Source organism: Erithacus rubecula (assembly GCF_903797595.1).
Source record: "Erithacus rubecula genome assembly, chromosome: 15".
NCBI lineage: Eukaryota > Metazoa > Chordata > Aves > Passeriformes > Muscicapidae > Erithacus > Erithacus rubecula.
In genome coordinates this window covers 1-67,164 of record NC_136667.1, presented here as the reverse complement: position 1 = coordinate 67,164, position 67,164 = coordinate 1, and the positions used below count along the sequence as shown (strand labels likewise).

The following is a 67,164-nucleotide window of genomic DNA, read 5'->3' as shown; positions in this document are numbered from 1 at the left end:
GAGGGCCCCGAACGGCATGTGGCTTTCATGCCACATCTGGGTGACAATGCCAGCCTTGCAGTGCTGAGCCACAGAGAGCACCTGGCCTCAGAACTGCTGATGCTGCGCTTTGCTGTAGCTGCAAAACCACAAATAGCACTAGAAACTTTTTGCTGTGAAGGCTGCACCTACTTCTCCCAACTTCCTAAAAATAGAGCCCAATGTGGGGAGGACCACGGCCCCGGCCCTGCCAAACAAGCCCCTCTTGCCTGAGTCACGGCGGAAGGGAGCAGAACACCCCGTGCCTTCCCCCATTCTCCGTCCGGTGCTGCGAGCTGCTCTCCCTGCTCGGGCTGCGGGGGGCTGCGCCCATCCGAACCGCAGTGAAACGCCCCGGCGAGGCTCTGCCTTTTCATGTTGTGAAAGGAGATGGGAGGAGTGGGGGAAAGCAAAACCAGGGGAGGCTGCAGGGCTGGCGGTGCCAGCGCGATGGGTGGGCGGGCAGGCACCAGGCATCGCCCTTGCATCTCTCCTTCCTCCCTGCCTGCCCCGGCGGGACAAAAAGGCAGACAGGACTGCCTGTTCAGCGTCCGTGTGGGACACACAAACAAAACAAAAGCCTCGGGAGGAGACGGAGGATGCTGCCCTTCCTCTCCTCACTGTGGGGCTTATCCCCTGGCAGCCGCGATTGCAACAGGCTCCAAGCTCTTGCTGGGCTCCACAAGCAAACCTTGCCACTACGTAGCCGTGCCACAGCAGAAGCACCTCAGCTCTCACCACCCCACAAGGGTCCCTGGCCACCGGCAGGGACATGCCAATGAATCAAGCGATTGTGCCCCATGGACAGTTTCACAGCTCTTGACCGAAGTCCAGGAGGAGATGCCATGTTCAGTACTGGCATGGATGGGATCCCAAGGATTTTGCGTGGGTTCGTGTCCTGGGAGGTGGGTAAGACACAACCTTAATCAGCTGTCGTTCTACTCAGCCTTTCTCTCCTTTCCCTCCCTCCATAGGAGGAGGTTTGCAGTGAGCCTTCACCATGGCTGAGTCCTGGGCTGGCTGTGCCACTGGGGCTGCACATCCTTCAGTAAATCATCTGCATCGTGATTGGAAATTATCAAGACATGAGCAATATCCCGAGGCAGATTTGGGATTCACTAGTTTAATATTTTACCAGTTTCTCCTCCATTACACCACAACTCCCCTGCCAAGGCAACATTAATGCAAATCACTAATCTTTTCCCAACTCTTTCAGCCATCAAGCTCCACAAGGCTCTCATCACAGGACTTTCCTCACCACTATGCGGATCACATCTGTGGTTTTTCACTTATCCCCTTTCAGCCTTTGCTGTCATTTCTCCTCTCTCCTAGTTGATGTTTGGATCCCCTGGGGGGCTTGTGCTCCACCCTCCAGATAACTAGGATCCCACTGGGGTCACACACAGCCCCAAGGTGAGCAAGAGAGAGTGGCACTGCTGTCAGTGGCAGGAGATGGGCCAGGGAGGGTGAGCAGCCAAAGGTGTAAGGGGCAGACAAGGAACACTGCTCTGACCTGGTAGCTTAGGGGGGGAATCCTCTGCCCCTGCTTGGGACTAACTGACCCCATGGAGAAGGCAGCACCGGGGACAGCAGGAGTCTGTGCTCAGGTGAAAATTCACATGCAGCCATCTCAGTCTGGGAGCCCAGCCAAGACACTGCATTCATGGTCAGAGGCAGCAAAATCAACCTTGAATTTCTTGCAAAACAATGCAAAGGCAGAGAAGCACTGCCTCCATGGATGTGTAGACACTGCAGTAGTGTCACGCAGCACTTTTGCCTCAGAGCTGTAAGCCGGGGTGCTCTGAGCAGGCCATGTTGGCATCACATGGAGCCCTTTCCCTGCATGCTTTCACTCCTGTCTCAGCTGTGATAAGGATGGTGGGAATGCTCAGCCCAGTTCCAGCCCCAGCTTGCTCCTTGGCCAGGCTGAATACCTACAGCCTTGGGGCATCATCTTGGTGAAAAATCCCCCATAAAATCCCCGTGAACCTGTGAGAGGAACAGCAGAGAGCAGAGAACAACTCTGCCATCTACTGATTTCTCCAGCTCCCGTCCCTGCCTGATCCATACCTCCATCCCTGCCTCATACCTGGAAAACTGTGGCTAAAAATGAAGGGTCTGTATGCTGGAATGTGATGTGACAGGAGAAGCCAGAGAAGCCCTGCAGTCAAGCACACATCCTGCCTCACCTGCCTGGTGGCCCAGGGATGCAGTCACAGTTCAGGCTGCAGAGCAAAGGGCTTTGTGGGGAAAAGAGCAGAGTAAAACTGCAAAGCTGCTGCTGACATGATGACATTCTTTGTGCTGATGCCAGGGAAAGTTAGGAGGAGATGCTCAAGCTCTGACCCTGCCATGCAAACAGTAGCACCTCCAAAGCACAACCCAGAAGCCCAGCAACCCCTGGAGTGTCACTGCAGAATGAATAATTACAGACAGCACAATCACCAATAATATTATTTTTCCAAAGAGACCCACTCAGAGTACACAAAATTTTTTGAAGACAGATTTAGGGAGGTCCAAACTCTGAAAACAAACAAAAAATAATGGATCACATTTATCCCTGGATATTGAGTTATATAGCAGCACCAAAAAATGCATTTTCTGTAGCATTCAGAAAAAGTGCAAGACCAAACTAATTCCCTAAATGGGTAATAGCAGTATCTTCTATCATACCACAAAGACTACAGGCTCTCAGAATTTTTCCGTTATGCTAGATGAATGAAATGGAGCTACTTGATTTTAGAGCCACCAAGGAATTAGACTGATATGAGTGAAGCCATTGCTTCCAACGGGCTCTTAGAGAAGTCCAGAAACAAAACAGATCTGAATGTATGCTTGAAAGAAGGATTCTTAGTTTCACATCCAATGACATTTGATCAGTGAGAATCCAAAAATTAGGTATTACCTGAATAATTTATCCAAACTTACTTCTGAATAATCATAAATCATCAAAGTACCTGTCAGTTGAGACAGCCTCAAGATCATTCATCAAGAGCCAGTGCAACAGCTTAAAAAATCATGCAAATGCTTAGAATTATTTGACTCATTTAATTGCTTAAATCAAGCCAAAATCCATTTTAACAACACCCTTCTATACAAAGAATATGTTACAAATAATGCATAAGTAGAAATATATGTTTAACACAAAGAAGTAAAACTGGTTCTGTGGCAGATGCTCATTTACATATGTATTGATTTAATTACAGATTTCTTTCCATCCTTTCAAGATTGCTAAAAAATATGAACACAATCCCAGAACTGCACAAACTGAGCCACGGAGACTAGCAACACTAATTTCTTCCTTTGGTTGTGCCTACAGAGATGTACAACATTCCTGCTTTTATTGACAAAAACAAAGCCAGAGGCATGGACAAGACTGCCACAGCTGCAGCTCCTGATGCTCCTCTGCATCTGAGGAAGCCTGCATGCCTTCATAAGCATAAAAGGCAGAACTGGGCCAGGAAATCCTGGACTTTCAGTCTGCATTAAAGCAGATTTTTGTGCCTGCTGCAGCTGTGTGGATGAGACACCAGGGGGTGGATTTGCGCATGGGTATAAATCTGGCTCTTGCACTCCCCAGTTTGCAAAACCACAGAAAGTATTTTTCCCAGGCAAGGAGGAGAAATAGAGAAGGCTCTTATTTCCCTGCAACTCCTCCCTTCCCAAGCTTCTCCATAGCGACAGGCGGCCATTCTCATTAATCACTGTTACACGGCTGTTTTGTGCCCTGCCGCCTGTCAGTGTGGGAAAACTGCCAGGAATCAGAGCAGCCTGGCAGCCTGCTGTGCTGTCAGCACCCTGCAGGATGATTCCAGAGCTGCTTCCCCAACTGCCACATCTCAACAGTATTTTCAGGCTGTTTTCCTGTGAAGCAAGAAAAAAAAAAAAATAAAACCAACACAAAACTAAACAAATGAGACTGCTTTTTGGGATACCTCTACACAGCCTGTGGGCAGACAACAGCTTTCTGTGTGGGAAGAGGGGCTCTTGCCAGGAGGATGCTGCCCAGGGTGCCTTGCAGGGATGAGACACATCTCTGACTTGCTGTCTGCCCATGTCTGTGAGCTCCACTGTGACTTTGTCTCCTGATCTTCCCCATTGTCCCACCATCCCAAGGGTGCTCCTGCAAGATGAGCTACACAAGAGCATGTTTGGAATGGCAGACCTAGAAGCCTCCTCATCAGACACAGTTCCTCCTCCAGCTCTGTCCTGCTCAATGCACCACTTTAGAGGTGATACATGTGGACTTTATGCCTTAAATCCACCAAATAAACTGAATTCTCTGTAATAAATTTTTTGCAGGGAACAGTGTTGTAACCATGATCCTAGTCCTACAGATTTTAACAAACCCAGAAAAACAGTCCCAGTCGTCCAGGGCAGGTGTTGGGCAATCTTTTCATATGCTGTTTGCAAATGTAGATGCCAGCAAGAGAATGCTAAAATCCTGCATGGAGCAGAGTGGAAACAGGCCAAGCCTCTCCTGCCCCTGCTCTTTTATGCAGAGTAAATCACTCACCTTTGTGCTAGGCAGTAAACTCAGTTTGCTACGCCACAAGTGGCACAGTCCTTAATGCTGTCCCTTTGTCATTTGCAATCAAAATAATGTCTGACTGTTCTTTGCATACTTACAGTCAGCAGACATTAGTGCAACCTCGGAAAGGAGAGAAAAAACAGTTTTCATGCTAATCTTTTCTTAAAATGTGGCACAAATTCACCACCAACAAAAAATGTAGGGTAGAACAGTAATAGTATCACATGCCTCAAATGTTTTGGTTAGGTGATAGCTTGACTAAAGGCAGGAAGTTTTCCTTAGAATCTACTTATTCTACCCTAGAAAAGAAAAACCAAACAACTTGATACATCAAAGTCCAGCTGGAGGATTTTCCTCAATGGCCATCTTTTTTAATTAGCTGATATTTTTCTCCCTGATGTAGGTTGAGCACAGCACCCAGACTGCACACATTTTTCTTTGGCTGGGAGGTGCACATGGCAACTTCTCTTGTATATCTTGTATCCAGCACATGCTTGAGACTTGATGATGTTTGGGGAGTTCACATGGTGCCCATGGAGTGTGGATGCTTCTGCACTGCTCTCCAGGCTCAGGGTGACAGTGTCCAACAGATAGCTGGTACTGAATAATTTTAAGCTGTGCTCAGTCACCAGAGATGCCCTTTGGGTGTTCAGAACATTCAGTTTCCTTCCGTCCACTCAATTTGTTTTTCTGTTTTGCAGAGGGATCTTTTTAAAGCAACACTGAGCTCTGGGAAAACACAGTATTGGGAGCTAATTGATTGTTTTATAATTCTGAGCATAGAAACTTTTTATTTTTGTGTGGTAAAGTGCTGTTATTTTATCCCTGTCTCAGGTGGAAAGGTCATAAGCAGGGGCTGCAATACTGTTGCATTCCAGAATGAAATGCCGCTTGATAATATTTTCATAAGCCTGTGCTGATTCCGGCATTAGGCTTTTGGAGAAAGATAGGTGGGGAAAACACAAATGTCCCTGGTCGGACACAAACCCAGAACTAGCAAGTCCTGAGCTGGGGCAGTGGAAGGAGATGGGGTAGAGAGGTGAGGAAGAAGACCAGGGAAGCAACCACTTTTGTGAGGGCTTTGCTGCACTCAACCCTCACCTAGAAAGCAGGCTGAGGGACAGCATGAGTCAGCAGTGAACTTGGCTTAGCCAGGCTCATGGGACATTCTGGGCATTCCTGCTGGACCCTGTAGTGAAACCCTCCTGGATACCAAGGAATCAAAACCATCAGTTTGCACCAGTTTTCTGCTGAAATCCTCCAAGTGTAATAATATAAGCTAGCTGAGAGGATCAGCGGCTAAATGGAATAAAGCCCAGAGCCCAAAACATGAAATATTTTAAACCAGACACTGCAGGAAAACAGGACACAGAATAAAGTAGTGCAACAACACTTTTACCCTGGACCAGGATTGCCATGCTTGGTAAAACCTGCCAGAAAAGGGGACTAAAAACTACAAGACAGTCAAAACTTCCAGTGATGAGTGAGTGCTTACCAAAGGCTACATGCCACATTGGTACATAAGGTGTTTCTTACTCACCTGGGATGGGACAAATTAATTGACACCTGAACAAAAATTAAAACAAATGAAAGCTTGTGTTCTCTTCTTTGAAAGGGATGAGCATTTATGCCTTAAAAAAAAACCCCAACAAAACGTCTATTTATCTATCTATTTATGTAACACTTTAGGTTTTTCTTTCACAGCAAAATAGTATCTCTTGTTCGTCACTGCAGTCTGGGACTATTTCTAACACTACTAAGGAGTGACTAAAGTGGGGTGGAGTAGCTAAGCCAGCTCACTCCTCCCAGCCACCCACAAGGTTTATCTGACCATCAGAGGATGACCTGGACCAGAGCCAGCTCATGTGAGGAGCCAAAGCAAGATGCTTGTAAAATGTCTGTGTCCTGGGACACACACAGCAGAAAAAATGCACACCAGTTCCTGGAACTGAGTAAAAAAAGGCCCAGGCTCCACACAGAGCAGGCATGTCCACTGCTCTACACAAATCTCTGAGACTAACGCATTTCAGAGCTGCATTAATCTTAGACCAGAGCTCATAAAGCATGTAGTTGGCATCTCATCTATCCATCACAAAAAGGTAGGAGAAAAGTCATTTGTGCAAACAAGTTATTCCTGGACTAGAGGACACCCAATTAAAGGCAACTAGTGGTCTCTCACAGGATCAGTAAATTAATAGAAAAGAATGAAATCATTACAGTTAGAAACACCTCCCAGATCATCAAATCCAACCATTAACCTAGCATCACTGTGCTCACCATTAAACCACATTCCCAAGAGGCAGATCCACACACTTTTTGAACGCTTCCAGGGATGATAGCAGGGATGCCTGTCTGTCAGAATGGTCTCTGCAGGGGTTCATTAGCATTCAGGGAATCAGAAACTGTTGAAAGGGGAACATCCAGCACCATCCAGCACCTCCAGGACTGCTGCATTCAGAGGAGGGACCGAAAATAACTGTGAGAAATACCAGATGGCAGCTGCTGGACACAGCGTCCTGGCTGCCAAGTCCTTGCCAGCAAGGAGAGTGTGCACTGAATGGGAATGAAGACAGGCACTGGAGAATAACTGCAGCAGGGAAGTACAGGAACACAGCAACAGCCTGGGCTGGAGAGCAAGAAACACTCCATTCCAAACAAGCAACATTCTAGAAGAGCATATATGTGTATCTATATTGTTTTAATCTATACATGCATGAAGAAAAGCCTACCTGGTATAAAAAACTGCAGCAAAATGTTCAAAACTCTATTACACTAAATCATTAAAAGCGAATGGTAGCAATGGGTTAACTATGTTTATTGCAGAAGAGCAGTGAGATGCCATAAACCCAGGAATACTCTGGCGCACGTGCTGTGGTGGTGTAAGACAAAGTGCCAGAGTAGCAGAGCTCTGTGCCACAGCCCTCTATTCCTTTCTCATTCCTCTAAAAACCAGGGAAGAGAGCAAAGACCTGTGTACCCGGTGTGGAGCCTGCACTGGGCAAGGGGTCCAGGGACCTTTGGGCTACTTGGACACTCATTCCCTGTCCCCAGGTCTGTCAGACAGTTGGAAAATGAGGACACAAACCTGCAGCAATGGCTCACAGCATGACCCTGTCAAGGCAGAGCTACTGATACCTCATGTTCTTGCAGTAAGGGACATCCACTTAAAGAAAGGGTTTTCTCCCCCACACTTGGCTGATTCACCAGAACCAAGGGCTTTATAAGTTATCTTGAATGTTCCCAGCTGTAAAACAAATTGCCCAAGGAAGCACTACATTTAAGAGCATTTAAATGTCTTCTCAAACTTTGCAGAGAAATTATATAAGCATTTTCCTTTGGAAGGGATGGAAGAGGGAGGAAAAAATATTTCAATATTTTGAAGCAACAGAATCATAATTCACTAGAATTATAGTACATGCCAGTGAGACAGATGAACAGAATGCAAGTTGGAAATCTTTTCTTTGGGCATACAGGAAGTCAGATTGTATTACCATGTAGCCTTAAAAATCAGGAAATTAAGTGACTTAGGATAACAAAAGAAAAGTACTTGGAGAAGTATTCTTTAACTTAAAAGAAAATAAAGAGATTTTTGTAGAAATATTAAAAAGGAGTGAGGTTTTTTTTTTCAGTGCTTATCTATAGGGAGACAGGATGTTGGTGCATCTTTTATTAGTTTAGTTAAAACAGTTCCGCTTGTGATCTGACTGATGTAGAACATGTAACTACTAGATCAAACTTACAAAATTTAAAAAAGAATTGCTTAAAATATCTCAGTTTGTAAACTAGTACCATAAACATCTGATGTTGCTAACGTCATAATATTTATAAAATTACACAAGGTGTTATAACTGGAGCAGTTGCAGCAGAAAGATCTACTACAACAAACATTCATACTAGCTCAGGATTTGTTCTATAAAATCACAAGCTTTGTGATCTCAGAGATCAAATTGCCTTCAGCAACTGCACAGAGCTGTCAGAAAAAGCTAATCATGCTCCTTTATATCATGTTAATGTATAACCAATGGAGAAGTAAAAAAAAATCCCACAGAGCTTATTTACAAGAAGCATCTTTTACACCTGCAGGGAGGCTGGGAAAATAGAACACTCCTACCTGCAACCTTTTTCTGAATGGTATTTTAATTGCACCCAATGAGAATCTGGGTTTCCTCTCAGAGCTACTGTGAATTTACTGCTTTCTAGATGATGATTATACATTAGTAAGAGGGCAAAAAAGAGCCTTCAGGCATAAGTATATAATAAACTTCTGAAGAGTATCCCTAGGAATTGCAAGCATAGTCACAAATTGCTGCACTTTTCAAACATAAATACAATAATGTGCTTTCCTGGCCTGTGGTTGAAGTCTCTTGCCAGTGGCCTAAGACTTTTTAAACAATATGAAGATACCAAATCAAGCTAAGAAATTGCAGCATTGAATTTATGCTAACTGCATCCCTGCACTTAGGGGTTATCAGTTGCATTGATAAAAATTATGCTTCTCATCAGGAGGTGGTAAATTAAGAAACACAGAAAGATTAAAAAGTGCAGGAGTCCTTTCAAGAAAGCTACATGAAAAACCTTAAATAGACAATGTATTGGCACAACAAAAGTACTGCCAGGCTAATACCACAAACATTAGAAACTATTTACTGTATAGAAAAGGGTTATTTTGTCCTTCCCCAAACAGTAAATAGTACATGCATTCTTCCAGCTGAGAGGAAAAAAAAACCAACAAAACACAGGATAGATAGCTGCAGTTCGTTTCTTCTTGATTCACAGTTGCAAATGATAATAGTTCACAGAAATAACTTTCTCTTTCAGAACACAGTAGAAACATTTAGTTGCTAGAAGTACAAATCTCGTCTTCTGTCATGAATCTGAATACCTGAAAGACACAGCAGCATCAGGACAGTCAAATAGCACAGTCCTTGCAATCTTTTAATATGTTGTGCAAACAAAATTACACCTTTGGGTCCGGTGCAAAAGAGCCCTTACTAGAATAATCAGAATGACTCATTCAAAGTATCCCCAAAACATTGCACATCAAAGAACCAACATGGGGTATGACCAGTATCAAGAGACTAATAAAACTAGTCTGAACACTGAATAATTTCTTCGAGCAACTCACCCAGCAGTATGGTGGGTTTGTTGGTGCAAACTGCAGCAGTGCATGCTTGAGGTACAAAGCAAGGGTTGTTCTATCTTTCTGGGATCTGAAATTTGGACAGCTAGTGCAAAACAGGCATTGTGATATGGCAGCCCGCTGGTATAAACACAAAAACTAAAGTAGACAGGGTCAAAAAAAAATCCTGTATCTCACTGTAATATAACACAGTGTTTTTCTTCTTCTTTGTTAATGTAGCTATGGAGGCGGTGGTTCTGTCTGGTAGAAAAACGAACTTTTGAAATATAAAAGCAAACAAAGAAGCATACTTAATACTACATGCATAAGTAAGGCTGCTGCCTGATTTGTTCTAAACCTACTGGGTTCTTTACTCACCTGTAGTGGCATGGCTTACACTGGGATTTTCTGATCCTTGGTAAGAGCTTGCTTTCTTCTCTTAAAAGAAAAAGTTAGAAATACTGGGGATGAGCAGAGATTCAACACAGAGCTAAAAGTAGACAGTAGTTACTAAAGAAACCTTGTGCTTTTGCAGCCCAACCTATAGCACAGGTGCTGAGGAGTTATATGCTGTCTGGCACAGCAACATACACTTCCATAAATATAAATATCAGCTGTTCTTAAACATGACACAGAGTAAGGAGAAGCATATTTAACAGACAGAGCCAGGAAACAAGGACTCTTATAGCCAAAATAAATGCACACATCCTAGGGATTTGTCGAAGGTTCCCTGTGAACATGGACCAGCCATTTCTTATTGATCCTTGTTGGGTTGTTTGATAATTACAAGGATGGTGTTACATGTGTGGTGTCCAGAGGCTACCGAATATTGAGAAAGTCCGTGTATACATCCTGAAAGAAAAGGTTTTAATTGGTAATGGCTAAAGAATACTGAGCTGTTTAATTTTCTTTTCAATTATTTCCTCACTCATTTTCTTTCTGACTTTTTGGGAAAAAAAGTCCACCGTTGTTAGCAGCGCTTCCCAGTTATCAACACAAGACTAATTTAATGAAATAGCTCTTTTACTGAAGGGGTCAGTTCCTGGGATTCCCAAGCCTTGCTAGGCTCGCACTGCCCCCTTGGGGGAAGAGGGCACCCTACCTTGTTTTTAAATGAGATCCTAGTTCATGAAGTGTCTTTAAAGTAATTAAACTCTCATTCATTACCTACAGAAAGGCTAGGGTAAGTGCCTATGCAACACATTGACAAAACCTCTGCTCATACTATGAGCAGAAAGTTTACATTCCAGCTGAAGACAGACACTCTCCCTTAAACACGGCAGTAATAAGTTAGCAAAACACCTGCAGTCAGGGTCCTCCTAACAACATAGCTCTGTTGTATCCTCAAAAGAGAACTGTAGATAAACTCCTGTTTGTATCTGCAGGCAGTCTTTAGCCCACATTCTGCCAAATTTCCTCTGATGCAGTTTTGAAACTGAGTATCCAAGGAGGTATTTCACACTGCTTATTTTTTAAAACCTAAGCCTCAGGATTGCTTCTTCATGTGCCTGATCTATTTTGTTCAGAAGGACCAGGCAGGATGCACTGTATTTTTCCAGCAGACTCCCTAAACAATTTCACAACCCTTCTTCTTGGAGGCCAGTGTCAAGCTGCCTGGCTGGGGAATGCCCAGGAACAGCAGTGCACATGTACCCAACAGGCATCAGTGCTTTGGTCAGGAAGCCTGACCCTAGAGGGCTTCTCAAAGGCAGAATTACTCACAAGAGAGCAATTTTATCCAGCAGATCTAGACACTGTGGGGACATAAATGAACTTCAGGCATCTTTCTGCTATGTGCTGGCAGTACCCACAACTGGGACTGTAATTGTGGATCATAAACAAGCAACAATCACCACTGTGTGAATTGTTCTGGAAAATCTACAGGGAGTAGACATAGCGTTTGGCAGGCAGGGCAGCAGTCCCTCATGGCAGGGAGCTGTTAGCCAGGAGACAAGGCAAGGCTGATCCACCAGCCCCTGAACCCTCATCATTTCAGCCACAGACATAAACTGGGAGGGAGAAAAGTCCCTGGCCATGATGGTAAGGGCTGCAGTTTCCCATCCTGTGCTCAGAACATAATTAACAGCCTGCACAGTAAGAGAGACTGCTCAGGGAGCTTTCCTGGCCACCCCTTGCTGGTTCCAATGAGGTAGCATCTGGTACACACCAGACCTAATACCCATGGATATTAAGATATTGTGATAGCATTATGAATAATGCTTATAGTCTCTTAAAATGTCCCCCCAATGTAAGCCAGAAGGTGAAATATTGTGTGAGTAGGCAGTGCAATTTTTTTTATTATCCCATACTGTATGGCTACATGATTCCAAGCAGTACATATCAGGGTTATCTACTGTAAAAGATTTCTGTGAATTTGCCAGAAGTTGGATCCAGCTTGAAAAGCTTAGGAACAGACAGTATTATTCTGTCATTTCACATCAGAAGTCATCAAAGAATGAAGTGTTAGTATTTTCTTACCTCCCTCAGGAGCTGAACTTTGACTTGTATTTTGTAACCTCGCAGGTCCAGTCATACAAGCAGAACTTGAGTGTTGCTTCATGGTGCATTCTTGCATGGATGTTATGCACCTTTCCTGTTGCAGAAGGCCAAGAAGAGAACTGTATTTCCTGTCAGAGATCAGCTCATCAGATGCATGCAGGTCAGGGAGGGTGTGAGCATAAACTGAGTCAGTGACACTGGGAGTCCCAGCTGGAGTGAAGGGCCATAAATCTGCAGGTTGAACTGGACAACTTCGCAGAGATGATGGCTGGCACTGGCCTACCACACCAGCAGCAGAAAAATTCAGAGTGGAATTTGCCGTGCTTGTTGAAGAAGATGATGGATATGGTTTGTACCAATGTGAAGAGAAATTCCAGTGATGGGGAGACATGCTGTCTACTTTAAAAGAGGAAAAAAAAAAGCATATGAAGTCTCATAAATTCTTACTTTTTTCCCCAAGGCAAATTCCAGCAGACTTCTAAGGGAATGCTACCAGATTGCATATTTATTTTTACAGAAATATATAATAACTTTAGTGGTGCTTATCTTAAAAAATCAACCACAAATTCATACTAAAAGCAGATTAAACCACAACCATCAATGCTTCTACTAAGTATTAACCCTACGAACCCTAAGTATTAAATGTGTACTACACAACCACCAACTTAGGCAGATTTTTGACGGCTGAAGGATTAGACAAATTCATTTTTGTGAAGATGACATCTTGAGTCATAATGCACTTATTGCATCCAGCAGTGATGGGGACACTTGGCTGGAAATGATGACCTAGTCTTGCCAGCAGGCTCATGCAAAAGCTTGGGAATCACTCCAGCAATCACAGGGATTTACCCAGGAGTCCCAGCTGCATAACCTAGGGCTTTACAAGTATGTAAATATTTTCTTGCATTCTGTTTGCACACAAATTTAAGCTCAAGGGATCTTAAATTCCTCAGTGAAAGCCAGTCACCCCCATCCAACAACAGGCTCACGTATGGAAAGGAACTCACCATTTTTCAGGACAACCATCTCACCCTTGTGCTTTGTGTTCAGGTCTTGGGGGTTCTTGGCATTGCCAAGAGCTCTAGAAAAATGTTGATCTACCATGCTGTTAATGTCCCCTTGGAAATAGGTGAACACCACACTCTGAGATCCCCATTCTGTTTTCACAGGCTCTTTGCTTTTACTTGGCTTTGGGGAAAACTTCCTTTTTTCCTCCATTTTCAGTGACCAACAGTCCTTGAAAAAAAAGAAAAAACTAAACAAACCAAAAAACACAAACAAAAAAAAACCAGACAGGTTAAAGAGACGATATTCAGCTTCCAGTGCTTAGTGAGTGGTGAGCCCAGCTTCCTCCCAAAAAAAAATTGGTAGGGGCCAGAAGAACACTTACTAGTAGAATTAGATTCCTATTATTCTGCTTTTTCCATGCACCTCTTCCTTACTAATTTCCTCATTAGATACTTCTAAAATTAAATACTTGGGCAGAATGGGCACATCTACCCCCCGGCTTTCAATTCTCACCCTGACTTTGTAAGTCTGGACTTACAACCTAGTACTGTGCAAATGTGCCCTCTGGAAGAAATAAAACACTTAAAAAAGTAATTCAGAGGTGGCACTATGCCTGAATGAAGTTCAGGGTGAACTTCTCAAAATGCTTTGTCCAATTTAGCTTTTTGTGTTGTTCACAAAAACATAATGACAGAGTGAAAAAACAAACAAACAAACAAACAAAATAAGAGCAACAAAACCCCCAAACCCACTACATTAGAACTGAAAAAAAAATTAGATAAGGTAGTCTGAAGTACCTTAATCCCTCTGAACAGAGATCTTCAAAACAAAAATACTTCTAAGAGTAATTAGTTGCTACACCTGTTAGAAAAAGACATTCAGATTAAATAATTGGAAATTCAAATCATGACAAATTCAAGTAAAAAAAAAAAAACCAAACAAAAAAACCCAACCAAACACAAAACCACCACAAAAGAAATTACCTTTTCTTGTTTGAAACAACTCACCTAGGAACATGGTGAGTCTGCCAGTTGCTTAAAACTTTGAAGCAAGACTGCTAAAACACACTGTGGGTCAATCAGAATTTACAGATTTAAGGCAGGAACTACACTAAAATAGTTTGCATGAAGTCAACAGAAGACTTTGACTCCTTTCTGTTCTGTTTAAAAATCTCTGCTGCCAGATATGGTAAGAGTAGGACAAGGAATGTCACTGTCTGTCCTGGAGAAGCATCATTTTCATGCATTTGTAACAGTTTCTGGCCACAAGGGAGCAAGTTCCCAGCCAGACTTACAAGTCCTGCTCTAATCAAAAGAATATTTAGCAAGGCTCAGACTACAAATGCAGTGAATTGCCTGCTGTTTCTTGTCAATTTTCCAGTCTCATTGTCAGCTCATGACACCGCATAATATAACTGACTCACTTTGGTGAAGTTTTTGGTGAAGTTTGGCAGTTACTTTTCAGAGATCAGGGCAACTTTTGACCAATAGCCAGTTGTACTGCATAAAACCTCATGAATCATTAGATATGTGTTTCTATCCAACTAACTGCAGTACACAGCACTGTTTAACCTAGTTCAACACATTTATCTGATTTCTCACCTAGCCATACATCCCCCGATCCTCAGAAGCTTCCCAATAAACATTGCACTCATCTGTGTCTCAAAGGATACTCTGAAGTACCTGGGAAAACTACTTTCAAATGGTTTCTCAGAGTTTTCTTAGACATGAAAAAAACTGCTCAGGCTGCAAGACAAGTATCCAGATGCTAAGAAATATGAGGATTAAGGTTGTCAAGTCATAATCTATCCCCATTCTAATGCTTAAGCCTTTACCTACAAACTTCTGGTCCATGTTTATTATTTGCTTGCATGTTTAGTTTTGCTTGTTACCTCCATCTCCCACCACCATGTGCTCTGTTCCATTCTCCCTGACTCGTGGTCACTTGCTCAGACAGCCCTATTCTCCTGTCACCAACTGCCAACTCATATCCAAACTCAAGAGATCCTTAGTCCTTATTCTAGAATTTCTATTGCTTTACCCCATCCTCCTAGATTCACCTAAATGCAGCAGAGGGAGCAGGATGGCAAGGTCACACTCTATCTGGTTCAGAAGACAATCTTTCACAACTTTAAAACTGACCCAGCTTTCCCAGATATGAAACACTTAAAGAAACACTTCCTCCAAACTTAAAGGCACCTTTCCAAGGCCACAAGGGGAAGCAGGAACTAGCACAACCCAGTCACATACCTGGAAGGGCTTCAAGGACAGGAAGACACCGGTTTTTCCCAGTCTTGTTTTAGAAAGCCTCCTGCTATTTGGGTTAAGGAATTTTACAATTGCTCAGACAAGGGCCAACACTTGCCATTGAAAATTCCAGCCTGAGGAGTGAAAGCTTGGCAAAGACATGGGCAACCGGATGGCCTGAGATCGGACAAGAAGTCATCTCAACAGCAAGAAGCAAAGCAGCTTTTCCTACTCTGCTCCAGTGCTACACATCAACATACAATTTAGAAAGCATTAGTGCTGGCCCAGAGGATCACTTTTCCTGTTCTTAACTCTGTACAAGCCATTGTATCTCTGTACCACCTTATTAACATGCTTAACTAGGTCCTGACATTTATTCTGAGCTCCTTTAGCATTGTTTATTTGTGTGCAGCAGCTTGTGTGACTGTGACCAATTAAAATGCTGGAAAAATAAAATATTTTCAAGAAAAAGAGGTCATCTCTTTTTCCACTGTTTCTCTTAAAATTTTCTTGCGCTTTCCAACAGGTAACCAAAGGATGGCTGGGTATAACCTAGGTTACACCTCTGTCCTCTCATGATCATATGGGCATAAGGATTCTAATGTCCCAGGAGACAGGACCTAAATTTGGAACACTGTAGTCTTCATTACCTGAACTTCCTATTATTCCAACATACAGCAGAAAGTCTGCAAAAGGCAGAAATCCTTCCAACTTGTGTTTGCCACATATCATTGTCAAAATAGAGTAGAAGTGAAGCTCGGAATGAAATGGACTCAGCTCATATCACATTAGTCTTAGAAGGGGTTAATAATGGCAAAATAGTGCAAGTATTTGACCAGGTTATTTCTCCTTCAGGTGGACAAGGACTCATGGTCAACACAGGCTTAAGAGTGGTGGCTACTGACAGCTCACCACAAGAGCTAATACCTTACAATATTTTTCACATTTCCTATCCTTGCCAGCAGTATTGATTTCCCACCACTGGAGTATCCAACAGGGAACTCTTCATTCTTGATTTCATGTAGCTCAAAAAACAAGTTTTAAAAACAAAAAAAAAATCCCACTTCCCAAGTATGAAACCACAATTTAACAAGTAGGCATTCCCTCTCATCAAGTTATTCCTCAAATAAGGGAACATTTGAGGAAGTCAGAGAATTCTCCTACCTTAACTCACTGTCACACTAGTCAGATTTTCCAGATGTTGAACAACATATTGTGTCCAGCAGGTTGGGATTCTCCCTGGGCAGCTCTGAGTGCACTGCAGCGACTGCAGCAGAAGACAAGCCTCATTCATGAACTCCCCACACTTTCTAGCCTCCAGCTGCGCTGAATGAGGCGTTTCCTTCAGTCTATCTGCTAAGAATGCATGAAATGCACTCCAACAAGTCAACCAGGTTAGGAGGTTTCAGGAATGAGGAAAATAGGATTGCAAGTAGCTTTAGGTTTGTTTGGGGTTTTCTTAATAACAATGCGTACCCAATAAAGTAGACACTGTGGACTTTGGAAAAGTTTGGACTAAGATGATAAACAAGCTATGACAGAGAATAAAACTTGCCCAGGATGATAAAGGACTTTTCCTGTGCCATGTTACTGAATATTCACTCTTAAGTTGGTAACTATAAACCTATGAGAAAAAGATTATCTGTTTCTGACCTACATAAACTGGATAATCAATTTTCTCATTTTTCTTTGCTGAATCTGTTTTAATAACTACAGGGGGAAAAAAAAACCCAAAAACCAAAAAACCTTTCTTGTTCTGTAAGAGTTGTAGCAGGAAAGAGTTTGGGTTTTTTTTTGTAGCAAATTGCAGCCATTCCAGAAATGCAAAACAGGGTCAAACTTGCCAGTCTCAGCTGGAAAAAGACACACTGGGGAGCTAGTCACCAAACAGGTGACATTATGTCTTTATTTATAGAGTATTTTAGGAATTTGTTTACTCACCCAGAAAGCTGGAGAGCACAATCCAATTCCCTCTGCCTAAATATGTTTGAATCCACCCTCTGCCCTTCCCAGAACAACTTAACTACCAAGCTGGGAGAGTTCCCGTGACAGTGCTTAGTCTTTTATTGACACCTGTTTGCGTAAACAGATTCTCATTGTGAGACAGATTAGATTCCAGTCCACCAGCAGGGCAAGAGCTCTCAACATCTCCACTGCTCTTTCTCTGACTCCTTTTTCTAAACTGCCTCATATGGCAGAGATTTCCTCTGCTAAAGCTTTTCAAGACCTTATTTGAGATCTTCCTCTCATGCTGACATTTAAAGCTCTCCTCAGCTTAAGAGAGCATCAGTTTAAAGCTCCTAGAAAGAACTACAGGGTAAAGTGGGATTATGATCCCTATTCTTCAGTACAGGAATTGAATGACTGATTTCCAGTGCTTTTGAAGCATTCAAAGTGTCAAAGCTTTGAAGAAAAAGAAATTAAAAACCTTTGAGAATAAAAATTAAAATTCTACTTGTCCTTATTAAAAATATCTTCACAATCTCAATTTTAATGATGGTGTCTGCAGTGATCCCTCCTGCTCCTTTTCTCTCCATGCAGGTCCATTAACACCCTAAGCCAGGAAGAAGACTGAGACCTAAACCATAAATAGAGAACAAACACCATATCCCACTTACTTACCCAGCAACATGGGTAAAGCTGGAAGCTTTACATGTTAATACATGTGGTTTATAAACTGAAGCTCCTGGGCACCAAATGCTATGGTATCTTTTACTGAGGAAAAAAAAGACATTACCTTAAAACTAATCAGCAAAGACTTGTTCTGTTCATGAGTTTGTTTATTAAAAAGGTAGTATAAAACACAACCCCTTTAAGAAACAAATTGAAGACAAACAAAGGGTATTCTCAAATGCTGTCACAAAACATTAATTAAATACCATTTGCTTTGTAATGTCGCTTTTCTAAAGGAGAAATCAAAATGATTAATTTATTGAAATAAAATCACCTGTCAGAAAAAATTCCAAGTCTACTTACTGAAAAATTCAATCTAACAATTTACTTTCATATTACAGAATGAGCAAAACCAGTTTGCTACAAAAGGTTTCATAATTCTATAAATATTTTACAGAACTTCCAGAATATCCTGACAGTAAGATGTCAAGCTATAATGAGCACTACAATACACACAAGTCAAATCAACACAAATACACAACTCCCAGAATTAATTTACCATACTGCAGTATGGTTCCTCAAATGCTAAAATAAAAATAAGAATTTAAAATCCAATTAAAAATGATAAGAGTTTCGGTTGTTTGTTTGTTTTGTTGGGTTTTTTATTTTGAAAATTTGGTTTGGTTTAGGTTCAAGAATTCAGCATGTTCAAGTTTTCTTAAGAGAATTGAGTTAATTAAGGTAGTTATTTTTAAGAGGTTAGCCATAACTGAATAATATCTAGGACATGTTTTAGCTGAAATGCACTGCATTTAACGTATTAAAGATTTTAAATGAATTGCAATCCTTATAGAAAACCTAAGCTGTACAAGGGACTGAAATTCAATTTTAAAAAATCTTTAAAAGCCAGTAGGAGAAACAGATAAACATTTTGATGCAAAATGAAATTAATTCTCTCTTTACACCTTTATACAATCATTCAAAAACTTGTGAAAAAAAGAGAAAACCTTCTAAAAAGGCTTTTGAGGCTTTTTGTTTCCAGGTGTCTACCTTGGCCATGCTCCTCCAGCTACATCATCTCTGGTGAATACCTGTAACTCCATAAAAACTCCTTCCTATCAAAACACTGAACAGTATTTGATTTTAAAGCAAACTACCAATTAATCCTGAAGCTAAGCACTTACTTTGGATGGTTCAGAAAGTGATTCTGCCAAATTCTGCTGAAGGATCAGTTAATACCTTGTTGTACTGTATTTAAGTGGCTTTAAATGCATTTTGTTACACTGAATATTGGTAGAAACAGCTATTTCTCTAGTTCAAAACTGAGCAAAAATAATTAGCCACAAATTGTTTCAGCCTGCTGCTAATTATTGTTTTCATTATACACAGAGGAAAGGAGACATTCTCTTAAAATGAACCTCTCACCAAAAGCAAAGGGATGGAGGAACATGTAGTACACTGGAACACTGGAATGAAACCTAAAAAAAACTTAGCAACTGAGCAAAAAGGTTTTTTTTGTCACTTCTAAGGAGCAAGAAAAGTAATTAGAAAACACTTTTAATTAAAGAAAAAATAATGTGAAAATTCCTTTAGGGTTTTAATTTCTTACCAATTTCTGTATGATGCTGATCAGTAAGAAAAGTATGCAAGTTTAAAAAGCAACTCAACTTATTCAGATTTGTTAAAATTTCTTATCAAACATTACTGCTCTATACTATAAGAATTTCATAATCATACTTCAAAATACCAATTTTAACACCTGCAATTTTTTTTTATTTCGGTTCAGACCGATTTATAAAAACTTCATTGATTAAAAATAATTTTATAAATAATTTCAAAAACGAAAACATCTAAAGGATTTGGTTTTAATGAAAATCTGCTGAAAAGAGTCACAGCTGCATTAACCTCTCCTTGGATTACTAAATGCCTCAATAACTCAACGAATAGCTTATAAAAATATATTTTTATATTTTACTGGGGAAAATAGAGGTAGACAAAAGGAAAACATGAGTTTGAGTATAATGCCACACTTGAGAACAACATATTTGCACGGAAAAAGAGCTTTTATTTCTTAAGAATCTTAGTTAATAGGAAAGCCAATAAAGCATTTGGTCTCAGTCTTTTTCAGTGCACTACTTTAGTGTGAAGTCTAAAGGAGAAAGTGAAAGGACTAAGACACTGAACTTCTCCAGCAAGCCAGTCAAATTTGCACATCAATTGGAGGGATGAAGGTTTACTGCACATACAACAATTCCTTATTTTTCAAAGTCTTATTTCAAACAGTAACACTACCCTTGTTTTCCATATCTGATACCATGATCAGGCTACATAGAACTTGACAGGTTTTAGACATATTTCCACAAGTTTCCTTACATCAGTTGTAAATCCACTGTAAAAGAAGTGATTTAACTGTGTCATGTTATATAACTGGACTCCCTTAAAAAAAAAGTAAACAAAAAAGTAAACAAAACACAACAGTGAGAGATCTAAAGCCTGGAGTCTAGAAGCTGGAAGAAAAAAAGGAGCACTGAAAGCAATACTCACCATACTAAATTACACTCCTCACATGCAAACACTTCCAGCTCTCAAAAGTCTGTGGTGCTTCTTACCAATAAAAATAATTGAGGCAGAACCAACACAATCCAGAAATGTATCTGAATACACCACTACAGGCAGCTACTAAATAGGCAGTGTTCCAGATTCCCTGAATTCTTCAAACACCTGCTTTGCTGAAACACACAATCCACATACTTAGAAAGATGAGAAAATTGACTGGCAAGAGCTACATCTATTCTTTATAATGCAACTTAAAGTGGGAAATTTGTCATATCAGCCTATTATGAGCCCCCAGACTTTTAACCCCTAAATTCAAAATATGACAGCTACTTTTGTCACAAGAGATGACACATTGTGGCAAAAATGTATATATAATACAAAATTTATATAATTTATAACCACAATGTCAAGTAATAACTTAGATGCTTTTGTTGGCATAGCAAACCAGACATATTGACTATGCATTAAAAAAACTCCAACAAAATAAACTTAGACAACCATACAGAATCCAAGAAAAAAATCTGTATGGTAATCTCAGAGCACAGGATTTGAAAATAACATTTTCAGATTACCTCATGACAGAAGCACAGGAATCAGCATCTATAGTTTTTTGCAACCCAAGATGAATTAAAAACATTCAAAGGATCTTCCTTGCAAACGTGTACTGGTGATCATCCATGTGAACAGCATGCTACAAATTTTTAATTGTTTAGTGCCTAAATCCATGTTCTTCTATCCTTACTTATCAAAGTAAAAATTCTAAATTAAGAATGACTATGCCAAAAACAGCTCCTCCCAGTTATTTTTTTAAAGTCTGCCACTTAGTAAGATATCTAAAGTTAGAATTCTAAGCCCTTGCTTTTGGAAATATTTTGAAGATAACTACCATTTGCTTCTTCCATGTAAGAGCATTATTTGAAAGCATTTTAACATTTCTAACTTTTGCATAACAAACTGCAGTTGGAGCTGCCAAAACCATTTAAATTTTATGAAATACAGAAGATCGTCTTCACTGCGAAGAGCACACAGAGCTAAACTAAAATGCTGATGAAAACTCACATTCATCATGTTAACAAAGTTAATGAAAAACCTTTACATTAATATAAAAGCAAGAACTAATTAAGCCGCCACAAAAATTAAAAGCCTATTTTGATACCTACTGCATACAGACCATCAGAGTGCAAAATCAATGTTATTATGGCCTAGAATATGTGTGTTCATGCATTTCTAGTCTCCCTGACACAACTCCAGCCTCTATCCAATATCAACAGAACATCTAAACAGGGGAAAGAAAAATTAATTCGCTGAATGCTGTGATTTACTAACCACTCATTTTGCCTTAGGATTGCTATGGCAGCACTGTCTGCCACTTTCTTTAAGCTTGTGACCTGATACTACTCATCATCTGCTACATAACGCATAGCAACACATCCAGTGCATTCACCCTATATGGATCACAGCACCTGCTCCATAAAACAATCCAACGTACCAGGACATAGATTATTGAAATACCGAGTTCCAAGGGTTCAGGAAAATTAACAGTACAATCCACAAATCTTGTAAAAGCTTTGCATTGCGTAAGTTACATATAGTTACATAAACTTAAGAGTTGGAACTTATTTCACACTCACATGATGAAACACTGGCAAGCATAGTTAGGACAAAAGAAGCTTGATGAGTTTTACTGCATTCTAGGCAACTTGAGTTACTAAACCTGAACAGCCAATTAATACAAACTTTTAGAACCTCATTAAATACTGCTTTTAATGAAAACTTCAAAGCACACAGTTAATGACATTCTAATATACCTATACTCATATGCATATTGTCTGCAGTCATCCTGAAGAAAGGGATACACTCAAACATCACCCTAAAAATCACGCTTTCCTAAAGCATTAAAGATGTTATGTATCAGCTTCACCATCGCTGTCTGCAACGCTGCTGTCTGTGGATGGAGCTCCATCTTCATTAATACCCTCACCATTATTCTCCCTCTTATGAGCTTCATCATTTGCATCCTCCTTAGGTGCGTCATTAACCTCTGGAGGTTGTTTCCCTTCGGGCAGTTTAAAACTACTTGATGCAGAATCCGAATCAGCTGTAGTTAGCTGTTCTTTGGCATCAGGATCCCCTAAAAATGACTCCCACACCTTGAGCCTTTCTTCCCTTTCTCTTGCAGTCTCCTCCACCTGTTAAAGAAGTGTTTATACATATCATTACAGAGACATACTCAAAATGAGGATTTACACAGATAAAATTAAACAAATATTTATATTACAGAAATATCTCAATTGCTGACTGTGACCTAATGATCTGTACATCCAGTGGCTAATCCTCTAAGCTGACACTTTCAGTACTCAAACAGGTCCTCTAATTTTTTGCTAAGTTGAATAATTGAGAACGATTTTTTGAGACATCATACAGCTTTTGAAGAGCAGCAAGATAATGCAGGCATGGGCAGGGGAAGAGTATGGGAACAGAAATGCCCAGCACTCCTAGAATTCAAGCAGATTTACTGTTTGGAAGACATATTTGATAAAACAGAGCCATGAAAGGTTACCTGATAATCCGTTACACCATCCCACGTTTCAGCACTGAGCTGACGGCCACCAAACCACCTTCCATTTAGAGTCAGCTTGCACAGATCAGCTTCTGTTGCTTCTTTAAATGACACAGAAGCAACGCCATCAGGGTGCCTCTATAAGGACAAGGAAGTTGCATTTAATAATATTCTATCTAATGCATTCATTCCAATACCCTTTAAATTGTCTTATAAAATCAATCAGGATATAGCTCTAATTCCAATCATGCATAATCACGTTTGAAAAGCTCAGTTTTCAAGTTTCCATACGTTGTTCTATTAGCACACAGAACACAATTTCTGAACACAGAAAACAAAAACATATTCAGCTAGCTTAGCTACAAATAATGTATCCATACACTTTCAAACTTGTAACACACATCCAAACTCCTGGGAAGAGTCAGTTTGCCTTTAGATAGGCTGAATTGCTTAGACATTAAGTTCCAGAAGTTTTAAAGTACCAAAAGATTAAATCAAGTTTCCATGAAGTAAACATACCCAAATGAATGCTCCGCTCATATTTAAAGCGGCCTAAATGTTTTGCACCTTTGCACATTACACCAATTCTGCCAACACAACATATAAAAGTACCTACATCAAATATGAGAACCTTCTTTACTTGACCAAACTTTTCACACTCTGTCCGCAGATCTTCTCTTATCTCATTTAACACCAAAGGGTCCTCCTACAAAGCAATTACACAGCTTTAACTAAACACAAGCACTCCTCTCAGCTTTATTTTTGCTCTATCACCAGTGGTACACATCTCTCAATCCATTACAAGTCCATAAATTAAATGCTGTTATGCTGCATTTTCAAAGCCACCTAGGAGTTGGCTTTAATAAGCTAATTTAATAAATACTACTTGTTAATAAAGCTACTTTGTGCTCGTTTCTTCAATCTAACCATTACTGTTGTTTACTCCTCTTTCCATCCACAATGGAATTTTGTCAGACATATAGGTTTCCCAGACAGTGAAAAACCCTGACTTGAAAAACACATTCTTAGCAATATTTTCTCTTGCTTTTGGAGAGAGATGAATGAATTTAAAGCAGATGTTTGACACAGGAGAACACCCTTCCCAAACAGCAGGTTTAATTTTGTTTTCATCTGCTTAGAATTTTGCTATAATTTGTATGGCAGAAAGGTCAGTAATGTTAACTTCTAATAGCACAACCTACAGAAATAAACTGCATCTTCCTACCTCAAAGTCCTTGGGGTGAAACATATTCCTGATAATAATGATGCGTTCATGCCGCATTCGAGTTGCCCCATCTTTTTTCTCCGGCCTCCAATCCAGCTGTCTAATGAAATGAAGCAACAGTAAGAAGGTATTGTTGCAGCTCTCTTCAGTTTCTACAAGTATTTATTGGAAAAAATCATTAATTTGGCATTTCTTGCACTATATTAACATATATTTGCACAGAAAGAGTGAAGTTATTCTTCTAAAAAACACAGTAATTACCCAGGTTTACTACTGCTGCAAAGCATTTAAAGTTTTAAGGTACTTAAAGGCTCCTAGAGGGAATATAAATAATCTTTCAAGGAAAAATCTTTTCTTTAAAACACAAGAAAATATTTATAAAGTATTAATTCCCTCCTAATATCAACTCAGATAAAGGAACCAGCTGTTTCCAAGTGCAATTAAAATGCCAGAATTTCACCATTTTTTCCTAACTTATTCTGTAAAAAAGGAGATCCACTATTCCCTAGGTAAAATTTAATTACTTTTATTTAAAAGAACATGCAAGAATACCTTGACAGGCATTACTACAAGATGCATTTTGCTCCCCAGTGTAGAGCCACTAACACAAAGTAGCCATCTGTAACCTAGCACATCTGTTCTAGGACTTTGCCCTCTCACGACAAATCTTATTTCTTGTAGAAATGCCTACATTTCTACACATTTACTTACACCCGCACATTTATTTACACTTTCAAATCTCAAGATCATACACTGCGGTGGGGAAATCTTAAGTTTCTTCTTGTACCTGCTACTTTATCTGAAGAAAACTCGGATTTCCAATGAGAGCAGTTAAAGCAGTAAATTATGCCCTTAAACTCAAAAGGAACACTCTCCTTTTATTCACACAAATTGCTGTCAAAAGCAATTTCATAATTTTCATACACCTGCTGTCAGTGTATCTTTGGGGCAGATATACTTCTGGCTTTAATCAATAAGGTATCAAGTAGCCTTTGCTCCCCTTAACTATGGGAAAACATTTTCGTGTTACTATTTACAGTGCTAGTGGAATGTTGCTTTCATCGAAGTATCAAAAATACTCAAACTTTTCTTTTCTTCTGCATCTTCTTGGTTCCAAAAGGCACAAGAATAATTTTTAAGTGACAAAAGCAATGAAACAAGGTGCAACTCAAAGCCAGTATATTTTGTATCAGAGAGAGATGTCTGGGAAAATCTACAGAGATATTTTAGTATTTGTTCCTGTGGCAGCCAGCATTTCTTGCCCTTTGCAACTACTGCAGTATGGCACTAAATATATGAGCAGCAAGAGTGTTATGACCTCCCAGTAGTAAGGCCCGATATTGTGACAGAACTTGCACGCTCTTTTCTACTGAAGAGGAAAAGAGTTTATTTCCCCCAACTTGTTATATTTTCTTCTGCATCTGAAGGCACCATTGCTCCCTATGTATTGTTTTAGTGTGTGAATCACAAAGAAATTAAATATATCACCACTTAATCTAGGAGTTACTCCCCTTCAAACGTGCAATAGTTAAGCTGTTGCACTGTCAGACAAGACTTTAACTTCTGCAAAACTTAGAATTGTATTTCAAAGAAAGCACCATTTTGCTAACAGCACTTAGAATTCAAGCAATATTTTACTGAAATAAAAAATACAAACTTCTGCTGCTGCGACAACTTCTTCTTGTAGTCTTTACATTTCTTCTTCTTTTTGCTTGCATCATACTCCCCCTTCAGTTGGAACTTTGCAACCTCCACATGCAATTTATAGCCTCGGATTTCTGCTTCATCCAGAAGCCTCAAAGCAAGTTGAACTGATTCTCTCTATTTGAGGATAAAACACAGCACAAACTTTAAAGCACGTGGAGAAATCAAACTGCATTCCAATAACACATCATTAAGCATACTGTGCTAAGAATCAAGTTCCCGTCACTGAAAACCATAATGCCATCTTCTGACAGACAGCTGGCACTGTTTTCTTGATCAAGACTAAGTATTTCTTCACTCCTGTTGTAACTCATTAATACCTCCAAAAGCAGCTACATATATTTCATTCAAATATGTCACAGACACTAAACTGCAACATGCAAGCAAGCTGATGAACTTAAAAGGAAGAATAAAAAGGTTTTAGGAGACTGATTTCCCATAAAACTTGCATCACTTTTCCAAGAAGAGACTCTTAAGTAATTTTTGATATTTTTCTGAAAGTCCTTTAGAGTGAAGACAGTATTTATGCTTGGGCACTCCACAGCCCCAACAACTACAATTACAAAAATAGCAGAGACTATAAACCATTTGATTTACTACTTCCTAGTACTTCTTGCAGAACTAAAGCCAACTGCACTTGCAATCACCATCTTTCCAAATGATTCACAAGTGAAACACATAAGGAAATAGTACTGCAGCCTAAACTTTTACAGCTTAATAAAAAATGAAAGCACAGTTCTGAACCACATCAGTTCTCAATTTAAAGCTGTAAATACAGGACTACAGTATGTTCCTTCCTGGCTCGGTATTTCTGTATTCTTGGTTACACAGGGGCATATTCCCAAAGTAAAAGATGAGGAGACTCCCATTTAAACTCTCTGGCACCCAAGAAAGCAGCAGGTAGAGACATGTTCAGCAGGTATTATGGCCATTTCCAGGCAGAGGGTGAGGTTGCATAAGAGGTAAGTGGGCATTTCTGGAATAAATCTTTAAAACAGACACCTAGATCCCAAACTGTGCTTTAGATTTTCACTAATCTTCTGAATGTGACTCTGAAACAATGGCCACATGTGCCTTCACAGGGATGGAAAACTGCATTTCAGTGCACCACTGACCTTCAGATAACAACAGAGGCCATCTCCTTTAAGATTTCCTTCCTTATCTTTGTACAGTTTGATCTTGTGTTCTTCTGTCTGAGGATCTCGCATGATGATACCGCATTTTGACATCACTTGTACAAATTCATCTTTTGTAATGTCTGGAGGTAAACCTGCATAATAAATTCAAAAGGAAGGCCTAAATATGGTCTATTAAAAAAAACCAAAAACCTCATTAGAACAAATATTTCTATAGTGTTTCTTTAAATAAAAGATACCAAAACAAAAGACAACATTTTACATACACTGCAAGAAACCACTGTCTCTGGGCATTACCTTCTAAGCATTACCTCATACCAGTGTTCAGAAAATCCCTGTACTTGTAATAGGTGTAACGCACAGAAAGATCTCTGTGCTCCCTAATACGTACACCTAGAGATTTATTGTTACACGTCATCAACACTGCAGTGGACACAACGGCCTCTCCAAATGTATCTCTCCTGCCCAAATTCCATTGCATTTCTAGGTATCAGACAAAACTCCCTCCTGTAAAAACATGACCTATAAACAGACAACTGTTTTCTCCATTCACAAATTGAATAAAGAGTAACTGATAATGTATAGAGATTTTAAATCTAAACCCTGAATTGAGGATAAGAAAAAAACCAAAATGGATGAGAAAATTATGTGGATGTCCCATGCTAGTTTGGCCCACAAAGATTTTTGAAAATGCAAGTATGTGCACTCCTGTGACTGTTCACAACCACCAAGTGTACCTAAGTATATGCATCTAGAGATAACACCCCACCATCCAAAAGAGGCAGAAAAATGCCACAATAAGTGCACAGATAATTTCATTTGAGCTTTCACATTACTTTCTCACACTGTTCCAAACAATTTTTTTACTCTTTCCTCCTTCTTACCTAATAATTATTTATTACAGCAAATGAAAACTGTAGATTAAGTCATGTGTATAGTCGGTCCACTATCTCATCACAAACTTGTCATTATCCTATACGTTAAAAGCCTGCAGAAATTGTTTTTATTATAAAAAAATAAATTAGTGACTTAGCTGACACAGCTCACAGAATATCCTATTTAACATATAAAAGCACGGAATACATTCACTCTACTTCTTTCCCCCACATCTGCAATTTAAAGGTCACAGACATTATGCAGTCAGGAACATAACATTAAGTAACTTGCAAGTGACAGACTGAATAGATAATATTAGAGACATATATGAGTCTCTTTTACCATCTTTAGCTCAAAGTAGATAAATACTATTACTTACCTGTCACATAAACATTTGTGTTTCTGTCTTCTTCAACATGAAACCACCCTAAATACAAGAGCTTAATTCAGTTATGGTAATACATTAAACATGGGAGCATACACATTTATATTCCATAAGAATTTTTGCTTGCTCACAGGGAAGCTCTGAACATGCCTTAATTTGCTTTTTTGCTCCTTATATACAGATTTAGGAGGATACCTGTGAAGTACCACACAATTATAGAACCATTCTGCAAATTACTAGCATAACCTTACCTTTGCTGCACTAGATAGTAATGATCAACTGCCAGTTTTCCCTCAGTACAATACAGGTCACAGACTGCACAGAGAGAAATATTTTGCCACTTACCTGGCTCTAGCTTCCTTTTTTCCGATTTTTGTTTTGGATCTGTTTGTTTTTGTCCCATCTCATTTGCTGATGGTTGTGTTCCTGGTGTCTTAGAACTTACTGGTTGCTTACTTTCAGTGGCTGTACCAGAAGTAGATGAAGTATCTGTCTCATCTGCATGGAAGCCATAGTTGGCATGATAGGTTGCCAGGAAATCTTCCGTTATCTAAGAGAAATTAGGAAAATTATTATAATATTTCAAAGAACTATAAATTCAGGGTTGTATCTTAACATTAGTTAGGTGACGGTCATTTTCTAATCTGTCAACATAGAAAACAACAGTATTTTAAAACTTTAAAAATTATCTTTGCAAAGTCATACACACAACAAGAACAATCAGTTCAGGCATTACCTGAAATAGACCAAGACACAAACTCCATAGAGCATATTTAGTTTTTACGCAAACATTTCACAAGTTCTGCCATTTTTCAAACAAAGCTTTCTGCTTTCCATGTGAATTGGATCTGCCTGAAGGACAGAAACCAAGCACCCCTGGCTGTGGTGAAGTGGTAAAGTGACTTATCCACAGAAGATGAATGACTGAAATTTACAGGCATCTGCCTTTTCATGGAATCATTTCCAGATACGACATATATTTATGTTGACAGACAGTAAATATTGCACTTAACCAGACATTTATTTTAGCACGTTGCTTCTAAGGCAATAGGCTTTACTTTATATCCTACAAATAGATAAAGAATTAGCTTCATCTTTACCAGAGAGACTGTATTTGGATAAAATATCAGCTTGGCCAATGCCTATGTTTTAGAGATCAAAATAAAAGAAAAAAACCCCACAAATTACACCCAGTGCTTCCAGCCACTAGCAATCGCATGCAGAGATACATCAGATCTGCCTTTGTTAGCATCCATGCATTATGAAGTATTTTCTGAAGTAGCACACTCTGAAATAGTTTTTCTCAAAACTGAGTCTTAACCTTCAAAACTTTTACCTGAATTTGACCTTTGCTGCACTTGCATCATCTGTATTCAAAAGGGAACAAAACTTAATGCCATTAAGCTATTGTAATAGAGCAATTCCAAGTGTCAGCAGTGAAAATGTAATTTCTTATCTTCCACAGTGATTTGAAGCTTGATGTTTCAACTCTACAATTTCATTATGACAAATCAGAAATGCAAAATTGACAGTAACAGGCTTGTCAGGAATAATGCCAGATGGAGTTATGGAGCCCCATAACTTTAAAGGTTAGCACAAAATAGCTCTTAAGCTAAACAAGATCTGCCACACACCTCAATAAAGAAAATGCAAATGGCTGCTCTTACAGGTATAATGTAACACAGAGTCAAGACAAAGAAACAGTACAACCACATTTAACGAAGAAAACTCTGCTCTTATCAGGTTCATTATCTTTGACATTAGCCATCTTAGCAAATCCCTAGTGCCACAGCTGATGAGTTCCAGAGTATTAAGAAGCTTCTATTCTTGCTGGTGAACAGCATTAATAATTTTTATCAGAGAAGCTACTAGTAAATTAGGTTAAACCTGCAACATGATTATTTTTCAGCTTCCAGTGGAACTGCATTCTGTGTAAACCTCCATTTATTCTTAGCGAATCATCTACCATGGATTATGAAATTTTGCCACTCGGTAACAAAGATGTTTTTTGCATAAAATGCTATCATCCTACCATTATAACCATTACCACTACTTCACCTAAAAATGTTTTTTTTACAAGCACAGAGGAGTTTATAGACATATAAAGGCTTTTATTAGAACTTCTGCGATACCACCAGAAACAAGTAGTCACAGAACTACTTCCTGGGGACCTCAATCCAATTCTGGTGGAGAACATCACAGAGATCATGCACACAGAGATCACCTACACGCTCATGCAGTTTAGGGTGATAGGAATATAGGAATATAGGTTATAGGAAAAGAAACACATAACTACAGGACATGTGAGCATGTAATTAACTGCTGGTGCCACTGAAATGGAAAGGAATAGATTAACCAAAACAAGAACAGATATCCTGTGCTTGCCAATGGCTGTATTTTCACAGCAAATGATGCAACCAGCAGATGAATTCCACACGTTATTTTGTGCTATGCCTATGAAGCATTTAAAAAGTTAGTATTCACCAATGCAGTACCATTGAAATAAAAATAATTAAATAATAAATGATGTTACAATTGCTTCTATCAAGCATTTTGTTGTCTCCAGCTTTTTCTGGGGAATGCTGACAGAATAATATCATTCACGTTTTGCACTGCTTTGAAATGTGCTTTAGTGGAAGTTCAGCAGACACTGCATTCCCAAAGCAGAGATGCAGTGCAACCCCAGTCCATAGATAACAATTACTTAGGCCAGTCAGAATATTTTCATCTTTTGTCAAGAAACGGAGATTAAAATTTCATTACTGCCCATGGAGAAAGAAGTACAGCTTCTGGTTACAACAGCCTTTTTAGTTTATCTGGGTAAAAAGTTCTGTTAGTAAACATCAGCCAAAAGAAGTAACCTGAAAAACTCTATGGCAGCCAGCTGGGTAAAGAATCTTTGTGCAGCACTATGGATCATGGATAGATCACCAGCTTCTATTATACATCATATTCAGGAATGAACTTTTCTGCTCCTATTTAAGCTGTCCAACCCTCAATGTTATCTCCTCTCAAAGGCAGAATAGATAAGAAAAGCACTCAGGAAAGACGAATGCTACTGACAAGAGACATTTCAAAACAGGTTAGAAGAAGGGGAAGAAACTGGAGCAAAACATGAAGAATCCTTTTACAAATTACTGTGATTACTGGATATAGCAGTACACAGGGAGCCAGGAATACTCATTTCTCCATCACTCCACTTTGTGAGTCTGGAATTCTCACATTTTGCCCCTCCATAAGCCATCTGCTCCACAGACACCTTCCTAGGGTTGCACACATTCAAACTTGGCACTATAGGCTTCACTCTCACTCATTCTCTGAATTGCAATGAATACACAGTCACAAACTAGAATTGGCACATGACATCCATCAAATAGATTCCATAAAGTATCTTAATATTAAATTAAATAATTGCCCTCATTCATTGCTGTATGATAACAAAACTACTATTTCACTTGCAGATCAGTAAATTGGCTCAACACAATAAATTTATGTTCATTCTCCCTTTGAAGGGCCATATTATTATACAAAGATCGTATCTTATACCTAAAATATTTAACGATTTTTAAAAAAAATTAGAAATGGCAATGTATTTCCATGCCTGGAATGTGACATGACAAATACACTTATTCTTCAAATGCACTTCTCAGACAGAAGGAGATGGAACAACACATCTCTTATTTAATTTTCAGATACCAATAAAAGAGGCATAATACTACTCTATTTCCATCTAGATCTCGTAACATACTAAATCATTTCTACACTGCACACAAAGAGACCGCCAAAGCTGCTGTGAAAGAGAGAGAGACCTAAACACACCCCAGGCACCTCCGATCAACATCCACAAATATAACCGTGACTTCATCCTAGGCCCGAACAACTCTACAGATTCTCCGCCAAGGCGAATAGCCAACGCACTGCTCCTCACAACAGCGCAGCCGGCTAGAGACGGAGACGACACCGTGGTTTTGCCTGTAAAAAGATGTGTTTTGGTACTGCTGAGACCTCGCAGCAAATACGATGCGGCTGAATGAAGACACCAACGTACTGACGAGATGCGGCATCAACAGCTCCTTCTTCTCCCCATTCCTCGGGGCTCCCCCGTACCCACCTTGGGGAACCAGGCCTTCTTTTCCAGGTCCCACTCGTAGGCAGCCCCGTCCGCAGGGTCCACGTAGGTAAACGGGTCAGACTCGCCCTGGCCTTCACCCTCGGCTGGCTTGGCCTCATACTGCTGCTGGAGCTGCAGCTGTCGGTAGAACTCCTCGTTTCCGTCCTTGCCGCTCATCCTGCGCCGTTCACTGGGCCTCGGGCACCGCGTTCCTTCGGCCACCGTCTGAAGCCCGCCCCTCTCGATAGCGGGAGCGCGCGCAGACAACCCCGCACCTCACACGGCCCCGGCCCCGGCCCCGGCGCGGACAACACCGGAAACACCCCACCGGCCACCGTACCTACCGCCCGCCCTGCCCCTACACCCTGAGCTGTAGCCAATGAGACGAGCGGTGGAGGGTCATTCGGGAGCTGCGGAGCCAATAGGGAGCAGAGCGGGAGGGAGGGGGAGCCTACCCTGGGAGATCGGAGCGGGCGCGCGCAGGGGGCGGGGCATGCTTTTCCGTTTCCGGGCGGGCCCTGAGGTCAGTGGGTCCGCCGTGGGACGCGGGCGGTCGCGGCAGCTGCCGTGTCCCCTTTTCCTGTGGCTTTTTTATTTCCCTTTCTGTTCACTGTCAGGATGCCGCGCTCTTTTACCACAGGCAGGGGCTCTGGATGAGGGCACCTGCACGTGTCCAGACTGATTTGGGCTAGAGGCTACACCCCCGGGCTTTGCACGGGGACTACCGCAGCTTTACTTATATGATAAATAAAAGTTTGGGGCACAGGAAGTCCTCTCTTCGACATGCTTTCCCTGTTGCGCCTACGACAGCACTAGCCAGTGAAGCGACTTGCTGCCAGTGGTGCTGTGCAGGGCTGGCTGTGCCGTTTGGCACTGGAAGTGTACTCATGTCCTACTAGAGGCAAAGATAGAACCAGAAGTAGAAAAATGAGATTGAAGTGGCACTCTAAATGTCAAGAAATCACTGCTTCTCTTTGCCCTCCTGGCTGAGGGTGTCCAGCGGTTGTGTTCCCTTAGGAAAGAGTTGGTTCGTCCTATTAGTGTCTATTGGCTTCAATATTTGGCTATCCTATTGGCTTCCTATTTCCTATTGGCATCCTACTTGGCTTCAAAGCACTCAATTCCTTCTGCATTAATGCAGTCTGCAGTTAGTACTGTGTCTGTAGATACTTAAATATTTTAAATACAAATTTCCCTCAGTTAAAAGCCCTTCATCTAGTGCCATCTACTGGTTTTTAGTGTAGCCCAGACAGAATTACATCAAAACCGAATTTTAATTGCTAATGTATTTTAAAGTTTTTCTATTTAGAGGATGAAGCAGCACAGTCTCCATGTTTTCTTTTGCAAACCTTAACCTAGAGTTATAAAACCTCATATATCAGTTAATATACATGTTAATAATGAAAACTGAGCTGAACATCCCTAGCAAAGCTGGCAGTGGCTGGTTGCCAGAAGCAAAACAATCTTTCCACTCAGAAATAAAAATTATAAACAGAAATTTTCTGGAAATTAGTATACCTGGAATATAGACTGGAATTATAATAAAATCCCAGACATGATTGTGAAGCTCAGCAGGGACAGACAAATATCAGCTCCCTACCTGGGCACCAGGATTACCGAGGATATAAATATCGATGTTTAGTAGCCTTTGGCTAGAAGAAGATCCAACCTTGTTAATGACATCTTTGATGGTTCAAGAATTTTCTCTCGGCAAGTCTGTTAGGGTAGTTGTCCAAAGATTGCTTTGTGATCCATTACAAGCTTACCACCTAAGGGACATTTGTCTTCACTTTTGAACATTTACTGGATTTTGGAGTGGAGCATGAGAGGCTTGACATAAACTGAGCCTGATTATAAAATTTGGAATTGGGTAGATGTGTGGAAATCAGATAATCATAGCCTTAAACTTTGTAAGACAGATATAAACAGCTTGTTTTATTTTTGCAGGATTTTAATATTTATTACCTGAGTGATTGCACTGAGGTCTGTACAGCTTTCTCTACTGTGCAGATCTGCCTACACTGAGGCACTGGGATAGTCCTAGGGAGCAGAAAATCCAAATTTATTCTCAATCCAATGGGAGTGAGAGAGTGCTTGTGTGTAGCAGGGTTAATGCTCAGTAAATCTGCTCTGCACGCTTTGATGCAGTTATGAGAACAAACTGCCTCAAGTTCCCTCACACTTCCTTGACATAACAGGACGTGTGACAGCAGCTGCTGTGGCGCGGCCTCCAAGGGTGCCACTGCCATCTGCTCCTTCCTCCGTCATAAAGACACAGTGAGCAGCCTAGGGAGACTACTCAGCTGGAAACTCATCATTTTGTGGCATTGACACAACTTTCCTCTTGATCTCAGCCTTGCAATTGCATAGATCATAGCTGCACAAGCACTGCTGCTGCAACTGCATCTTCTGAGGAGGGTGCAAAGAGCTCGAGTGTTCCACAGCTCAGATCAGTCCAAGCTGTCAAGAATTGGTGTTCTAAATCCTGGCAAAAAGTCTCAAAGTAAAGATTAAAAGGAGGCATTAGCATGATGATTCTCTATCTGTGTCTGTGTCATACAAGCCAATGTTGGCCAGTCAAAGCTTATCGATGTCATTAAGATGCAACCTGAATGTTGTCCTAGAGGTACCGCTGTGTTGGATTGATGTGGCCATGGCTTACATTCTCCATTTCAAAGAGAAGCTTCTGCCTTTATTGGCAGATACCTGTCCTTCAAACTCAGGACAACCACTTACTAAAAATACTGATACATTGGTTTTCTTGAAGGGTTTTAGTCCCTTTAATAGGGGAACTAGCAATTTGCTGGCTAATCCTTGTTTCATAAATAGATGGTCTTCCCATATGCTCTTATATTACACTTGTATTATTTAGGTGTGAAAGAACCTGGTTTTGGAACACCGAGAAAAGATTGCAAAGGAAGCAACCCTTTCCCACTAAATCCAGTTATGGTAATGTGGAGACTTTCTATGGATAATGATATTGCAGGGAATAGATGGAATAATACCAGATTGGCTATATATTGACCCATATATCACTTCTATTTATGATGACGTGAAGATTTGAAGGTACACAGGGTAATTAAATGGTGGCTTGAAATATTGCTAGTTTTTAAACAGAACATGTCCAGAACATAGCAAAATCATCAAATTTTTAACAGGGTATATTAGCAGTAGAAAGACAATCCAGTTAGAGGGGCAGTTATACAAGCAAAAAGTAGCTGCATGCAAAGGACGAAATATTGTGAATTAGGAAACTGGGTTTTAAGGGCTACTGTGAGGTGTAGCCAAAGATTTTGAAGTGGGAAATTTGGTCTCTGACAAATTGTGAAGTCCAGAAACATCTGTTTCCCAAAGTCATTACTAAGCTAGTAAGAATGCTGTAAGCAATGCTGTTGTTGGTGAACATTTATTTTCTTTAGAATTCCCTATAGTAAGATGCAGGAAGACAAATGCTGGGTTCATAAGTGTGTAGGCTTGTCTACTTATTTCAGTCTCATGTTGCAGCTTCATGAAGGAAACAGAGAAGAAGAAAATAGCAGTGCAACGTTTCTCATGTTTGTGCATAGCTCTCTACCAGGCAATGTGTTATATTGGGACAAAGAGAGTAAAATAAGGTCTCTGGATTTTGCTGTGCCATAAATTGTATTTCTGTGCTATTGAATCTCCGTTGTATTCAGTGATCTTATCCTAGTATGAAATTGGTACAATAAAAGGAGGAATCCATTTGAGAATTAGTACTTGTAGCCTTGCAGCTTGTAACATGAGGACTGTAGTAAAACAAGGGCAGGTGTAATGGGATTAAACTGGTCTGTCATTAACATGACAACAGAGGTTGCATTGCAATACCCCTGGGATTTATAGTTTAGCTTTATTTTTCTGATTAGAGCTGGCAACAGAGAGAGTCTGTAAATATATTTTTTATCTTATAATCAACTTGGTTAATGGTGCATGAGTGGATAGATTTCCAGCCATATGTTGCTAAGGGGCTCTGTGCAGTTGAAGGGGGGCTATACCTTCAAGAGTTTGTTAATATTGAAGCTTCCACGACTGAGAGAATTATTTTAATTCATATGTTGCAGCTTGTGTTCTATTTTTAATGCACAAATTATTTTTTTGAATAGAATCCCTTAGTTTAAACAATGGCGAATCTAGTAGTAGATTTGTAGTGTTTTCTATCACCAGCTTCCACAGAACAAAATTCTGATCGCAACGACTCAATTTCTGTCCTTCTTCATTCTACATGGACTAAACAGTTTCCTCTTCTTTTGTGATGCTATAATCTGTTAGCAGTGTAACACTGATTTCTGAGCCATGCATGCTGCCTGCGACTGACAGGGCTCTGGTAGGAGAGCTGCTCTGAGGAGCACTGGGAGGCTTTGCACAGAATGCTGACTTGCAGCATGAGACTTGCTTTTTAAAATGTTGACGAAAACTTTTACTCAGCCAATAAAGAGCAAAAGGATTGACACAGGAATTGCTGAAAGCCAAGGCGCGGGAAAAAATAGTTGCTATCAGATGAAAGGTGGAAGCATCGACAGAAGTGCGGTATGTGAAAGAGCGGTACAGGTAGAGGATGTGGTTGGGCAGCCAGCAGAAGGCAAACAGAGCCACAAGCACCAGCACTGTCTTTGCAACTTTCTTGCGGGATTCAATCTACAAGAAAGTAATGCATAGCTGGTATTAATAGCAATTAGTAAAATGTTTGTGCCGTTGGTGCTGATTTGCAAAGGAGTGTAAAAGTTTAAATGCATGAGTAACCAAAAAAGCAAAAAGTAAAAGAAAAATGAACAAACAAAACCCCCCAAAACAGAAAAACTAAACAGGAAAATAAATCTACTTCATAATTTTTAAACAAAGTGTTCCCAGTGCATAGCACATTTCCTTTCCATTATAAATCATATGACACTTTCATCTAAACTAGGATTTTAAAATACAGTAATTAATGTGTCAGCTCACATGGATGAGGTCCCAGTGTTTAAAATTCAATGTTTTAACTCCTGAGTTTACAGGGTCATGATAAAGCACGACAGACTCATCTCTCTTTAGGAAAATGTGGACACTCACAAATGATGAGTCATGAGCATGTGCCTGAGTGCACAGCTGAGCTTAGATTCAAATTTGGTATGGGCTGAGTTGTGGAGCTTTTTACTCCATTATCAGGTAAAGTTTTGTACTTAAGAATTCAGATTTAATCAGCACAATAGACTTTGGAAAATTGGGGAGTTTCATGTTTGATCAGAGCTTACCTGCTTACGGGCATGACCATGTTCTGCAGGCATGTTGGATGTACTTTTGTATAAAGTTCTGGCAATAAGAAAGTAGTAGACAGAAATGACAGCTAAGGGCACAATATAGAACACTAAGAAGCAAACCAAGGAGTGAGCTTCCTGCAGGATCTTCTCAGATACAGGATAGGGGGCACACGCCTCAAAAGTCACATTTTTCTCAGGATTGCTGAAAGAATAAAGATCTGAAAAAACAGCCTCTGGGATAGCGAATATCATGGAGACAATCCAAACACAGCCGGCTTTACAGCATGTCTTCAAGAGCATATCTGAAGTCTGCATTTCCAAGGGTTTAACGATGGCTCTGTACCTAAAATGATCATCATCACTGTCAGAATAAACACAGGAATAATGCAAGCACTGACATTGAAAAATTGTTTAGGCTAAGGCCATTACTGTTCTTGCTAAACAAAGGGTGCTGGAATTTTATTGGAAATAAAATTAGACACTAGCTCTTTGGAATTAAAATAGAAATGTAAAATTATTTTCAAACATATATTGTAATGGATTGGGAGGCAGGAGTTGCCATTAAAACCTTCCTGTGTAAAGATGACTTCTAAAGTTTGGATTTGGATCACTAAGGGCAATCATCACTCTTTATTTTATGACACTGCCTTCAAAGAGATAAACGAGGAGATTAGCATGCAAAATGATGAAGGTATGATACAGATTAACTATTTTATAAATAAAAGAAACCAAGCATGTTCACTCCTCCTTTCTTCCGTCCTCCTAAGACCCCTGCTGAGTGCAGTGACCGGACTCAAAATAATGCCTCAGGATTCACTCATATTTATAAAGCAGGAGAGGACACTGCTCTTGATTCATGCCTGTGATTCTGCAGCATGTGGACTGAGTCAGGCATACGAGAAAAATCTGGATTAATCTATACATATGTGATAATTTATGTGGAAGTGGGATGTGGAAAAAGGCCAACTTCCATGAAGGCGGATGAAGCGCAGGAAACAATATGCCCTGTTCCTAAAGGACCAGGAAGTCTTATTAGTGCAGAAAGAAGCAACTCTCTCCACGGGGGCACAAGGCTGGCATGAAAGAAAGGTGGTGAAAAAGGATCCAGAGGATAAGACAGCTTAGTTGTACCATTTTGCACAAGCTGAGGGTCTGGTCTTTTTCTCCACTAGGCAAATTTAAATAGATAGTTGGAAGCTAGCTTGCTATTTATTGAATAAATACCTTTTTTATTGACTTTGAGCTCTTCTAGCATATTGGAACACAACAGTCTGGCATTAAGCACATGACTGATTTAAGCTTGCTCTGTAAGTTTACAATGTAGTTACTCTGTGAGAATGTAGAGCAGAATATTTCTATAACCGCTACCATGAAGAATTAAATGCACTTTTAAAGGTGAAAATTACATTAGCCATCAAATCATGACAGTCATTCCTTTGTCCCCCAGTCTCTTCTGTGGTTTGTTTTTGCTTTTTATACCATGTCAGTCTTTTATGTTGTAGTATTTCAAAGCCTCCCTGAGTGCTTAGGTTAAAGAATTTTCACTCATATTCAATTTTATTTTTCATCTTCCTTGACTACTTCACTGTACCACTAGATAGCACCCATATACTTATTTTTCCCAACTTAAGCCATTTCCCTTTTCTGTGCAATTGAGAAAAACCCTTGTACTATACTTGAAACTAATAAACGGCCAGAGGAGGTAAAGAGTTTTTCTTTTTCTCACTTCACTCCCTCAAAAAGAAGTGCCACAATTTTACTAACACGCATTTTTAAATTACATGGGAGACTTGTAGCTTGGTATTTTTACTCTATTACGATGTGCCATTTAACACTGTGCAAAATTATAATATCTGCTATTTTAATAATTTCTAACTTCAAAACTGCAACATCTCCTGGCAAATCAGTTGCACAGACTCACCTGTCAGCACTGAGAACAGTCAGGGTAAACACTGATACTCCAACTGATGTTAACTGGATAAAAGACAGCAGCTTGCACCCAATTCTTCCGAATAGCCAGGTATCCACAATGTAACGTGTTGCATCTATAGGCACGCATGTTAACAAAAGCAGCAGGTCTCCAAATGCCAGACTGGTGATGAAGATGTTGGGAACCGTCTGCATTGATTTAATCTTGAAAAAAACTTTGATGAGTATTGCATTTCCAAGGAGACCCACTGAAATGATCACAGCATATGCAACATAAATTGTGCACAGTATTTCTAGTCCTGGAAAAGAGTCTTCGGTCCATTTTTCATTCGTGGTTTCATTATCAGAGCTTGATTTCAGTTCTGTACCATCCACAGATGTGCACAAAGTCTGATTAGCTGATTGCAAGTATATTAGAGACATTTCTTTAACTGTTTCTTCTTCCCAGGGTGGACTTCAATTGATCAAAAAAGTGTTTAATATTTAGCTTATAGTATATCATTAGGATCAATGGAAAGATACAGGTTTGTGTCTGAAATTCAGGTTCCTGTTGCACATTAACTACTTTCACCCCCTTCTGGATCTCAAAACAGGCGTAGGAGAAATGCACATAGATCTTGCACTGAACTGGGGAGGAGGAGATTTTTTTAATTGGCTTTTCAGCTAGTGAAACAGATAGGGAGGAGGAAAAGAGAAACGGAGTTCCTTTAAAGACATTAGCTGAAATGAGGTGGGTGTTTTCATGGAGATATATGGCAAGTAAATATGTTGTGTCAAAACCATAGGGTTTATATTAGGTTTGTTACTGTTCAAATTTATGTTAAAATTACAATAAAATGAAAACTTGAAATAGTTTTATCAATAGTACTGGTAAGCAGAGAATACATTAATTTCACACAAAATTCTCCAGTATACATTAATGGCAGATAAAATATATCAGAATATAGTTAGTATTTGTTGAAAAAAGCTATAGAGACACACTATGATCTGGTTAGCTTTTCTATCACAGAAATTCAGTGACCGTCCAAAAGGCAATATAAAACCAAAATTTATGGCCACAATCCTGGTAGCACTTATGTTTTTTCCCTTGAAACAGTCACACTGACATCAAAACCAAAACTTAAGCTAGAGTATGCACAACTGTATAGCTAGTTGCTGGATAGATGCCTGTTATCTTGCAATAACCCGTGTATGTATTGGCTATGCATGGTACATCTGATGATTCAAATCTTCTGAGAGGAAAATTGCTTTTCCTCATGCTTTCTCAATCAGACAGGTTAGTATAGTATGGGTTTTCTTATCTTTACATAAGGCAACAGTCAAATTTCAAATAATCTAATTATGTGTTCAAATCATCTAACTTTGATGAACTTCTCTGTAAACTAAGATACGAGAAATGTGATGCATTGAGTTAAAATTAAAGAAAATTAAAATTAAGAATGCTGCAATATAATTTCTAAATAGTGGGAGTAGGGAATGGGGAAAAGGGATCAAAGGACTGAAGCCTTATGCCTTGAAAATTAAGTTTAGTCACTGGAATATTTTTCCTTCGACCTGTTTTTGAGCTGTCACATTGGAGTGAATAAGGTACCCTGCTCAAATCACAAAAGCAGCCTTATAGATAAGTCTCTTTACCTGCACATATGCAGATATTTTGCAGATTGCAAAATCAAGCTTGTTTCATTAACTAAAAAAAAAAAAAAATTTCTCAAAGTACTATGCATGAAAAGCCTGATTTTTCCTCACCCAGTCCCGATCCTTTCTTCAAATACAACCATGCTGAATATATCAGGTGGTGAAAGACCAGGTGGTAGGTTGTACATCAAATAGAAGATCTGTGCTGTGGGAGAAGGAGTCTCTGATGGAAAGAGGATTCGTGGGTTAAAAATTCCAATATGCTTTTTAAAAGTGCTTTTAGAAGAGAGGCTCTTGTCATCATCAACAAGAATATGTCCTTTCACGCAGGCACAGTATGTAGGTTGCTTACAGATTTAGGTACTTTTGAGGATCCTGATTATGTTGTCCACCCACACTGGCATAGTACCATGCATTACATTTAGTACAGAGTTCAGTAACTGTAACAGATTGTGACAGCTTAATGTCAGATACTTACATGGAATGGTTCACTTTCCTGTGTGGGATATTCAGGGTGTCGCCAAACATTGGGAACTAATTGCACTCCACCAAATGTTGAGTACTCAAGGGTGGCATCTGAATGATGCATCGGGTGTTTAGCTGAAATTTGAATCGAACTGAGAGAAGGTCATAGCTTCTTGAATTGCACTAGAGGTTGGTCAATGCACCAAATCTCAACCAGCAGCAGAGATCCCAATCAACTCTTATAGTCCCCGAGCTTCCAGAGCCGTCCGAGAGATTTGGGCTGGCAGTGTGAACTCTGAGGCTCAGTTGCTCTGTCACTCCAGCAGCATTTTAGGATGCACTTTGGGACATAGACATTGAAAACTTTTACAAGAGCCAAATAAAAGTGAACAGACGCCAGGCACATCCACATGAATACTGCAAGAAGGAAATACCAGAGGAGCATGGCCACAGTGATGCAGAGGCCTGGCTGGTTGAATGAGGTCAGCCAGGAATTGGTGAGGAAGACAATGTTCAGCATCAGCAGCACAGCAGCTCAACAAAAGTTGAGCAGGATTTTTGAGGGGCTGTCTGTCTGCACCTTCCTGAAAAGAAAGGGAAAGTTCACAAGGTTATCACTGCATCATCCAATTTACAGCCTACATACAGGAATATTCCAGATCCTTGATGCAATATCTCACTCATGTCCAGGGGTAAATTTTTGAAATGACAGAAATTTTTACTCTTTACAGACTGTGAGAGTGGTGAGGCCCTGGCACAGGTTGTCCAAAGAAGCTGTGGCTGCCTCATTTTGGAAGTGTTCAAGGCCAGGCTGGACACTGTGATTTGGAGCAATGTGGTCCGGTGGGAAGTGTCCCTGCCAATGGCAGGGTGTTGGAACTAGAGGACCTCTAAATAATCCCTTCCAATACAATGCATTCAATGATTTTGTGAAATTTAGGTACATAGAAATTGCTGAACAGTTCAGACAGGTGCTTATATTGAAGTATAAGTATTCAAATTTCCCTAATTTTGCAATGGTCAGATGTCAAATAATGCAATATTTATACTGTCAGCTCTCAGTCTTCCCTCTTATGCATCACAGCATCAAATATTAGCAAACATTCTGACAATTGCTGCAAAAGCGCTATTGCCAAAATAGTAAAATTAGTGTAAGAGAAAGGATCAGACTTAAGGGTTAGGTATGTCATGACTGTTATGTCCAAAAAAAGGGAAGAAGCACCACATCCTGCATAGCTGATCACAGTCAATATATGATCATGTGTGACATCTATTTTTGTTTGGGCCAAGTCCTGTGTTACAAGATAAATAAACAGTTGTTTGCCAAAACAGACTTCGAAAATTCCTTTCCACACTTTCACATTATGAAATTACTGTTCTGATTACTGCTACTTTTGGAGATTTTCCATTAATATATTTATGTGTTTCTTATTATATAGTCTCACAGAATATCCAAACTAATACATGGTAAATTAACCAGCAGTTTTTAAAGTGTCCAGCAATAAGTTGTAAAGCTAGAAAAGCTGTTCTTCAGAAACCACAAATTGAATATGGATTCCAGGATCTCACCAAAATTATTCCACCTGGAGCTCACTTTGTAGGAGAAACTATTTTGTTTCAGCGGCAGCTGCCACACTTTGGAACTGCACAAACATGCTAAATGCCTTGGCGCGTGGTAGATCCTCCCTGTCCAGAAAGCTCTACTGCAAAATCAGAAAACAGATTGGGCCCTGCTTCTCCACAGCTGCTGCCAGGAGGAACATTGAAAGAATTTTGTGGTTCCCTGACACAGCTTCTCTTCTATTTCTTGAAACTTTGAACCTTAGACTAGTAACCTACATCTCTGATGTCCTGTAGATGATGCTGTCAAAGATCAGTAGCTGTGCTGATTTCCAAAGTGACAGTGAGAGGTGTGATCTGAAAATCAGACTGAATTCTTCTTGCTTGAAGGAAAACTTGAGCAAGTGTCTGAAATCGGAACTATTTCGATTCCTTTCTGTAAAGGTACAATTTTACTCCCGGGAGGGCTATTGCCTCAGGGAAGAGGGTCACACTGACATAGGGAAAGCATCCCAAGGAAAAGGTGGGGCCTCACCCTATCCTGTGGGCTGTGTCCTACTGGGAATAGACAATTCAATCTACTTGGTTTGCTTAGAACCCGCATGTCTCTTTGTCTTTGTTGCAGCCCATTCTCAGGCAGTCATCCCAGCTTTTGACATTTTACATTTACAGGCAGTTTTCTCTGTATTACAGAGAAATAAGAGGCAATACATAATATCTCCCATATTTATACTAAACCTCACTTTCTGATGGAGCATAGATAAAAATTTCAAGAGCATTTAATGTCATTAAATGTCGCTGGCAGTTAATAAATTTAACACAATACTTCCGACACAATAAATAACACATTAAGGTCGATTAAGTTATACTGCGAAGTACAAACTACATCTGTAAAATAAAATTGCTTTGAAGCAAGTGACATTTAAAGGACTTTACACCATTAAATTATTATAACTGAGGTTTTTTGTTACTGCTGATTTTGGCAACATTGCCAACATATCCAAGAGCTTGTATAGATATGTATCTCCCATCTCTTCTCCAAAACTAATGATGGCTTTGTTTAGTGCCATGGGACTTTCTGGGAGATGATTCATTAAGTACTCACCAGCAAGACTCCAAAATGGGTAAGATAGTTACAAAAACAGATTGTATAATTCATATCTGCATATTCCATTTCACACCCTGATGTATTCAAACCACTAGTCCATCTGTGTAATAGAGAAAAAGGATTTTTAAGCAGAGTTAGTCATCCTCCATCTTTTATAGCTCTGCAGCATGCAGGGTGTGGGAAAATGAGCTCAAGTTAGTGTCAGTGCCAAAATACTCCTCTAAGTAGATATTACAAAAGTGGTGAAGTGAGCTTTATTTCACAGTGAAATGATCTTATTCATGGCCCTTTGCCTGGGACTTGGATTCAGCATGCTAAAATTCTAAATCAAATAGTATTTCTCCCAGACTAAAACTGCCATCACTTAGAGCCCTGGAGGTTTTTCCACTGCCAAAAAGTATTTCTCCCAGACTAAAACTGCCATCACTTAGAGCCCTGGAGGTTTTTCCACTGCCAAAAGCCTCCTCTAAATAGACATTACAAAAGTGATGAAGTGAGCTTTATTTCACAGAGAAATAGGCCCCTGTTTATGTCCAGGTCCCCGTGCTGCATCAGAGCTTCTGCCTGCTAAAATTCCAAACAATCAGCATATTTTGCAGATGCAAACTAGCACCACTTCGAACCCTGGTTGCTTTTTCAGTGCCAACCACCTCTTCTAAATAGACGTTTCCAAACTGGTGAAGAGAGCTTCATTTCACAGAGAAATAGGCCCCTGTTTGTGTCCAGAGCCCTGTGCTTGAGACAGGGCTTCTGTCTTCTAACATTCCAAAGAGTTGAAAAATCTCCCATATACTAACTGGCACCAGTTAGACGCCTGGCTGTTCTTTGAGTGATATCACCTTATCTAAACTGACATTACGAATGTGGTGGCGGGGTTTTTGTTTCACAGGTTAAAGGGCCAGTATTCGTGTCCAGTGCCCCGGGCCTCAGGATTTACTCCGCCTCCTCAAACAACAAACAACTGAATATTTCACCCAGACGCAAGTTGCCATCACTTAGAACTATGTCTGCTTTTGGAGCGACAAAGGCCTTCTCCAAATGGTGTTGATAAACTGGGAAGGTGAGTATTTTTTCATAGTAAAAAGGCCAATGATCATGTCTGTGACCCTGTGGCTGAGACTGAGCTACTGCATGCCGAAGTTCCAAACAGACCAGGAATTTTCCCAAAGTAAAGATGCCACCACTCAGAAGCCTGGCTGTTCATTGAGTGCAAAAATCCAGCTCTAAATAGACATTACTGAAGTGTTGAAGTGAGCTGTATTTCACAGAGAAATAAGCTCCTATTTGTGTCTGTGCCTGAGACTGGGCTTCTGCCTGCTAAAATTCCAAACAGTTCAGGGTCTCTCACAAGCACAATCTGGTACCACTTAGAAGCCTGGCTGTTTTTTGAGTGCCAAACACCTGCTATAAACTGACATGACCCAAAGTGTCGAAGTGAGCTGTAATTTACAGTCAAATAGGCCCCTGTTTATGTCCAGGTCCCTGTGCTCGAGAGTGGGCACTGTTTTCTGCAAGTATTAACAAATCTGGTTTTTACCCAAACCCCAGCTGCCACCACTTAGAAGACTTGCTACCTTTAGAGTGACAAAGACCTCCTTCAGACCGGTATGGGAAAACTGGGAGGGTGAGTACTTTTTCAAAGCGAAAAGTGCCAATGTTTTTTCCCGGGGTCCTGTGCCTGAGACTGGGCCTCAGCCTGCTAAAATTCCGAACGGATCAGAATTTTTCCCAGGCAGAACCTGTCACTATTTAGAACCCTGGTAGGTCTTTGAGTGCCAGAAGCCTCCTCTAAATAGACATTAGAAAAGTGTTGAATTCAGCCATATTTCGCAGAGAAATGGGCCGGTTTTTGTCTCCAGTGCCCAGTGAATTAAACACGGCTTCTGCCTGCTAAAATTCCAAACAGTCCAGGATCTCTCACAGACACACCACATAGAACCCTGACAGTTCATTCAGTAGCAAAATACTCCTCTAAATATACATTACAAAAGTGATGATGTGAGCTTTATTTCACAGTGAAATAAGCCCCTGTTTTTGTCTGTGCCTGAGACTGGGCTTCTGCCTGCTAAAATTCCAAACAGTTCAGGGTCTCTCACAAGCACAATCTGGCACCACTTAGAAGCCTGGCTGTTTTTTGAGTGCCAAACACCTGCTATAAACTAACATGACTCAAAATGTCGAAGTGAGCTGTAATTTACAGTCAAATAGGCCCCTGTTTATGTCCAGGTCCCTGTTCTTGAGACTGTGCTCTGTCTTCTGCAAGTATTAAGAAGTCTGGTTTTTCTCCAAACCCCAGCTGCCACCACTTAGAAGATTTGCTACCTTTAGAGTGACAAAGACCTCCTTCAGACTGGTATGGGAAAACTGGGAGGGTGAGTAGTTTTTCAAAGCGAAAAGTGCCAATGTTCTTGCCAAGGGCCCTGAGCCTGAGACTGGGCTTCTGCCTGCTAAATTTTCGAACGGATCAGATTTTTTCCCAGGCGCAACCTGTCACTACTTAGAACCCTGGTAGTTCTCTGAGTGCCAAAAGCCTCCTCTAAATAGACATTAGAGAAGTGTTGAATTCAGCCATATTTCGCAGAGAAATGGGCCCATGTTTGTCTCCAGTGCCCAGTGAATTAAACACGGCTTCTGCCTTCTAAAATTCCAAGCAGTCCAGGATCACCCACAGACACACCACATAGAACCCTGACAGTTCATTCAGTACCAAAATGCTCCTCTAAACATACATTACAAAAGTGATGATGTGAGCTTTATTTCACAGTGAAATAAGCCCGTTTTTGTCTGTGCCCGAGACTGGGCTTCAGCCTGCTCATATGCCAAACAATTTAGGATCTCACAGACACCATCTGGCACCACTTAGAACCTGGCTATTCATTCATTGCCAAACACCTGCTCTAAACAAATCTTACAAAAGTGGTGAAGTGAGCTGCATTTCACAGAGAAATAGGCCTCTCTTTGTCTCCAGTGCCCAGTGAATTAAACATGGCTTCTGCCTGCTAAAATTCCAAACAGTTCAGGGTCTCTCACAAGCACAATCTGGCACCACTTAGAAGCCTGGCTGTTTTTTCAGTGCCAAACACCTGCTCTAAACTGACATTACCAAAGTATCGATGTGAGCTTCATTTCTCAGGGAAATCAGCCCCTGTTTGTGTCCAGGTCCCTGTTCTTGAGACTGGGCTCTGTCTTCTGCAAGTATTAACAAGTCTGGTTTTTACCCAAACCCCAGCTGCCACCACTTAGAAGACTTGCTACCTTTAGAGTAACAAAGACCTCCTTCAGACCGGTATGGGAAAACTGGGAGGGTGAGTACTTTTTCAAAGCGAAAAGTGCCAGTGTTCTTGCCCAAGGCCCTGCGCCTGAGACTGGGCCTCAGCCTGCTAAATTTCGGAACAGATCAGAAATTTTCCCAGGCGCAGCCTGTCACTACTTAAAACCCTGATAGTTCTCTGAGTGCCAAAAGCCTCTTCTAAATAGACATTAGAGAAGTGGTCAATTCAGCCATATTTCGCAGAGAAATGGGCCCATGTTTGTCTCCAGTGCCCAGTGAATTAAACACGACTTCTGCCTTCTCATATCCCAAACTGTCCAGGATCTCACAGACACCATCTGGCACCACTTAGTACTTGGCTGTTCATTCATTGCCAAACACCTCCTCTAAGTACATCTTATAAAAGTGGTGAAGTGAGCTGTATTTCACAGAAATAGGCCCCTCTTTGCCTCCAGTGCCCAGTGAATTAAACATGGCTTCTGCCTGCTAATATTCCAAACAGTTCGGGGGCTCTCACAGACAAATCTCTTAGAATCCTGTACCTATACATCGAGCCCAGTACCAAAATCCTCCTCCTAGAACCTTAGAACCTAGACATTTCAGAACTGTTGAAGTGAGCGCTATTTCACAGAGAAATAGGCCTCTCTTTGCCTCCCGTGCCCTGTGAATTAAGCATGGCTTCTGCCTGCTAAAATTCCAAACAGTTCAGGGTCTCTCACAGGCACAATCTGGCACCACTTAGAAGCCTGGCTGTTTTTTGAGTGCCAAACACCTGCTCTAAACTGACATTAACAGAGTGTTGAAGTGAGCTTTATTTTACAGTGATGTAGGCCCCTATTTGTGTCCAGGTCCCTGTGCTTGAGACTGGGTACTGTCTCCTGAAAGTATTAACAAATCTGGTTTTTACCCCAACCCCAGCTGCCACCACTTAGAAGACTTGCTACCTTTAGAGTGACAAAGACCTCCTTCAGACCGGTATGGGAAAACTGGGAGGGTGAGTCCTTTTTCAAAGCAAAAAGTGCCAATGTTCTTGCCCAGGGCCCTGCGCCTGAGACTGGGCCTTAGCCTGCTAAATTTCCGAACGGATCAGAATTTTTCCCAGGCGCAGCCTGTCACTACATAGAACCCTGATAGTTCTCTGAGTGCCAAAAGCCTCCTCTAAATAGACATTAGAGAAGTGTTGAATTCAGCCATATTTCACAGAGAAATGGGCCCATGTTTGTCTCCAGCGCCTAGTGAATTAAACACGGCTTCTGCCTGCTAAAATTCCAAACAGTCCAGGATCTCCCACAGACACACCACATAGAACCCTGACAGTTCATTCAGTACCAAAATGCTCCTCTAAATATACATTACAAAAGTGATGATGTGAGCTTTATTTCACAGTGAAATAAGCCCCTGCTTGTGTCTGTAAGACTGGGCTTCTGCCTGCTAAAATTCCACACAGTTCAGGGTCTCTCACAAGCACAATCTGGTACCACTTAGAAGCCTGGCTGTTCATTCATTGCCAAACACCTGCTCTAAACAAATCTTACAAAAGTGGTGAAGTGAGCTGCATTTCACAGAGAAATAGGCCATTATTTGTCTCCAGTGCCCAGTGAATTAAACATGGCTTCTGCCTGCTAAAATTCCAAACAGTTCAGGGTCTCTCACAAGCACAATCTGGTACCACTTAGAAGCCTGGCTGTTCTTTGAGTGCCAAACGCCTGCTATAAACTAACACGACCCAAAGTGTCGAAGTGAGCTGTAATTTACAGTCAAATAGGCCCCTGTTTATGTCCAGGTCCCTGTTCTTGAGACTGGGCACTGTCTTCTGCAAGTATTAACAAATCTGGTTTTTACCCAAACCCCAGCTGCCACCACTTAGAAGACTTGCTACCTTTAGAGTGACAAAGACCTCCTTCAGACCGGTATGGGAAAACTGGGAGGGTGAGTACTTTTTCAAAGCGAAAAGTGCCAATGTTCTTGCCCAGGGCCCTGCGCCTGAGACTGGGCTTCTGCCTGCTAAATTTTCGAACGGATCAGAATTTTTCCCAGGCGCAGCCTGTCACTACAAAGAACCCTGATAGTTCTCTGAGTGCCAAAAGCCTCCTCTAAATAGACATTAGAGAAGTAGTGAATTCAGCCATATTTCACAGAGAAATGGGCCCATGTTTGTCTCCAGTGCCCAGTGAATTAAACACGGCTTCTGCCTGCTCATATCCCAAACAGTCCAGGATCTCACAGACACCATCTGGCACCACTTAGTACTTGGCTGTTCATTCATTGCCAAACACCTCCTCTAAGTACATCTTATAAAAGTGGTGAAGTGAGCTGTATTTCACAGAAATAGGTCCCTCTTTGCCTCCAGTGCCCAGTGAATTAAACATGGCTTCTGCCTGCTAATATTCCAAACAGTTCGGGGACTCTCACAGACAAATCTCTTAGAATCCTGTACCTATACATCGAGCCCAGTACCAAAATCCTCCTCCTAGAACCTTAGAACCTAGACATTTCAGAACTGTTGAAGTGAGCTGTATTTCACAGAGAAATAGGCCTCTCTTTGCCTCCCGTGCCCTGTGAATTAAGCATGGCTTCTGCCTGCTAAAATTCCAAACAGTTCAGGGTCTCTCACAGGCACAATCTGGCACCACTTAGAAGCCTGGCTGTTTTTTGAGTGCCAAACACCTGCTCTAAACTGACATTAACAGAGTGTTGAAGTGAGCTTTATTTTACAGTGATGTAGGCCCCTGTTTGTGTCCAGGTCTCTGTGCTTGCGACTGAGCACTGTCTGCTGAAAATATTGGCAAAACTGTATTTTACCCAAACCCCAGCTGCCACCCCTCAGAAGAATTGCTACTTTTAGAGTGATAAAGACCTCCTTCAGACCGGTATGGGAAAACTGGGAGGGTGAGTACTTTTTCAAAGTGAAAAGTGCCAATGTTTTTTCCCAGGGCCCTGTGCCTGAGACTGTGCTTCGGCCTGCTAAAATTCCAAACGGAGCAGGATTTCTCCCAGATAGAAATGGGAGCTACTTAGAACCCTGGTAGTTCTTTGAGTGCCAAAATACTCCTCTAAAGTGACATTTCAAAAGTGGTGAAGTTAGCTTTATTTCACAGTGAAATAATCCCCTGTTTTTGTCCAGGTCCCTGTTCATGAGACTGGGCTCTGTTTGCTAAAAGGATGAACTAATCCCGATTTAGTCCAAACCCCAGCTGCAACCACTTAGAAGGCTTGCTACCTTTGTAGTAACAAAGGCCCCCTACAAACTGGTATCAAAAAACTAGGTGGGTGAGTTTTTTTTTCCACAGCTAAAAGGCCCAATGATCTTATTCATGTCCTTTTGCCTGGGACTGGGCTTCTGCATGCTAGAATTGTAAATCAAATAGTATTTCTCCCCGACTAAAACTGCCATCACTTAGACCCCTGGAGGTTTTTCCAGTGCCAAAAGCCTGCTCTAAATAGACGTTACAAAAGTGGTGAAGTGAGCATTATTTCACAGTGAAATAGACCCCTGTTTGTGACTAGGTTCCTGTGCCTGAGTCAGGGCTTCTGCTTGCTAAAATTCCAAACAATCAGCATATTTTGCAGATGCAAACTAGCACCACTTTGAACCCTGGCTGTTTTTTGAGTGCCAACCACCTTTTCTAAATAGACATTACCAAACTGGTGAAGAGAGCTTCATTTCACAGAGAAATAGGCCCCTGTTTGTGTCCAGGGCCCTGTGCTTGAGACAGGGCTTCTGTCTTCTGAAATTCCAAAGAGTTGAAAAATCTCCCATATACTAACTGGCACCAGTTAGACGCCTGGCTGTTCTTTGAGTGACATCACCTTATCTAAACTGACATTACAAATGTGGGGGCGGGGTTTTTGCTTCACAGGTTAAAGGGCCAGTATTCGTGTCCAGTGCCCAAGGCCTGAGGATTTACTCCGCCTGCTCAAACAACAAACAAATCAATCTTTCTCCCAGACGCAAGTTGTCATCACTTGGAACTATGTCTGCTTTTGGAGCGACAAAGGCCTTCACGAAACTGGTATTGAGAAACTGGGGGGTGAATATTTTTTCAAAGTAAAAAGGCCAATGTTCATGTCTGTGATCCTGTGCCTGACTGAGCTTCTGCATGCTGAAATTCCGCACAGATCAGGATTTCTCCCAGACTAAAGATGCCAACCCATAGAAGCCTGGCTGTTCATTGAGTGCCAAAATACTCCTCTAAGTAGATATTACAAAAGTGTTGAAGTGAGCTGTATTTCACAGAGAAATAGGCCTCTCTTTATCTCCAGTGCCCCGTGAATTAAACATGGCTTCTGCCTGCTAAAATTCCAAACAGTTCAGGGTCTCTCACAAGAACAATCTGGCACCACTTAGAAGCCTGGCTGTTTTTTGAGTGCCAGACACCTGCTCTAAATTGACCTTACCAAAGTGTCGATGTGAGCTTTATTTCTCAGTGAAATCAGCCCCTGTTTGTGTCCAGGTCCCTGTGCTCGAGAGTGGGCTCTGTGTTCTGCAAGTATTAACGAATCTGGTTTTTACCCCAACCCCAGCTGCCACCACTTAGAAGACTTGCTACCTTTAGAGTGACAAAGACCTCCTTCAGACCGGTATGGGAAAACTGGGAGGGTGAGTCCTTTTTCAAAGCGAAAAGTGCCAATGTTCTTGCCCAGGGAAACTCTTGCTACCGTGTTGTGAGTTTTATTTCACAGCGAAATAGGTCACAGTCTGCATCCAGGAGCGGACTTCTGCCTTCCAAAATTCCACACGGATTAGGATTTCTCCCAGGTCCTGCCTGCCACCATTTAGAACCCTGACTTCCTTTGGAGTGACAAACTCTTCCTCCAAACTGGTATCTGGAAACCAGGAGAGTGAGTTTTGTTTCACCGGGAAAACGGCCCAAGTTTATGTTTATGGGTCTGTGGCCACGTACAAGCCTCCACACACTAAAGTTCTGAACGTATCAAGATTTCTCCCAGACCCAAGCTGCTACTGCTTAGAACCCTGGCTGCCTTTGTAGTGTGAAACAGCTCTTCTCGACTAATATCATGGAACTGGGGGGGGGGGGGGGGGGAGGGGGTGTGTAAATGAGTTTTTCTTTATAGAGAATTTATTATTTTTCCCTTTCTTTTTGTACCATAGCACTAAGTAGAGTTCCCTGTAAGACTTACACAGTTTTTGTCATTCCTAGTCATCCACCCTACTTAGGCATAGGTGTAGTACTTCTTTGCAATAGCTAATGAATAATTATGTAGCTGAATAAATTATCTAAGTTATCTCACTATGCCGCTGAAACACAAAGTTTTCTTTCTGACCAGATTTCTGCCCTTTTTGTCAAAGTACTTTTGTTATAAAGGATAGCATTTTCATTTCCTATAAAGTTTTCTTTTATATTGAAAAAAGACTCACCTTTCTCTCCTTGCATGCACTCACCTCACTTTCACTTCAGAGGAGCCAAACAGCTGCAGGTCTTCTGAGGCCTTTTATACCTCGTGGAACTTGCTCCACCTTTTCTGTGGGAGGAGGAGGAGGACCCAATCAGGGGTATATTAACTCCAGACTTTGCTAAGGGCCTTCATTCCCTCTCTGGGAATCAGAGAGAGAATCAGCTGAGATAAGAGGTCTTTCATTTCTCTGAAGTGGTTGTTTCACCTTGTCTCAGTTTGTTTTTTTCAATAGATGGTTTTGGGTATCTAAAACAGCAGAGGATTTGAAAATACAGCAAAGGAATTAGCATTAAACACAGGGAGTATTTCAGTTTCTCCTTTTGGGTCACATATTCAGAGGCAACAAGGCACTTTTGCAATTTTTGGCTTTTTTTGTTTTTTGTTTGTTTTTTGTTTTTTTTTTTTTTAATTTTGTTTTTTTTTAGGAGGAATACAACTTCCTGAAATTCTAGGTTGTGTCAACCTGGCACACGAGATTTTTTTTAAGCAGGTTTGTCTTTTCACAAAAGGCTTCTGCTTTGTCTCAAAGAGGATATTTGAGATCAAGGCTTCAGATGAGTAAGTTGAGGACTGTGACCAGAAGAAGGAGGCTGAGCACGGTATGCAGTTAGAAATTACTGGTGGGGGATGGGGGGCCAGTTTTGAAGGCAGCACAGTGCAAAATGTCCTTTTGTAGGTCGCCAATGCTTTTCATGAGAGCAGCAGATGCATTTACACGCCTTATAGGGCATAGATATAGCTGCCTCGCTCACAGCAATGCCCTGTATTTTGTCTCTTGCTAACTCAGGTGCCAATCATAATAACAGCCACTGGCTTAAACTTAGGATAAAGCCAGAGATAGAAGGACTGATCAGGAGCAGGTGAGTAGCTGAGTAGCAGGCACTTGCAGCTTGTTATGTGGGGTGTAGTTGGGCTCCAGATGATATCTGCTGATTGAGGTGAGATATCTGGAGGTATTAAGTTATCCTGCAGGGCTTTGACTTTTGTCTTTAATTCCTTTCAGGTATAGCCGGATCAAATCCACGGCAGAGAGCCCCATCCCAGGCGAGGGGCTTGCCCCGAGAAGGTCGGTCACAGTTTGCCTTTTCAGGGCAACCATAAATGGTGATTCTGTTAAGGGAATATTTTTTTGTTGTTGTTAACGAAGCTGAATATTGGCAGTCATGGGGAAGCGACAAGGTGAGTAGTTGCTGGCAGACAGAAGGAGCTGTTATTGATCAGGTCTCAATCTCTGGCGCAACTCTCAGCATTTGTTATCTGCGCATTTTATGCGACGCACTTGAATTACACCGAGATCGCTCTCACCAAAAGGCATCACCCTGCGAGGGGGGATGAAGAGTGCGTCCCAAGCACCCGGGCATTTCTGGGAGGCGGTGACTAATGGAATTACCTGATTTTGGCTGTTGTACTGCTCGGAGCAAGTACAGTCGTTTGATTTTCTTTATCGCAGCTGACTAAGAGACTACAGCCTGATGATTGCAGCGATTTGCTACACGGCTGAACTGCTTTTCCTCACAACTGGCATGGATTCCCATCCCTGGATATCTGACAGATAAGTGGAGGGTTCAAACTCACAGAGGGGATGAGAGCGGGATGCTGGGTCCGGACTTGTCAGGAGGGATTCTTAAGGCAGCTTTAGATGCGGGGATGTCCAAGAAGCAGCCCCTTAGGCCCCATAATGGGCAAGTCTCAATTTGATCTCCCTGCTGAGGTGCACAGGGTAGAGCAGTTCCGGTGGGTGTCACCTCACTTGTCCGTGGTGCAGTCTGCGTCTTTTGCGTGTGTTGCATTGTAAGTGTCTTGCCTTAGCCCTTTGATGGGCATATCAGAAACTCTGGAGTTGTTCTTAGCATCTCAGATGTCCGCATTCCTCGGCCCGGTGCCCGTACCACGGAACCTCCCTTCTGGATCTGAGCAGGCATCCGAATAGCATCTCTGCCTAAAAGCCTCCAGTCTGATGTCTATAAAGTCTTGTTCTGCGCCATATTGACCGCTATGCTCTTCAAGGACCCATTACAGCAGATTGGGACTCAGAAGAATGTGAAGATAGGGAGAAGATTCTGCCCACAGTATCCTGTGCCATCTTTCTCTGTGACTGCTAGAAGAAATGCTTCCGCTAGCATCTTTTTCTCGCCTTGTCAGCTTGCTATCAGTCTCCACTCGGTCATCTCATTTTGCAGTCTCTCATCTTCACGGTCATTCATCCAGCCCAGTTTTTTCCTCCTCGTGCCATCCCCTCGTTTGTCATGTCCCGTGTCACGGGTCCCTGCGGGCATTTGTCCCGGAGCTGCTCTGCCCTGCTGCTTAGTCAGGGTGTGGGTGCGATAGGAGCAGTCCTAGGGACTTGAAATTTGTAAAGTGGGGTGTATTGGGCTCGAGAGGATAATATGCAGATTGAGCCAAGAGGTCTGGAGGTGTTAAGTTCCCCTGCAGGGCTTTGACTTTTGTCCTACCTTTTTTTCAGCTGCAGATGGATTCAATCTGAGGCAGAGGGCCCATCCCAGCTGAGAGGGCTCCCCTGAGAAGGTCAGTCCTTGGTTTTTTTTGCAGGGGAATCATAAATGATAAGTGTATTTACAGCACTTTTGTTTTCCTTCTTTTCATAGGAATTAAAGCTGGCTATCTGCAGTGAAGTTGAAGTGGGCAAGGTGAGCAGTGACCTGTTTACAGAAGCAGCTGTTTTTGCCGAGGTCTCCATTTCTGGTGCGACTCTAAGTATCCATTACTGTTTGTGTTTGCTCTTTTATTATGCTGAGATCTCCTCACTGACCTGGCAACAGTCTCTGTTCACCGCTCATGGGAGCTCTCCAGAAGTATCAGAAGAATGTCTGACGAACCCTTTGCCTTTTCCTCTTTGGAGGTGCCACCCGGGCAGCCTTTGGCATCGGCCGAGCTATTGCGGTGAGTCGGGGAGTTTGGGGGGCGGAGCGTGGGTCCGGTCTAGTTTCAGCCCTGCCACATCACCTTGTCTCCTCTTACTGCAGGTCTCTCCTGTGAAGATGGCATCAGGCACTGAGAGCGGCTAAAGCTCCCCTAGGACTCGGGCATTTTTGGGAGGCGGTGAGTAGTGGCATTATCTGGTGTTGGTCAATGTGCTGCTAAGAGGATACACTGATGTTTACTTCTCTTTTTTGTAGCCGACTAAAAGGCAGCATCCTGGTGCTGGCAGGAATTTTCCAGCTTGCAAGAGGCTTTTGATCACACCTGACATGGATTCTCTTCCCTGGTTCCCTGGATATGAGACAGATAAGTGAAGGGGCATGACTCGCTGAGGGGAGGAGAGGGGGATGCTGTGTCTGGACTTGTCAGGAGGGATTCTTAAGGCAGCTATAGAGGCGGGGGTATCCATGAAGCAGCCCCTTAGGCCCTATAAGGGGCAAGTCTCAATTTGATCTCCCTGCTGAGTTGCACAGGGTAGAGCAGTTCCGGTGGGTGTCACCTCACTTGTCCGTGGTGCAGTCTGCGTCTTTTGCGTGTGTTGCATTGTAAGTGTCTTGCCTTAGCCCTTTGATGGGCATATCAGCAACTCTGGAGTTGTTCTTAGCATCTCAGATGTCTGCATTCCTCGGCCCGGTGCCCGGACCGTGGAACATCCCCCTCTGGATTTGAGCAAGCATCCAAGTAGCATCTCTGCTTAAAAGCCCCCAGTCTGATGTCTGTTATAGTCTTGCTCTGTGCCGTATTGACTTCTGTGCACTGCAAGGATCCGTTACAGCAAATTGGGACTTGGAATAATGTGAAGATAGGGAGAAGGTTCTGCCCACAGGATTCTGAGGCATCCCTCTCTTTGATTGCTAGAAAGAAGGCTTCTGCTAGCATTTTTTCCAGTCTTGTCAGCTAGCTATCAGTCTCCCCTAGGTCATCTCATTTTGCATTCTCTTGATCTTCTCAGCCCTTCTTCCACCTGAGAGTTTTTTATTCTGCGAGAGTTCTTTATTCTGCTTAATGTCATCCCCTCGTTTGTCGTGTCACAGGTGCCTGCAGGTATTTGTCCCGGAGCTGCTCTGCCCTGCTGCCTAGTCTGGGCATAGGCGAAGGACAGGTCCTAGGCATTGGCAATTTGTAACGTGGGGAGTAGTTGGGCTCTAGAAGATAATATGCAGATTAAAGCCAAGATGTCTGGAGGTAGTAAGTTCTCCTGCAAGGCTTTGACTTTTGTCCTACCTTTTTTTCAGCTGCAGATGGATTCAATCTGAGGTAGAGGGCCCATCCCAGCTGAGGGTGCACCCCTGAGAAGGTCAGTCACAGTTTGCATTTACCGGGGCTAGAGTAAATGATGAGTGTGTTTACAGCATTTTGTTTTTCTTCTTTTCATAGGAATTAAAGCTGGCTATCTGCAGTGAAGTCGAAGTGGGCAAGGTGAGCAGTGACCTGTTTACAGAAGCAGCTGTTTTTGCTGAGGTCTCCATTTCTGGTGCGACTCTAAGTATCCATTACTGTTTGTGCTTGCTCTTTTATTATGCTGAGATCTCCTCACTGACCTGGCAACAGACTCTGTTCACCGCTCATGGGAGCCCTCTAGAAGTATCAGAAGAATGTCTGACGAACCCTTTGCCTTTTCCTCTTTGGAGGTGCCACCCGGGCAGCCTTTGGCATCGGCCGAGCTATTTCGGTGAGTCGGGGAGTTTGGGGGGCGGAGCGTGGGTCCGGTCTAGTTTCAGCCCTGCCACATCACCTTGTCTCCTCTTATTGCAGGTCTCTCCTGTGAAGATGGCATCAGGCACTGAGAGCGGCTAAAGCGCCCCGAGGACCCGGGCATTCTTTGGAGGCGGTGAGTAGTGGCCTTATCTGGTGTTGGTCAATGTGCTGCTAAGAGGATACACTGATGTTTGCTTTTCTTTTTTGTAGCCGACTAAAAGGCAGCATCCTGGTGCTGGCAGGAATTTTCCAGCTTGCAAGAGGCTTTTGATCACACCTGACATGGATTCTCTTCCCTGGTTCCCTGGATATGAGACAGATAAGTGAAGGGGCATGACTCGCTGAGGGGAGGAGAGGGGGATGCTGTGTCTGGACTTGTCAGGAGGGATTCTTAAGGCAGCTATAGAGGCGGGGGTATCCATGAAGCAGCCCCTTAGGCCCCATAAAGGGCAAATCTCGATTTGATCTCCCTGCTGAGGTGCACAGGGTAGAGCAGTTCCGGTGGGTGTCACCTCACTTGTCCGTGGTGCAGTCTGCGTCTTTTGCGTGTGTTGCATTGTAAGTGTCTTGCCTTAGCCCTTTGATGGGCATATCAGCAACTCTGGAGTTGTTCTTAGCATCTCAGATGTCTGCATTCCTCGGCCCGGTGCCCGGACCGTGGAACATCCCCCTCTGGATTTGAGCAAGCATCCAAGTAGCATCTCTGCTTAAAAGCCCCCAGTCTGATGTCTGTTATAGTCTTGCTCTGTGCCGTATTGACTTCTGTGCACTGCAAGGATCCGTTACAGCAAATTGGGACTTGGAATAATGTGAAGATAGGGAGAAGGTTCTGCCCACAGGATTCTGAGGCATCCCTCTCTTGATTGCTAGAAAGAAGGCTTCTGCTAGCATTTTTTTCCAGTCTTGTCAGCTAGCTATCAGTCTCCCCTAGGTCATCTCATTTTGCATTCTCTTGATCTTCTCAGCCCTTCTTCCACCTGAGAGGTTTTGATTCTGCGAGAGTTCTTTATTCTGCTTAATGTCATCCCCTCGTTTGTCGTGTCATAGGTGCCTGCAGGTATTTGTCCCGGAGCTGCTCTGCCCTGCTGCCTAGTCTGGGCATAGGCGAAGGACAGGTCCTAGGCATTGGCAATTTGTAACGTGGGGAGTAGTTGGGCTCTAGAAGATAATATGCAGATTAAAGCCAAGATGTCTGGAGGTAGTAAGTTCTCCTGCAAGGCTTTGACTTTTGTCCTACCTTTTTTTCAGCTGCAGATGGATTCAATCTGAGGTAGAGGGCCCATCCCAGCTGAGGGTGCACCCCTGAGAAGGTCAGTCACAGTTTGCATTTACCGGGGCTAGAGTAAATGATGAGTGTGTTTACAGCATTTTGTTTTTCTTCTTTTCATAGGAATTAAAGCTGGCTATCTGCAGTGAAGTCGAAGTGGGCAAGGTGAGCAGTGACCTGTTTACAGAAGCAGCTGTTTTTGCCGAGGTCTCCATTTCTGGTGCGACTCTAAGTATCCATTACTGTTTGTGCTTGCTCTTTTATTATGCTGAGATCTCCTCACTGACCTGGCAACAGACTCTGTTCACCGCTCATGGGAGCTCTCTAGAAGTATCAGAAGAATGTCTGATGAACCCTTTGCCTTTTCCTCTTTGGAGGTGCCACCCGGGCAGCCTTTGGCATCGGCCGAGCTATTTCGGTGAGTCGGGGAGTTTGGGGGGCGGAGCGTGGGTCCGGTCTAGTTTCAGCTCTGCCGCATCACCTTGTCTCCTCTTATTGCAGGTCTCTCCTGTGAAGATGGCATCAGGCACTGAGAGCGGCTAAAGCGCCCCGAGGACCCGGGCATTCTTTGGAGGCGGTGAGTAGTGGCCTTATCTGGTGTTGGTCAATGTGCTGCTAAGAGGATACACTGATGTTTACTTCTCTTTTTCTAGCTGACTAAGAGGCAGCATCCTGGTGCTGGCAGGAATTCTCCAGCTTGCAAGAGGCTTTTGATCACACCTGACATGGATTCTCTTCCCTGGTTCCCTGGATATGAGACAGATAAGTGAAGGGGCATGACTTGCTGAGGGGAGGAGAGGGGGATGCTGGGTCTGGGCTTGTCAGGAGGGATTCTTAAGGCAGCTATAGAGGCGGGGGTATCCATGAAGCAGCCCCTTAGGCCCTATAAGGGGCAAGTCTCAATTTGATCTCCCTGCTGAGGTGCACAGGGTAGAGCAGCTCCGGTGGGTGTCACCTCACTTGTCCGTGGTGCAGTCTGCGTCTTGTGTGTGTGTTGTATTCTACGTGTCTTTCCTTAGCCCTTTGAGTGCAGTATCAAACATCCTGGTGTCATTCATAGCACCTGCACTGTCTTCATTCCTTGGTCCGGCACCTGTGCCTTCAAGCCTTTGACTCAGGAGCTTGGACAGTTATCTGAATCTCATCTCTATTTTGAAGCATCCAGTCAGATGTCTTTCAAGACTTTTTTCTGAGCTGTATCGACAACTGTGCACTGCAAAGATCCATTCCATCAAATTGGGGCTGTGGAAGAATGCGAAGATAGGGAGAAGATTTTCGGGATCCATCTCTGCAGTTCTTGGAGTAAACGCTTCTGCTAGCATCCTTTTCCAGTCTGAATGGCTCTCTTTCAGTCTCCCCTCAGTGATATGCTTTGCATTCTCTTCTCAGTCATTCTTCAGTCAGAGTTTTATCTTAGCTAGCATCTTCCCCTCCTTTGTCATGTCCTGCGTGTCAAAGGGTGCCCGCACTTATTTGGGCCGGAGCTATTCTGCCCTGCTGCGTAGTCCGGGCATAGGTGGGATAGGACCGGTCCTAGGGACTTGCAATTTGTAAAGTGGGGTGTATTGGATTCTAGAAGATAATATGCAGATTGAGCCAAGATATCTGGAGGTGGTAAGTTCCCCTGCAGGGCTTTGACTTTTGTCCTACCTTTTTTCAGCTGCAGATGGATTCAGTGTGAGGCAGAGGGCCCATCCCTGCTGAGAGGCTGCACCCCTGAGAAGGTCAGTCACAGTTTGCATTTACCGGGGCTAGAGTAAATGATGAGTGTGTTTACAGCATTTTGTTTTTCTTTTCATAGGAATTAAAGCTGGCTATCTGCAGTGAAGTTGAAGTGGGCAAGGTGAGCAGTGACCTGTTTACAGAAGCAGCTGTTTTTGCCGAGGTCTCCGTTTCTGGTGCGACTCTAAGTATCCATTACTGTTTGTGTTTGCTCTTTTATTAAGCTGAGATCTCCTCACTGACCTGGCAACAGACTCTGTTCACCGCTCATGGGAGCTCTCCAGAAGTATTACAGGAATGTCTGACGAACCCTTTGCCTTTTCCTCTTTGGAGGTGCCACCCGGGCAGCCTTTGGCATCGGCCGAGCTATTTCGGTGAGTCGGGGAGTTTGGGGGGCGGAGCGTGGGTCCGGTCTAGTTTCAGCCCTGCCACATCACCTTGTCTCCTCTTACTGCAGGTCTCTCCTGTGAAGATGGCATCAGGCACTGAGAGCGGCTAAAGCTCCCCTAGGACTTAGGCATTTTTGGGAGGCGGTGAGTAGTGGCATTATCTGGTGTTGGTCAATGTGCTGCTAAGAGGATACACTGATGTTTACTTTTCTTTTTTGTAGCCGACTAAGAGGCAGCATCCTGGTGCTGGCAGGAATTTTCCAGCTTGCAAGAGGCTTTTGATCACACCTGACATGGATTCTCTTCCCTGGTTCCCTGGATATGAGACAGATAAGTGAAGGGGCATGACTCGCTGAGGGGAGGAGAGGGGGATGCTGGGTCTGGACTTGTCAGGAGGGATTCTTAAGGCAGCTATAGAGGCGGGGATATCCATGAAGCAGCCCCTTAGGCCCCATAAAGGGCAAATCTCAATTTGATCTCCCTGCTGAGTTGCACAGGGTAGAGCAGTTCCGGTGGGTGTCACTTCACTTGTCTGCGTCTTGTGTGTGTTGTATTGTATGTGTCTTTCCTTAGCCCTTTGAGTGCAGTATCAAACATCCTGGTGTCATTCATAGCACCTGCACTATCTTCATTCCTTGGCCCGGCACCGGTGCCTTCAAGCCTTTGACTCAGGAGCTTGGACAGCCATCTGAATCTCATCTCTTTTTTTGAAGCATCCAGTCAGATGTCTTTCAAGGCCTTTTTCTGAGCTGTATTGACAGCCGTGCCCTGCAAAGATCCATTCCAGCAGATCGGGGCTGTGGAAGAATGCGAAGATAGGGAGAAGATTTTCGGGATCCATCTCTGCAGTTCGTGGAGTAAACCTGAATGGCTCGCTTTCAGTCTCCCCCCAGTCATCTCATTTGCATTCTCTTGTTCTTCTCAGTCATTCTTCAGTCAGAGTTTTATCTTAGCTAGCATCTTCCCCTCCTTTGTCATGTCCTGCGTGTCACAGGGTGCCTGCACATATTTGGGCCGGAGCTGTTCTGCCCTGCTGCATAGTCAGGGCATAGGTGGGATAGGACCGGTCCTAGGGACTTGCAATTTGTAAAGTGGGGTGTATTGGATTCTACAAGATAATATGCAGATTGAGCCAAGATATCTGGAGGTGGTAAGTTCCCCTGCAGGGCTTTGACTTTTGTCCTACCTTTTTTCAGCTGCAGATGGATTCAGTGTGAGGCAGAGGGCCCATCCCTGCTGAGAGGGCTCCCCTGAGAAGATCAGTCACAGTTTGCATTTACCGGGGCTAGAGAAAATTATGAGTGTGTTTACAGCATTTTGTTTTTCTTTTCATAGGAATAGGTTTTTCTTTTCATAGGACTGGCTATCTGCAGTGAAGTCGAAGTGGGCAAGGTGAGCAGTGACCTGTTTACAGAAGCAGCTGTTTTTGCCGAGGTCTCCGTTTCTGGTGCGACTCTAAGTATCCATTACTGTTTGTGTTTGCTCTTTTATTATGCTGAGATCTCCTCACTGACCTGGCAACAGTCTCTGTTCACCGCTCATGGGAGCTCTCCAGAAGTATCAGAAGAATGTCTGACGAACCCTTTGCCTTTTCCTCTTTGGAGGTGCCACCCGGGCAGCCTTTGGCATCGGCCGAGCTATTTCGGTGAGTCGGGGAGTTTGGGGGGCGGAGCGTGGGTCCGGTCTAGTTTCAGCCCTGCCACATCACCTTGTCTCCTCTTACTGCAGGTCTCTCCTGTGAAGATGGCATCAGGCACTGAGAGCGGCTAAAGCGCCCCGAGGACCCGGGCATTCTTTGGAGGCGGTGAGTAGTGGCATTATCTGGTGTTGGTCAATGTGCTGCTAAGAGGATACACTGATGTTTACTTCTCTTTTTCTAGCTGACTAAGAGGCAGCATCCTGGTGCTGGCAGGAATTTTCCAGCTTGCAAGAGGCTTTTGATCACACCTGACATGGATTCTCTTCCCTGGTTCCCTGGATATGAGACAGATAAGTGAAGGGGCATGACTCGCTGAGGGGAGGAGAGGGGGATGCTGGGTCTGGACTTGTCAGGAGGGATTCTTAAGGCAGCTATAGAGGCGGGGATATCCATGAAGCAGCCCCTTAGGCCCCATAAAAGGCAAATCTCAATTTGATCTCCCTGCTGAGTTGCACAGGGTAGAGCAGTTCCGGTGGGTGTCACCTCACTTGTCCGTGGTGCAGTCTGCGTCTTGTGTGTGTGTGTAGTATTGTACGTGTCTTTCCTTAGCCCTTTGAGTGCAGTATCAAACATCCTGCTGTCATTCATAGCCTCTTGCGCTGTCTTCATTCCCTGGCCCGGTGCCATCCAATCTTGGACTCAGGAGCTTGGACAGCCATCTGAATCTCATCTCTTTTTTGAAGCATCCAGTCAGATGTCTTTCAAGACCTTTTTCTGAGCTGTATTGACAGCCGTGCCCTGCAAAGATCCATTCCAGCAGATCGGGGCTTTGGAAGAATGCGAAGATAGGGAGAAGATTTTCGGGATCCATCTCTGCAGTTCTTGGAGTAAACCTGAATGGCTCGCTTTCAGTCTCCCCTCAGTCATCTCATTTGCATTCTCTTGTTCTTCTCAGTCATTCTTCAGTCAGAGTTTTATCTTAGCTAGCATCTTCCCCTCCTTTGTCATGTCCTGCGTGTCACAGGGTGCCTGCACATATTTGGGCCGGAACTGTTCTGCCCTGCTGCATAGTCCAGGCATAGGTGGGATAGGACCGGTCCTAGGGACTTTTGAGTTTGTAATGTGGGGTGTAGATTATCTCTGATGATATATGCAGATCCCAAGATCAATATTCGGAAGCACAGTAGTAAAATTTTCTCTTTTGTCTTCTTAGGCATCCAGGGGAGGCGTGGAGCCGAAATCCGAAACGCAGTAGCCGAAGGGGTCACGGAGATTATCTCCACGTCCACGGCACCGATTTGTTTCCAGCGTGGATGGATTTTGTCAGATCGTCTACCTAAAGGTAAGTATCGGGGTCAGTGGTGGGGAGAAGGGGAAAAATGTTATCAACATAGGCAATTTGAAATTAGGTTAGAGGATAGGCCCATAGTGGGAGGGGCCCCTCAGAAGCAAAGGGACCAGGTTTCTCATCAGCCTCACCAGAGCCTCGGCAGGGCAGTTCCGACACAAGCACGCGTTCTCCCGCCCTTTGCGTCGTCAGCCTTTTTTTTTGCGTCTCAGTCGTCGCGGATCTTTTCACCTCGGGAGCCCGCCTTTCAGCTCGGAGCCATCGCCACGGTCACTCGGCAGCGCTTCCTTCCTCCGAGCTTCTGGACCAACCTCCTAACAGCTTTGGAACTAACTCGTCTCGGGGCGTCACAGTTCATCATCATGCGCTTACATCGCTTTGTATAACGTTGCTTACTTTGCCATGCCTTGTATATGTAATGGCTGTTGCTCACTTTGCCATGCCTTGTATATGATGGGATGTTGCCTCCTTTGCCATGCCTTGTATATGTAATGGCTGTTGCTCACTTTGCCATGCCTTGTATATGTCATGGATGTTGCTCACTTTGCCATGCCTTGTATATGATGGGATGTTGCTCACCTTGCCATGCCTTGTGTATGTCATGGGATGTTGCTCACTTTGCCATGCCTTGTATATGATGGGATGTTGCTCACTTTGCCATGCCTTGTGTATGTCATGGATGTTGCTTACTTTGCCATGCCTTGTATATGATGGGATGTTGCTCACTTTGCCATGCCTTGTGTATGTCATGGATGTTGCTTCCTTTGCCATGCTTTGTGTATGGAATGAGTGTTGTTACTTTGCCGTGCCTTGTATATGCAATGGATGTTGCTCACTTTGCCGTGCCTTGTATATGCAATGGATGTTGCTCACTTTGCCGTGCCTTGTATATGCAATGGATGTTGCTCATTTTGCTGTGCCTTGGATATGTAATGGATGTTGCTCACTTAGTCATGCTTTGTGTATGGCATGGGTGTTTTTACTTTGCTGTGCCTCGTATATGCAATGGATGTTGCTCACTTTGCCATGACTTGTAAATGTTGCTTATGCTCAGAGCTGCCCTGCCCTGGTACACAGTTAGGTAGAGTAGCTATAAAACTTGATTGTTGATCTGTTTTCCATGGGATTTTGGGTAGGAAATGTCTGAGGGTATCTCCTAACCATCAGGTAAACCCTCATTGACCTCCTTCCTTTGTCTCACAGGTACCCGAGGCAGATAGCCGTCTCCGCAGTCGCCGACGCCGCCACTATTCCCGGAGTCTCCGGTTCAACGGCGAAGACCAGCGGCCGGAAGATGCGTCCAAGCGTCCTCTTCAGCATAGCTTTTCGGGTAAGGATCGCAGTCAGCTAAAGAGCGTGTGACCGTTTGTCTGTTTGCGAGAGTTTGAGCCGGTCTGCTGCCGCTCGAGACGGCCAGAGCGAGTGCGTGTGCCGAGTGGGTCTAACCTTGCATGCATGTCTTTTCCTTTTCAGCATTTTCAATTAATTTTTACACTTAGAATAAAAAATCCCCAGCCGGGGGGGTTTTTTTTTTTTTTCCCCCCCGGCTGGGTTTTTTTTTCCTCGGTCCCGGCCGGTCTGCGAGGCGACGTTCATCGCCAAAGTTCGGGCGCAGACCGACCAGGGTCCGGGGTTTTCGTCAGGCAGGGCGATTTTTCCCGAGGCTCCCGGGAACCGAGTTCCCGAGGAGCGCGGCGAGTGCGGTCGGGATGAGAGCGAGGGTGCGTTTGGGTGCTGACTGGTTCTAACCTTGCATGCATGTCTTTTGCCTTTCAGGTTTTCAAATCAATTTTTACACTTAGAATAAAAAATCCCCAGCCGGGGGGTTTTTTTTTTTTTTCCCCCCCGGCTGGGTTTTTTTTTCCTCGGTCCCGGCCGGTCTGCGAGGCGACGTTCATCGCCAAAGTTCGGGCGCAGACCGACCAGGGCCCGGGGTTTTCGTCAGGCAGGGCGATTTTTCCCGAGGCTCCCGGGAACCGAGTTCCCGAGGAGCGCGGCGAGTGCGGTTCAGCAGAGCGGTTGAGACGAGAGCGAGGGTGCGTTTGCGTGCCGAAGGGTTCTAACCTTGCTTGCATTTCTTTTGCCTTTCAGGTTTTTCAATTAATTTTTGCATTTAGAAGAAAAAATCCCCAGCAGATCGACCAGGACCCGGGGTTTTCTTCAGGCGGGACGATTTTCCCGAGGCTCCCGGGAACCAGGAGAGCGACGGCGAGTCGCAGGTAAGCATAAGGATTAGCATGCGGCAGACGAGAGGTTTTTCCGTGTGCAGATTGTCCTTTGGATATCCTGTATAAATAAAGCAAACCGAGGCGAGCGGTCCTGGAATAGGAGGATGATATATTGCGTTAATATGTATTTGGCTCGCAGTCGATGGTATTGTTGTGCATTTGCTGCTGCATTTCCCTGTATTGCTCTGTATGTAAGTTTGCATGTAACATCATGTATATGGATTGTATTTGTAATTCAATTTGTATCTGTACTTGCCTTTGTATACATTGTTTGGCTGTATTTTGATGAAGTGTAATTAAAAAAAAAATCATTCAATAAAGTTCCACCCCGACCCTAAAAAGATATCCCCCCGCTTCTCCCCCACGTACCCCTCCCGCTCCTGTCTTTATTTATTTTCCTCACTCTTTCTCTTTACCTTTCAGTCTATTTCTGACTTTGCTTTCTAAGTCCTCTCTAACTCTACTTTCCTCTATTTTCCTATTATTTCCTTCTCCACCTTTGTTTCTGTTTCTCTCTGCTTCTCTGTCTTTTCTCTCTCTCCTCTCTGCTTCTCTCTCTTCTTCTCTCTGCTTCTCTCTCTTCTTCTCTTTGCTTCTCTCTTTGCTTCTCTCTCTGCTTCTCTTTGCTTCTCTCTCTCTTCTTCTTCTTTGCTTCTCTGCTTCTCTTTGCTTCTCTCTTCTTCTCTTTGCTTCTCTCTTCTTCTCTTC

General features: G+C 42.5%; 3 protein-coding genes and 1 long non-coding RNA gene across 10 annotated transcripts; 1 reads left to right on the top strand and 3 right to left on the bottom strand.

Moving 5' to 3' along the window:
* Nucleotides 1-6,269: 6,269 nt before the first annotated feature.
* On the bottom strand, nt 6,270-17,415 carry VGLL1 (vestigial like family member 1). Of its 7 annotated transcripts, XM_079318546.1 has the most exons (7): nt 17,363-17,415; nt 16,586-16,688; nt 13,973-14,036; nt 13,175-13,403; nt 12,147-12,566; nt 10,047-10,106; nt 6,270-9,431 (listed from the first exon to the last, which is right to left on the bottom strand). In XM_079318546.1, the coding sequence occupies exons 4-7, from the start codon at nt 13,383-13,385 to the stop codon at nt 9,391-9,393; spliced, it is 732 nt and encodes a 243-aa protein (XP_079174672.1). In that variant the 5' UTR covers nt 13,386-13,403; nt 13,973-14,036; nt 16,586-16,688; nt 17,363-17,415; the 3' UTR covers nt 6,270-9,390. The 7 variants fall into 7 exon arrangements, 6 of the variants coding, with proteins under 6 accessions (XP_079174672.1, XP_079174674.1, XP_079174671.1 ...); XR_013775928.1 differs by lacking the exon at nt 17,363-17,415 and having other exon boundaries at nt 9,675-10,106; nt 16,586-17,193; XM_079318548.1 differs by lacking the exon at nt 16,586-16,688 and having other exon boundaries at nt 17,363-17,382.
* A 4-nt stretch (nt 17,416-17,419) lies between these two features.
* On the top strand, nt 17,420-19,040 carry LOC306808230. The gene is made up of 2 exons (XR_013775929.1): nt 17,420-18,775; nt 18,831-19,040. It is a non-coding gene; the product is annotated as an uncharacterized lncRNA (long non-coding RNA).
* Nucleotides 19,041-19,815: 775 nt separating this feature from the next.
* HTATSF1 (HIV-1 Tat specific factor 1) lies at nt 19,816-32,933 on the bottom strand. Its single transcript, XM_079318544.1, has 9 exons — nt 32,588-32,933; nt 28,822-29,026; nt 28,471-28,518; nt 27,195-27,349; nt 26,033-26,196; nt 24,376-24,475; nt 23,767-23,856; nt 23,151-23,288; nt 19,816-22,779 (listed from the first exon to the last, which is right to left on the bottom strand). The coding sequence occupies exons 1-9, from the start codon at nt 32,762-32,764 to the stop codon at nt 22,495-22,497; spliced, it is 1,362 nt and encodes a 453-aa protein (XP_079174670.1). The 5' UTR covers nt 32,765-32,933; the 3' UTR covers nt 19,816-22,494.
* A 3,899-nt stretch (nt 32,934-36,832) lies between these two features.
* Nucleotides 36,833-40,191, bottom strand: BRS3 (bombesin receptor subtype 3; the record flags this gene model as incomplete). The annotated part of the gene is made up of 3 exons (XM_079319092.1): nt 36,833-37,240; nt 37,834-38,182; nt 39,761-40,191. 3 exons carry the CDS (start codon nt 40,189-40,191, stop codon nt 36,833-36,835), a joined length of 1,188 nt encoding a protein of 395 aa, XP_079175218.1.
* Between the last annotated feature and the right edge of the window lie 26,973 nt (nt 40,192-67,164).

What these genes read in the sequence shown, in the direction of transcription:
- VGLL1 (XM_079318546.1), bottom strand. Translation starts at nt 13,385, where the DNA reads ATGGAGGAAAAAAGGAAGTTTTCCCCAAAGCCAAGTAAAAGCAAAGAG. An exon ending in GATGGTTGTCCTGAAAAATG is followed by an intron (nt 12,567 to 13,174) that starts GTGAGTTCCTTT and finishes CCTCTTTTAAAG; the next exon opens with TAGACAGCATGTCTCCCCAT. An exon ending in AAGTTCAGCTCCTGAGGGAG is followed by an intron (nt 10,107 to 12,146) that starts GTAAGAAAATAC and finishes TTTTCTTTTAAG; the next exon opens with AGAAGAAAGCAAGCTCTTAC.
- HTATSF1 (XM_079318544.1), bottom strand. Translation starts at nt 32,764, where the DNA reads ATGAGCGGCAAGGACGGAAACGAGGAGTTCTACCGACAGCTGCAGCTC. An exon ending in AGAAGGCCTGGTTCCCCAAG is followed by an intron (nt 29,027 to 32,587) that starts GTGGGTACGGGG and finishes AATTTCTCTTAG; the next exon opens with ATAACGGAAGATTTCCTGGC. An exon ending in AGAAGGTTCTCATATTTGAT is followed by an intron (nt 23,289 to 23,766) that starts GTAGGTACTTTT and finishes TTGTCCTTATAG; the next exon opens with AGGCACCCTGATGGCGTTGC.